The sequence below is a fragment of the Lactuca virosa genome, chromosome 3 (assembly GCF_052849685.1).
Source record: "Lactuca virosa cultivar CGN04683 chromosome 3, Lactuca_virosa_CGN04683_v6, whole genome shotgun sequence".
Taxonomy (NCBI): Eukaryota; Viridiplantae; Streptophyta; class Magnoliopsida; order Asterales; family Asteraceae; genus Lactuca; species Lactuca virosa.
In genome coordinates this window covers 342,772,347-342,844,435 of record NC_136428.1, presented here as the reverse complement: position 1 = coordinate 342,844,435, position 72,089 = coordinate 342,772,347, and the positions used below count along the sequence as shown (strand labels likewise).

General features: G+C 39.0%; 1 protein-coding gene, 1 long non-coding RNA gene and 1 pseudogene across 3 annotated transcripts; 1 reads left to right on the top strand and 2 right to left on the bottom strand.

Annotated features, from left to right (window-relative positions):
* Positions 1–52,162: 52,162 nt before the first annotated feature.
* LOC145167503 (glycosyltransferase BC10-like) lies at positions 52,163–54,348 on the top strand. The gene is made up of 2 exons (XM_079086715.1): positions 52,163–53,469; positions 54,022–54,348. Exon 1 carries the CDS (start codon positions 52,365–52,367, stop codon positions 53,451–53,453), a length of 1,089 nt encoding a protein of 362 aa, XP_078942841.1. The 5' UTR covers positions 52,163–52,364; the 3' UTR covers positions 53,454–53,469; positions 54,022–54,348.
* A 1,647-nt stretch (positions 54,349–55,995) lies between these two features.
* On the bottom strand, positions 55,996–58,291 carry LOC145167501 (transmembrane 9 superfamily member 3-like; annotated as a pseudogene). The gene is made up of 6 exons (XR_013741202.1): positions 58,068–58,291; positions 57,815–57,956; positions 57,626–57,672; positions 57,059–57,543; positions 56,893–56,953; positions 55,996–56,181 (listed from the first exon to the last, which is right to left on the bottom strand). The product of XR_013741202.1 is annotated as a transmembrane 9 superfamily member 3-like (transcript).
* Positions 58,292–59,014: 723 nt separating this feature from the next.
* On the bottom strand, positions 59,015–61,610 carry LOC145167502 (uncharacterized). Its single transcript, XR_013741203.1, has 6 exons — positions 60,842–61,610; positions 60,505–60,713; positions 60,377–60,422; positions 60,264–60,292; positions 59,935–60,051; positions 59,015–59,207 (listed from the first exon to the last, which is right to left on the bottom strand). It is a non-coding gene; the product is annotated as an uncharacterized LOC145167502 (long non-coding RNA).
* Between the last annotated feature and the right edge of the window lie 10,479 nt (positions 61,611–72,089).

Sequence of the window (72,089 nt, the reverse complement as noted above, 5' to 3'; positions counted from 1 at the left end):
AGAGATAAGAAGGATAGCACGAGAATTTTGGTGCAAGAAGATAATTATAGCAATTTATAATGTTATTATTACGGTTTTTGTGTTAAAATACTCCTATAGTATTTTTATGTTTGATTCTCTAAATTTTTGGTAGGTTGAAGACTTGTTGCTCATCATGACCCTTCTTCGGCATACATTGGTCCTACCTTGGCTAAATATAGTTGATCAGGCTATATTCATCCAAGATCTGACTACATACCCCGAAGCTGAATCATGGTGTCCAACTCGTCTTGATACTTTTATGTTATTGCCATTATGATACTGAATTTACGAGTACGATTGTATGAATACTTTTATAAAAATACTAATCTCTATTTTAAAAGTATTTTTGAAAAGCTACGTCAGAGAATTTTTGTCCCGTTGTATTTATAGTTTGTATATCTTACGTGGTTCGAGATACTTAGTTCACTATAAACAAAGCTCTGATACCAATCTGTTACACCCCCAAACCAGAACGGCGGAAACGTTCGGGGGCGGAGGACGTCATGCTCAGTATCATAACCATAGTGAAGAAAGTAAACACAACCATCATAAATATAATTTAAAAGGTTACATTGTTTCAAAAGTACATGTTTCCAAATAAATTACATATGATGTCAAAATATAGCAAAAGAATCTACGCCTTAGCGTCTTGACTTCAGAAATCTTGTGATTACCTGTTTTACTAATTACCTGAGAATACAAGTTGTTTTGAAAGAGTATCATCATAAAGTTGGTGAGTTCATAAGCAATTTATGAATGAAAAATGAATGATGTTCCTTTTTGTTTGTTATGAGTTTGTCTCCAGAAAATCCAATATTTTCTAAAATGTTTGTTGTAGTCTTAACTGAACTGAAACTTAGTATATGTAAGTAAATCGTCATACTTATGTGTGGTTTTATATTTAAATAAAAATCCTTTGTGAAAAATCTTAGAATTCCTGTGAATTGTATGTTTTGTTAATACCCCATGTGAGATGTTATAACCATACTAAAGACTAGAAGGCCTCGTATGTGACGTTCTTCAGGCGTCGGAATGTTATGACACTTGTCACCCCATACCTGCCGGTCTAGCTGTTGCAAGCAGCTTAGGTGCGGGTTTGTCAGACCCAGTATAGATCTATACACAACTATCACGCTCTCCCTCCAGGAGATTCTGATTATAACTACATGACTTCACTGTGGTACTTAAGAGTACCCCGAAGGAGAATGTCTCACAATTTTATTCATTAACAAGTTCACGTAGTGTGTAATGAAATACTTGTTTTGTAAATCGATTGTGTTACTGTTTTTCTTTGTTAAATGAAGTGCTCAAACTATACCTATTATAGTTTTTGTATGTTTGAATGAAACCTTGTTGTGCATGTCTTTGTGTTTTAATAAATTGACATTGAAAATACTAAGTGTAAATCGTACACACCTTGCTCAGCATGTTACAAGGTGTGAATAACTCTTAAAGCATGTTTTGACAGTTTTAACCTTAACTGTCGTTGTTTTAGAGTATTTATAGAAAAATCATCATAAGTCGAAAACTGAATCCGTAAACTCGGATAGTTTGGAATAAAGAGTCTATTGTGTTCGTAAATTTTTCTATAATTTTTGGTGGTCTCAAACCAGTGTGAAAATGTTCATCTTCACAACCTGGTCCGATTTTGTTGCTGCGGTGATAGGCAATTTTGTAAAAATCACCATAAATTGTAGAAAAATCGTATGGAGATGTGCAAGTAGTCATTTTAAAGGTATAAAGCTGAAATATTTGTATATTAAACAGTTTTGAAAAATATTAAGTCTAAGTTGGGTAAAAAAGTTCGTGAACAGGTCACAACTTTTCTGTTGTAAGCTGCCAAGTTAAGTTTTGAATATGTTTTGATGTTTTAACTTGTATTCCCCCCCTGAAAACTGAAGAAAACTAGAAAATGTAGGGGTATGAACTCACCTTGAGTGATTTCTTGGAGAGTGGAAGGTTGAAGTCGAGGAGTATCAAGTCAAGAACACTTGATGAACACGTGAAAGCTTGGATGATCCTAAGAACGATTTTTGGTGTTAAGATATGTGTCGAGGATCCAAGAGTGTTATGAAAATGTGGAATAACACTTGAGTTTAGATGGAATACTTACCAAAAAGTGAAGTATTAGCTCAAGAACACTAGCACAAAGTGGTGGGAAGTAGATAGAAAAGAAGTTTTCTTGAGGGGTTAAGAAGTGTGTAAGTTTGGAATGATCAAGGTAAACCAAGAAATCCTCCAGGGATTTCTTTATATAGAGAAGGTTGCTGGAGCAATTTTCAAGTTGAAATGATGTTTACCTTGGTTTGTGTGATGTGGATAAGATTGGGCTAATGAGAGGATGACACATGGAGGCAAGTGGGCACACTTGACCCACTTGTGGGGTAGAATACTCCTCTTAATATAAAATAATGATTTTTAATTAATAAATCCTTGAGAAATGAATAAAATATGAGTTTTGGGGGTTTAAAAGGGTAAAAATATGAATTTGGTGAAAAATCCCCGTCAAAAACGGGCTTAGGAAGCGAAAGTAGTCAAAAACCGGGAAATAGGAGCGAACCTGCGAGGTTCGGCTCTTAGAAGGTGTTGAGGACCGAAGGTAGGAGAAGGGACCGAAGGTGGGGAGGGACCGGAATGGACCGAGGGCTCGGTCTATTTCGGGTGCTAGGAGGTTTCGGTTCATTTCGGTTGAGGAGGCTCGGTCCGAGATGGCTAGTTCGGTTCTGACAAGCAGCTTCGGTCCTAAGCAGTTCGGTCCCGAGGGACTAACTTCGGTCCTCACAAGGGACCTTCGGTCCTAATAGAAGGTTCGGCCCTAAGAGGTTCCCTCTAAGAGGGTTCGGTTCCTAAGAGGTTCCCTCTAAGAGAGTTCGGTTCCTAAGAGGGGTTTCGGCCCTAATTCACTGTTTTTCGATATAACTTCCCGATTCAAGCGGTTTTTGGCCAATTTAAGGGTCGGGATGACCCGGTTGACTATAAAAAGTTGAGAGAGATTTTAAGAGAGATTTGGGAGAGATTTTGGAGAGATTTAATTTTAGTCATTATTAGTGTATAATCTCGTAATGCAAGGTTCGTGAACCCCGTTATGCTTCGTTTATGATTGTTTTAAGTCCCCAAAAGGGTCCATAGTCGTGTTTTGATGCGTTTAACTCATTTTTTAGGGTTTTTACATTGCTAAACACATAGATTCTTCGAGACACTTGAATTCTTGACATACTAATGCACATTTTTATACATAGAATAACTTTTAACATACAAGTACTAATTAAGTTTGACCGGTTTGACTTGTTGACTTTGGCTTTGACTTGTTGACTTTGACTTGTTGACTTTGACTTTGACTTGAATTTGACGGTTGTCACACAAAATCCCCATATCGTCTGGCGCCGGCAGAAATGCAAGAGTTATCCACCAGCTTGATGAGCTGCTCAACAAAGGATTCATAAGACCAAGTTCCTCACCCCGGGGAGCCCCAATCTTATTCGTGAAAAAGAAAGATGGATCCTTTCGGATGTGCATTGATTATTGAGAACTGAACAAGCTTACCATCAAGAACCGTTATCCCTTACCCAGAATCGACGATCTCTTTGATCAACTTCAGGGAGCCAGTTATTTCTCCAAAATAGACCTAAGATCAGGGTACCATCAGTTGCGAGTTCATGAGGGTGATGTTCCCAAGACAACATTCCGAACTCGTTATGGACACTACAATTTTGTAGTAATGCCCTTTGGTCTAACCAACGCACAGACGGTATTCATGGATCTGATGAATCGAGTGTGCCACCCTTTCCTAGACAAGTTTGTAATCGTGTTCATTGACGATATACTTATCTACTCTCGGAGCGAGGAAGATCATAGACAGCACTTGAGACTAGTGTTAGAAACACTAAGGGCGGAGAAACTCTATGCAAAGTTTTCAAAGCGCGAATTCTGGATCAGAAAAGTAACCTTCCTTGGGCACGTGGTTAGCGAGGAAGGCATACATGTAAACCCTTCCAAGATCAAAGCGATTGAGAATTGGTCAGCACCGAAGACACCCACAGAAATCCTTCAATTCTTGGGTCTCGCTGGCTACTATCGTAGATTTATCTAGAATTTCTCCAAAATTGCTAAGCCTTTAACCACCCTGACACAGAAAGGTGTAACCTTTAGTTGGGGAGAAAAGCAAGACACTGCGTTTCAAACATTGAAGCAGGCCCTATGCAGCGTACCTATCATGTCTCTGCCCGAAGGGGCAGAGGACTTCGTTGTCTACTGTGATGCATCCAATCAGGGCCTAGGCTGTGTGCTCATGCAGCGAGGAAAGGTTATTGCCTATGCCTCGAGACAGTTGAAAACACACGAAGTCAATTACACAACTCACGATCTAGAGTTGGGAGCAGTGGTCTTTGTGTTAAAGATTTGGAGACACTACCTCTACGGAACCAAGTGCACTGTCTTCACCGACCATAAGAGCCTACATCATATCTTCGATCAGAAAGAGTTAAACATGAGACAGCGGCGATGTGTAGAGCTACTCAGTGATTACGAGTGCGAAATACGCTACCATCCCGGCAAGGCCAATGTGGTAGCGGATGCCCTCAGCCGAAAAGAGTATTCATGTTGTAGAGTGAAGGCACTGACAATGACCATCCGTTCCCATTAATCCGCGCAAATCAGAGAGGCTCAGCTAGAAGCCTTAAAACCATAGAACATGTCGGATGAAGCCTTGAGAGGTCAAGGGAGACAGATTTTACTATTTCATGGACCGGATCTGGACCCAAAGTACGGCGGTTTCAGGGAGGTTGTCATGAATGAAGCTCACAAGACTAGATACTACGTTCACCCAGGTTCGGATAAGATGTATATGGATCTCAAGCAACTCTATTGGTGGCCGAACATGAAAGAAGAGATTGCTACCTTCGTGGGCAAGTGCCTGACTTGCGCCAAGGTGAAGGTGTAATATCAAAAGCCCTCAGGTCTACTCCAGCAGCCAGAAATACCTTAGTGGAAGTGGGAAATGATTACGATGGATTTATCACTAAGTTGCCCAAGTCTCCGAGTGGGCACAACGCCATCTGGGTAATTGTCGATCGACTAACTAAATCCATCCACTTCCTGCCAATCAAAGAAAACTTCAAAATGGAGAGACTGACACGAATCTACATTCGAGAAATAGTTCGCCTTCATGGTGTGCCTGTATCAATTATCTCCGATCGAGATAGCAAGTTTACCTCCAGATTTTGGCAGTCACTACAGAAGGCTCTGGGAACTAAGCCGGATATGAGCACAACTTACCATCCATATACAGATGGGCAGAGTGAAAGAACCATTCAAACATAGGAAGATATGTTGAGAGCCTGCATCATCGACTTCGGCATGTCGTGGGACACTCATTTACCCTTGGTCGAATTTTCATACAATAACAGCTACCATACCAGCATCAAGGCTGCGTCGTTCGAAGCCCTCTATGGCCGTAAGTGCAATCCCCTTTGTGATGGGCTGAGGTGGGTGACAGACAGCTCGTCAAAGGTCAAGTCCCTGATAGCATCCTCACAGGCCCAGAAATCATCCGAGAGACTACTGAAAAGATCGTACAAATCCGGGAACGACTAAAGGCTTCAAGAGATAGGCAAAAGAGCTACGCCGATAAGAGACGAAAACCCTCGGAGTTCCAGTTTGGTGACCGTGTTCTTTTCAAGGTCTCACCTTGGAAAGGCATGATACGCTTCGGAAAGCGTGGAAAGCTGAATCCGAGATGCATAGGACCATTCGAGATCCTCGCTAGGATCGGTCCCGTAGCATACAAACTACGTTTACCCCGAGAACTTAGTAACATTCATCTTGTCTTTCACGTGTCGAACCTAAAGAAGTGTCTGTATGATGAGACACTTGTGATTCCCCTTGATGAGATCGAACTTGACGAGAACTTACACTTCGTAGAGGAACCCATAGAAATCATGGATCGGGAAGTCAAGAGAACAAAACAGAGCCGCATCCCGATAGTGAAGGTTCGCTGGAATGCCAAGCGGGGACCTGAATTCACTTGGGAGTGCGAAGATTCAATGAAACAGAAGTACCCTCATCTATTTCCGAGTCCATGATTTGTATTCTGTGTCCGAATTTCGGGAATTCCCTCTAACGGGGGGATGATGTGACAACCCGAACCATTTTCTAGTTTCCGTTAATTAATTTTCGTTAATAAAATTTTATTTTATTGGGTTCCGTCAACTTCCTTCGGTTTGGAAAATCATTTAATTATATATTTTGAGTTCTATATTCGAGTGGGAACCAAAACCACACGAAATTTCGGGAATTCCTTCGAACAAGACCAAGTTCACGGCCTGACTTGATTTCACGGCCGTACACTCGTTTACGGCCAATGTCGGGTGGACCCCACCACCGACCAACGAAAACCCATATAAATACGAGACCCAACCCCCTCATTTACACTTTTCTGACCGGACACTCTCTCCTTTTCTCTGTAGACTATCGACCGTACACCTTCAAGTTCATTGACCGTACACCAGTCTACGGCCGTACACCTTCAAAAGTCGTACACCATTCAAGAGATGGTTCACGGTCGTACACTTGTATACGGCCGTATACCTGTCCACGGCCATACACCCTAGTTCACGGTCGTACACACTTCCTAAGTGGTGCATTAGACTGAAAACCCACTTCCCTCGATTCAATCAAGTCCCGATAACATTCCTTAACCGAAAGCAAGTGTTTTTCTAACACTTTATCTAACGAAATCGCTAATTTAGATACATATATGTATTTAATGGTTATTAGGATTCCGTTAAAGTGCCACACTACAACTTGAGGTCTTCATTCCTGTTCGTTGATTTGACGGTTGCACACAACTAACAGTGAGTTCATACCCCTATGTCTTTACTGTTTTTAAACGTTTTCAGGGGGTACAAGCCAAACATAAATGATTTTGTGAAACTTATACAAAAAGGATTTCAATAAACTTAAAACGGATGCAATTGATACAATGATACAGTTTCTATACTTTATAAAATATGTAAATATTTTATTGTAACAACAGAAAATTTTCAACCAAAATTTTCATTTTTAATTTCATAAAACACGTATCATATTATTAAAACACCAAATATCAGTCAACAAAGTTTTCAAAACATTATATCAAATCTAGGATCCACAACATAACTCCATATGAACTGTGTGTGTGTGTACAATCATGCTGGTGCCTTCCCGCGATCCTCTGAAGTACCTGAAACACATATCACATAACACGGAAAGCACGCATGCTTAGTGAGTTCCCCAAAATACCACGTATATAAAATTAGCTACTCAAGGCTATAGATCTACGAGACCTTCCGGTCAATTGTGTCTCAGTGGGACCTTCCGGTCCCGCAACTCTGGTAAACCTTCCGGTCCAACCCATGATGACCTTCCGGTCCTAACTCTGTTGACCTTCCGGTCCAACCATGTTGACCTTCCGGTCCAAACCATGCAAACATATACATATCACATAGAACATATATCACATAACACTTATAAACACATAAGACCTTCCGGTCACACATATTTACCACTCCACGTAAGGTATAGTGAGAAGACTCACCTCGTGGCTAGTAGGTAACAGACAAGCACTCGGAATCCTGGACTAGCCTCCGCCTAACACATTATACAAGCATCTCAATCATTATCCGCCTTATTACTCATTTACACCTTAAGTCCTCTTTTTCTCTTTTAACCCTCAGAATGGGTAAAAGACCATTTTACCCCTCCTTGACCCCTCCTGCCCCTTATTGACCCACCAATGAAGTCAACAGAAGCCACCTGGGTCAACAGTCAAGGTTGACCTGACTCGCCGAGTGCACTCCTGTGACTCGCCGAGTCCACTCGTATCCTCCAATTCTCCCTAGGGTTCACTCAGCTCTTCGAGTTGACTCCCAACTCGATGAGTTAACACTGGGTCAAGGCTACTAGGTCAAACCCGCTATGACTCGTCGAGTCATCCCATGGACTGGACGAGTTGGCTCCATCGGATTTCTCATTCAGCCACCTGAGGTCAGATCTGTAACTCTAGCTCATAGATCTAACCTCCTAATACTCATAAGTCACGTAAAGGTTCGATTTTGATGTCCATGCATGGTATATTTTGCTCTATATTCCATTAAGACTCCATTAAAGCTTCCTAACTTCAAAGCTCCATGGTTGCTCAACCATGGCCTCCTACTTTATGACTCTCTGGACCTTACAAGGTCCAGATCAATAGAGTGGCTCGAAAAAAGGGGTTTAATGCACCCAAAACCCCATCAAGAAGTGATACAAGCCCTAATTTCACAACCAAGGGTTCTAATAAATCAACAAAGAAGGTAAGAGCTTATACCTAGATCTGAATCTTGAAATCGAGATGAAACAGATCCACAAGCTCTCCTCCTTGATCCTTTAAGCACCTTACTCTTCTTCTTAAGAAAGTGACTTCAATGAGTCTCCCTCCCTCTCTTGCTCACAATAAACGCTAGGGTTTCTCTCAAGGGGCGAATGGACACTGATGGGGGTGATATGGAGGCTATAAGTGCAATTAAATAGGCCCAGGCCCGAGAGAATTAGGGTTTCTGTCAACAGTGCTGACTCGGCGAGTCATCTCGCTGACTCGTCGAGTCCATTCATTAACCACGTCACCAAGTCGTGACCCTACTCGACGAGTTGAGGCACCAACTCGTCGAGTTCTTCCAAAAATTATCAAAATAAATAATAAAAAAATATACCTGGAAATCCGGATGTTACAATTCTCCCCCACTAGAATCATACTTCTCCCTCGAAGTCATGCTCCGCAAATAGCTCAGGATGCTGCTCTCGCATCTCCAACTCCGGCTCCCAAGTCAGATCAGACCCCCTCCGATATTGCCACTGGACCTGCACCAGGGGCACTTCCTTGTTCCTCAAAACCTTCACTTTTCGATCTAAAATCGCGATCGGCCTCTCAACATAATTCAGTCTCGCATCAATCTGAATGTCCTCTAGTGGCACTATTTCCGTCTCATCGGCCAAACACTTCCTCAACTGGGATATGTGGAAGGTGTTATGAATCTGGCTCAACTCTTCAGGCAACTCCAAACGGTAGGCTACCTTTCCTACTCTGGCGGTCACTCTGAAGGGACCGATGTACCGGGGTCCCAACTTTCCCCGTTTCCTGAATCGGATCACCCCTTTCCAAGGGTACACCTTCAGGAGTACAAATTCTCCGACCTGAAACTCGAGCTCGGATCATCGGCTATCTGCATAACTCTTCTGGTGACTCTGGGCTGGCAGTAACCTCTGCCTGACCTGCTGAATCTGCTCGGTCGTCTTAAACACTATCTCAGTGCTACCCATCACTCTCTTTCCCACCTCTCCCCAACAAATAGGAGTCTGACACCTCCTCCCGTATAAAAGCTCAAAGGGAGGCATACCAATACTCGAATGGTGGCTGTTGTTGTAAGAAAACGCAGCCAAAGGCAGGTATGTGTGTTGGGATATGAGCATTCTAACACTCCTAAGTGTACATGCAACCCTAAATACCTTGGATCTATGTTTTGTCTATTATACATACAATTATGAACATCCAAGGTATTATCCTAATCTAGCATACAAAATAATAAATATAACAAGATAGAATACATACCTCTTTGATGTAGAATGTCTTCATGAAGCTTGAGTGCCTAGTGCCCCAAGTGTGACACCTCAAATCGTTCACACAACACCAAATACACTTGGAATAACTTGAGAGAAACTTGAACACTCCTTGAAATCGTCTAGCCCTCACACTCACACATTAGTGCACGATTTCTTGAGCCATGGGATTCTTTTATATGGTGGCTATTAGGGTTACACCATGTAACTCATAACTTTACCCATTCCTTATGCTCCATGGATTTTATCCTCCATGGAGTATCCATGGGTCACCCCATGGACTTAGTCCAACATAAGGAATCTTGGATCACAAGCCCACATATATAAGAATGAATGATTTACATAATCAACCCATATATTTAATTAGTCTCCTTTTGATCACTTAATTAATTCCAAATTAATTCTTGATCAATACTAATTAAATAACCTTATTAATATATTAGAACTTATAATATATTAACCAACCTTAAGTGTTATTTCTCTCATTATAGTCTATCCAAATGCATGATGCCATGCAACCCAAATGGACCATGCCGGGTCGGGTCAAGTCTTACCAATTATAGTTATGGACTTAGACATTAATCCAACAGTCTCCCACTTGGATAAGTCTAAAACTATTATTGCGTATGACTTCAGGAACCGATCATCAATCGTAGCTCTCAAAAGCTTCTGTCGAACTCTGACCTTGTCGATGAACTCTGACCTTTGTCAATGACTTGTCCATTAGATAAGGGATTATATATTCCTCCATTCTAGATATCATATGGACTGAGACATGGATTATCAATCATTCTCTCTGTCCATTTGTTGTTTCCCGATTTCCGATTCATGATGACTGACTGATTGAACAAATCAAATCAGTCCTGGCTTGGCCAAGCACTCACATGTATCATCTTTAAATCATCGAGGGGCCCACAGATATCGCTTTTATCCCGAAGGTAAAAGGAATGGATAAACTTCGACTCATATGGCTTGTTCTACTACTTGTTGAATCATACACAAAGGCACGTTTTATAACATCGAGTTACCAATGCGTTTTCGTGCAATCAATGTATAACCAACTCATAGTAACAACTCATATCTCTAGGTTTGAAGAATATAAGATATTATCGTCTCATGATCACTCGTGATAAAATCCATGAAGTGATTCAAATGAGCGCGGGTTGAATCCAATACTCAGAACTTATGAGCACTCATGAGTGTTGTAGCACCACTTTTGACACCAACTTGGACCTCTACAAACCAACCCATGACAGTCTTGATTCATATCTACTTCCAACATATGACCGACTGTGGATGGTTTGAATAACTTAATCATTCAGGAAGAGCGACTTAGTTATTCTGGAAGTCAAAACATGCAAAGTGAAACACAAGAATAAATTAATCAAATATGGTATCAAACCCTATGAATATAAATAAACACTTTTATTTATCACCATACTGATTACTCATTATTCATTATTTTGGTTTTATCAACTTTATACTTGAATTTAAAACAATAGTTGTCCCATGCTCCAAGCATGCGCACTATGTTTTCTAAACACTAGTCATGCCATACACCAAGTATGCATACTATGTTTGTCTATGATATTTACTTTGTAAAATAGATCAATTGAACATCACTCCAATGATCCTCTTTTCACAGTCCCAAATCCTTACTGCAAATGTAAGAATTCCAAATTCATGCCATTTACTGAAATCTGTTAGATTCTAAACTTATATGCATTGATCCTCTTAATGATTATGCACGAAGTCAGAAAGACTTGACAACAATCATTACAGAGCATTCCAAAGGAGATCAGCTCCTTGGAAACATCCTTCTTTCATTAAGTTTCCTAATCTTACACAGATTGAATAATTTCTAACTTTGAAACATTTCCATATTCCATTTTGACTATCACTTCTGAACAAGAGTTGCCTCCTTACAGATTATGTCAATATGGTCCTTCCAGAATTAACATTATACTTCCAACTGTCCTTGAGCAACCAATCTTTGGTAAACCTTAGATTGTCCTTGACAATTGCTTAATCATTTTAGTCATATCCAATTCTAGACCTTTTCCCTTCATAATGCCCCAGGCATTTGGAAAATTTTAGAAAGGATGAATATAGCACATGTAATTGATCCTATATCCGAAGCATATGGGACACGATTCATGATGTCTCACATAAAGACTAAACCAGTCTTTTGCTATAATATTTCCATTTCAATTTGCCAAGTTCTCAAAATTCAGATTATGAAAAGGGATGTCGTAATCATAATCGAATTTTAGAACGCAAATAATGGACCCATATATAGAATTTCCTTATGTTGAGCCATTCCAACATGAAATTCATATATATATCCTTGATTAAATACGATCAAAATCTCAATCTAAGCTTTTAGAATTGAAATGAAGTATAATTTCCTCTCCCTTAATTATAGCAAAACACCTTTTTCAACCCCTGCAACCTCACGAATTGAAACTTTTGTTTTCTATAATTAACATTGCTAACTTGCAACCTTTGTCATAATTATCATGCTCCCACTAACATGATGATTATTAGCATAACACTTATGCTCCCACTAGCTTTGACATGTACTCAGAAATCAGCTGACTTTCTTACCAAAGTTCAGATTTCTGATACTAGATTGTTTTGATAAAACTTTATCAAAATCATACACCTCTCTTAGATAGCTCACATGTGTGTCTAAAAAATTTTAGAACTATGAAAAGGGATGCCGTAATCATAGTCTCAATTGTTTAGACCTTTTCCACTTCTCACAAGTCCATGTTAGTGTGCCGGTAAACCACACACGCTCCACTAACGACTTTGAGAATGCAAATATCACAATTGCTATCTAGCTAAAATCTACTTAGTGAAAGTGTTTCCTCACCATCATTTTCATGAATCGGAGAGAAACCTTATGACACTTAGATTTACTAGTGTATGTGTTCTTATCCATGTGAATTTGTCAAAACCATAATCACAAGACAAGGTTAGTGACAAATCCAAACTCATATTGATTAAACTTGTGCAATCTTAAATTCTTGCCATTTGGCAGCTTAGGTGCCTGCCATTGCTTCCAAGTAGTTGTGCAACCAATTGAGAACTCTCAGAACTCCTATGCAAAGCCAACTTGAATAGGCACAAAAATTTCAACACGATAGGTTATAAACCTCAAGTCGTGTGCTAGTGAAGGACTTTAGGTTTTATTCTTGATTAAGTCTTGAAACTTTCAAGAGCTTTAAGACTCCCACTGTCCTATTGACATATAAGACTCCCTTGTCAAATATTCAAGAGATAGTGCGGATTCTTTATCAAGACTAACACTTTACACAATTGGCCTAAGTTGGTCTCTGTTTTATCCAAAACATCACAACTTACCAATTTCAAATGTACAAGAGTAGATAACCTTTTACTCTTACATTTGACTAGTGTTAACAAACCCTCTTTAAGATATGTCACTCAAGTTACAATCTTGGAGTATGACTCTAAGAATTGTTTTGGAACGAAGTATGACTCATCTTTTTGATTTAACCATTTCAACAATTCATGACTCCTCTTCTTAGTCATAAGAATGCACTAAGATGACTTTAGAGGACCAATTGTGATATGGTATCTTAATCATTAAGATGATCATAAACATGATACTAAAGTACTCTCCCATCTTTTCAGATTTGAGAAACTTTTATCTTTCTGCCATACTTTGATTCTTCTTATTCGTTCTGTCTCACATTGAAACTTCTCCAATGCTACAGACTTATACTTAAACTTATAAGTATAACCATATTTACTGAACTTAAGTAAATCATGACGAATAGTCTTCTTGATCTTTTGTGGTGGACTTGACCAGTGCACAAGAATGTGTACTCGATCCTTTAGTCCTTTCCTTATTCACATAAGGAATTACTCTTAATTTTCCAAACTGAAAGTTCTCATTCATCATACTGTACAACTTGCATGATTCCAAGTTTCGGTCCAATTGAACCTTGGGTGATGAGAATCTTTCCTTATTTGGTAATATTAGACACTACCACAACCAAAAGAATCAAATCCATTTTTCCAATATTGCTATCAATGGAATCTTATAAGCAACAACTTTTCACAAATGCCATTGTAAGGATACTTAAAATAAATAAAATCAAAACCTTTTCTTTTATTTTAAAACTTTGCGGAAAAACTTATCCTTACAATCCATATGAAAACCTTGTTGTTATCTATTCCTAAGCAATATAAATATCATAACTCTTAAGTAATAGCCCAAAATTCTGATCACCGAACCATGCGATTGAAATCCATCTTCGCGATCAGAATCAGCATGTACTTAATAGAGTTAGACAATGGACTTTACCTGAAGTAGAGCCAAACTTATTGACTTTAACATCCTTAGGTAAATTTGGCAGCTTCGTAACCAATGCCCCTTCCTTTGGCAATAGTTACCTATGGACCCTTGATAATGGGACTATCTCAGACTTTGCCTCTCTCTTTACCATTGGGTCAACCGAGTTGACTATGGCCGATCCCTTTCCATTGGGAAGAGAGAGCTTTACTGGATATCCAATGTCATCATTGTCAATGTCCATAGCGTTTTAGGAAGTTGATCTTAGCAAATAGATAAGATCATTAAGGGTCTTGTCTTAGTCTGTTTCATAGGATTCCCAAAAGAACTCACTATGTGACTTAGAAAGTAGTTGAGCCACCAACTTTCTCAAGACTTTGACACCCAACTCTCCCGGCTTGTCAATATGTGACTACTTCTCCAAGATGTGATCACACCTAGACCTTGCCTTGCCAATAGGGCTTGAGTGACCTTAAACTTTTTAGGAACTTGTGGGTTAGGGAGAATAATTGGAGGAGGTGAAAGAAGTATGATATCCATGGGACATCATCTTCATTTAGGAAAGCTTGTTTCAAGAGATTTGGGAAGATCATAAATGTCTAGACCAGACATCTTTTTGGGAGATATTCAAGATAGTTGATTTAAAGTCCTTAATATGAAACCCAATATGAAATATTAAGGCTAGGACCCAACAAACTATTTTATAACTTAGAAGAGGGATGCCGTAATCCAAGCTATAAAATATTGAAGGTAGGTGAATGACGATTCACCAATTTCCACCATGAAAAACGAAATAATTTATTAGGTTTTAATTGGATTTGAAAGTCCTAGATCTTTGAGATTCATTGAACTGTTCAAAGGCATGTTTCAATCTCGAGTGTGCCCTTCAGGTTTTGTGACTGGGATGCCGAGGAACACAAAACAAGGTGTGAATAACCATGCAAATATACTTGATACCCTTAATATTTACCCCTTAATCAGTGTGTCGGTTAACCACACACGCTCCACCGATACTATGATAAATATTAAGTTACCCTTTGCCTACCTTGTTAAGTCCAGGTTAGTGTGCCGGTTAACCACACACGCTCCACTAACGACTTAAGCAAAGTGCAAAGTGTAATCATGGGTTAGCACCAAATTCACATTTTCCTAAGTAACTAAGATTGGGTATTAATAAGAGTTTAGTTACTTAGTATTTATCATTAATACTTTTAATGAAAGGAGAATTATAGTCCTTGTCCTACCCGTTCGGCTAACGACCCTCCACCAGTCAAGGAAGCGGTGGGTGAGAGTGGACACCCATTAAACTGCCATTTTATAGGCAGTAACCTTATACCCCCCTTATAGACCGGCTTCGTGAATGAGGCCTACTAACGGTAAGACTGACTTTACTCTTATACATATATATAAATATTATTAACTTATAATATTATAAAGTATAAAGGTTGAATTTTAACTTTTAAAATTCTAAGGGCTAACTTGGAATTAAAGTATTCATAAGTGAAAACTTTTCAAATTCCAAAACTTGAGGGCAAGTTTTGAAACTATTCAAAACTAATTAATTCCATAACTTATGAGTTTAAAGTAGTTTTAATTAAAAAAAAACTCTTCAAGTTCCATAACTTGAGGACAAGTTATGGAAGACTTTAAACTAATTAATAAAAAAAATAACTTTTTTTATTGTAACTTATGGAACTAATTAAGGTTACACTTTTTTTTTAATTTAATGAAGAGACTCTTGAACCTCCATAACTTGAGGACAAGTTATGGAGTCATAAAACCATTTAATTAGAACTAGACTCTTCATTTTGTAGCCTTTGCCAACTTTATGAGTTTTATGATTCTTAAATGTGACTTTTCATATAACTTGAGGACAAGTTACAAAAACACACTTTGGAATCAACTCTTAGATTAAAATGGATTGAAAACAACTATTTCACACAACTTTTCTATTAATCTAAGAACCTCATAAGAACAAGATAATTCAAATCATCAATCTTCAAGAAATTAGCATGAACATACAAACTAATACAAATCTTGAAATTATGACAATTATCTTAGAAATTGGATTAGCATGAACATTACCACATCAAAAACAAGTTTATAAGTCCAAAAACATCTTAGGGTAATGTTCCTAGTCCAATTCCAGCCAAAACAATTGAATATATGCATCCAACTCGATTTTTCAGCTACTTTTGCAAGTATAACAAGAAAACAAGCCTAGGCTCTGATACCACTGTTGGGTTATGAGCATTTTAACACTCCTAAGTGTACATGCAACCCTAAATACCTTGGATCTATGTTTTCTCTATTATACATACAATTATGAACATCCAAGGTATTATCCTAATCTAGCATACAAAATAATAAATATAACAAGATAAAATACATACCTCTTTGATGTAGAATGTCTTCATGAAGCTTGAGTGCCTAGTGCCCCAAGTGTGACACCTCAAATGGTTCACACAACACCAAATACACTTGGAATAACTTGAGAGAAACTTGAACACTCCTTGAAATCGTCTAGCCCTCACACTCACACATTAGTGCACGATTTCTTGAGCCATGGGATTCTTTTATATGGTGGCTATTAGGGTTACACCATGTAACTCATAACTTTACCCATTCCTTATGCTCCATGGATTTTAACCTCCATGGAGTATCCATAGGTCACCCCATGGACTTAGTCCAACATAAGGAATCTTGGATCACAAGCCCACATATATAAGGATGAATGATTTACACAATCAACCCATATATTTAATTAGTCTCCTTTTGATCACTTAATTAATTCCAAATTAATTCTTGATCAATACTAATTAAATAACCTTATTAATATATTAGAACTTATAATATATTAACCAACCTTAAGTGTTATTTCTCTCATTATAGTCTATCCAAATGCGTGATGCCATGCAACCCAAATGGACCATGCCGGGTCGGGTCAAGTCTTACCAATTATAGTTATGGACTTAGACATTAATCCAACAATGTGTCCCAACTCCCACCGAAATCCATAACACATGATCGAAGCACGTTCTCGAGCGTATGGATCGTCCGCTCACTCTGACCATCTGTCTGTGGGTGGTAGGCTGTACTGAAGTGCAGTCGCGTACCTAACTCCTCATGAAACTTCTTCCAGAACCTGGAAGTAAAACGCACATCCCGATCTGACACTATCGAGATCAGCACCCCGTGCCGAGATACCAACTCTCTCACATAAATCTCGGCCAATTTCTCTGCAGAGGAGCTCTCATTAATAGCAATAAAATGAGCACTCTTCGTCAATCAGTCCACAATCTCCCAAATCGCGTCAACTCCACGCGCAATCCTCGGTAACTTGGTGATGAAGTCCATAGATATCTGTTCCCACTTCCACTAGGGAATCTCCAAAGGATGTAATGGACCATGTTGACGCTGATGCTCTGCCTTGACCCGACGGCAGGTCAAGCACCTCTCAACTACCCACGCAACATCCCTCTTCATACAAGGCCACCAGTAATCTCTCTTCAGGTCCAAATACATCTTAGTGGCCTCGGGATGGATCGAAAATCTCGATCTGTACGCCTCCTCCATCAGTATGCTACGTGCTCCGCCCGTATAGGGCACCCAAATCCGCCCTCTAAAGGTCATAAGCCCTCGGCTATCCGTCACAAACTCGGATACCTACCCAATCACCCGCTCCCTCTTGCGGTTCTCCGGTCTCACGGCCTCCTCCTGGGCCTCTCGAATGGTATCCAACACCGGAGTCACCACTGTCATCCTCATGCACACATCTCGAATCGGGGCACTCTCCGCCCTGCGGCTCAGGGCATCGGCTACCAAGTTAGCCTTGCCCGGATGATATAGGATCTCACAGTCGTAATCTTTTACCACATCCAACCATCTCCTCTGACGCATATTCAGATTGGGCTGATCCATCAGATACTTCAAGCTCTTGTGGTCCGTGTATATGGTACACCGAACCCCATACAAATAGTGGCGCCAGATCTTGAGGGCGAATACCACTGCCCCCAACTCTAAATCATGGGTGGGGTACCTCGTTTCATGAGGCTTCAGCTGCCTCGATGCATATGCTATCACGTTCCCTCTCTGCATAAGCACCACACCCAACCCAGATATAGACGCATCGCAGTAAACCACAAAGTCCTCCATCCCCTCAGGAAGGGCTAACACCGGGGCTTCGCACCATCTCTGGTGAAGAGTCTCAAACGAGGTCTGCTGCTCGGGACCTCAAGTAAAAGTAACGCCCTTCCGGGTCAATCTGGTGAGAGGAACGACAATCTTGGAGAAATATCTGATAAATCTCCGATAGTAGCCGACCAATCCCAGAAAACTCCTGATCTCGGTGGGGGATCTCGGCACCTCCCAACTCATAACAGCCTCAATCATGGCCGGATCGACCAAAATCCCATTCTGATTAACGAGGTGCCCCAAGAACTGGACCTCTCGTAACCAGAAATCACACTTGGAGAATTTGGCATAAAGCCTCTCCGATCTCAATACTCCAAGGATCTCTCTCAAATGCTCCTCATGCTGCTCTCTGTATCTCGAATACACCAAGATATCGTCGATGAACACGATCACCGATTGATCCAACATAGGCCTACACACCCGGTTCATGAGATCCATGAACGATGCTGGTGTATTGGTGAGCCCAAAAGGCATCACCACGAACTCGTAATGCCCATAACGAGTCCTAAATGTTGTCTTCTGAATATCCTCCTCACGCACCCTCATCTGATGATACCCAGATCTCAAGTCAATCTTGGAAAACCAAGTCGCACCCTGCAACTGATCGAATAGATCATCGATCCTTGGTAGTGGATAACGGTTCTTGACCGTCATCTTATTCAACTCCCAGTAATCAATGCACATCCGGTGTGAACCATCCTTTTTCTTGACAAAAAGGATCGGTGCTCCCCACGGCGAGCTACTCGGTCGGATGAATCCCTTCCCCAACAGCTCCTGAAGCTGCAAGAATAGCTCCTGCATCTCCGGTGGCGCAAGGCGATACGGTGCCTTGGCGATAGGCGCCGCCCCCGGAATCAAATCAATACAGAACTCCACCTGCCTCTCGGGAGGCACACCCAGTAACTCCTCGAGGAAAACATCCGGGAACTCACTCACGATCGGAACCTCAACGATAGAACTCGGTCTCTCCGTAGCAACCCGCGTATCCGCCACATACGCCAGAAAACCCATGCAACCCTGTTGCAAACTCTGTCTCGCTCGGGCAGATGAGCAAAATGTTGGCCCAGATCTGGTACCCTCGCTGTACACCGTAAGCACTCCCCCACCAGGGTCTCGTATGGTCATCAACTAATGCTCACAGTCGATCACTGCTCCAGATCGTCTTAACCAGTCCATGCCCACGATGACACATACATCACCCATAGCAATCGGAACCAAATCTATCGGAAACTCCACACCAAAAATCTCGAGTACACATCCTCAGATCACATCAGTAGCAAACATCGCCCGCTCATCGGCTATGGAAACTCTCAGAGGTCGACTTAACAACTCTCGTCGGATGCTGAGGTGACGACTAAACGCTAGTGATACGAAGGATCGACTCGCACCCGAGTCAAATAACACCAAGGCAGGTACAGAATTCACAAGAAACGTACTTATGCATATGACATAATAAGCACAAATTAACTTGAATAAGATAATAAAGGAACACATACCAGCCACGACATCAGGTGCTGCACGGACCTCCTCTGCCGTCAGCTGAAATGCTCTACCACGGGCTTTCGGTGCCTCGGCCTTCACCGGCCGACCATCAGTAACACGCAAGGCAGCAGGCGCAGATCCCTGTGTCGGTCCCTGGACAAGCTGTGGACATTCGGCCTTCCTATGGCCGGTCTGGTTACAATGAAAGTAGACTGTGAACCCCTTGGGACAATCCTTGGCTATGTGCCCCTCCTTGCCACACTTGTAGCAAGCGCCTGCTCGACAGGTCCCCTCATGACCCTTGCCGCACTTCCCACAGGTGCGGCCCTTCTGGCCTCCGGATCTCGAATCGGCGGGCTTTGCCCGCTTGGCTGCCGGCTGAGACTGTGTCGGCCGCCGTTCCCTCCCTTGAGACTCCGCCTCCTCCCTGGCCTGAGTCTCCAGCTCAATCTCCCTCTTTCGGGCATTTACCTGAAGCTCGGAAAATGTCCGGTAAGACGAGTTCGCCACGAACTTGCGGATGTCCCTCCTCAGGATACTCAGATAGCGGCTCATACGTGCCTACTCGGTCGACACGTGCTCAGGGAAGAACATCGCCCTCTTATGAAACATCCTCATGATGACTGTCACTGACTCTGTCCCCTGCTTGAGGGACAGGAACTCCTGGGCCAACCGTTCCCTTTCCACCAGGGGAACATACTCGTCTCGGAACATAGCAGTAAACATCTCCCAAGTCACTGCAGTGTGATCTGCAGGGGTGAAATGAGTTGTCACAAACTTCCACCGATCCTTCGCTCCCAAGCGAAGCTGGTTCAACGCGAACCGTACTCTCAAGTGCTCTGGACAGGAACAAGTGTAGAAGCATCCCTCAATGTCAGAGATCCATCTCATCGCGGCAATCGGATCTTGAGTCCCATCAAACTCTGGTGGCTTCGTGTTGCTGAACTCCCGGTACAGCAACGAGTCACCCCCCTGTGGCCTAGCAGCGGCGACAGCTGCGGTGGCTACAGCAGCAGTGGCCTCGGTAACAGGCTAACAGCAGCATATCGCTCGTCAAATGTCTCAATCAACGTGGTCTTGATAGATCCAAACATCTCCGGTATCTCAGCTCGAATGGTTGCGGCCACCTCCTCGTGAATCATCCTACGAATCTCCTCGTCACTGGTACCACTGGTACCACCGCCTCCTGGGTTGTGGCGCGTTCCCACCATGATGTCTCTGTAACACAACACAAAATAATCAGATACTCGCTTGAGTATACCCACACTCGATCACCCGACCCTACTGATTCCTTAGCATCCAAAAGATTCTTACTTGGGCTACTCACTAATCCGGTGTTTCCAGTAGTACGGGCCCAATACTACCTTCCACACCGCATTCGTATTCACCCCAAGTCCTCCTCCTAGGACCTCAGATCACAAATACTATATGACTCTCGGAACACAGCCTACTCTCTAGTAGACCCGTCATAAGATCCTCTCTGCTACCTACTTGTACTCACAGAAATTCACAGTAGCAGAAATTCCTAGGCTAAGGCATCACAAATCAGGCCACTCTATTCCTAAAATATGAAATACCCAACCTACCTTCTAGCATGCATAACATATCTCATAATACATAAAGTAAGGGTATTTTAGGAAATCACCGTTCGGGCGCTGGCTGATTGTACACACTGTTATTCTTTTCCACTTTCTTTTAAAATCTCTTACTCGTTTTTAGAAAAATCGCTTCTTTTGAAAACTTTTCTCAAATCCTCAGTTTGATTCCAGACATACCCGAAGTTGTATCCGAATCCCTCAAACCAAGGCTCTGATACCAACTTGTAACAACAGAAAATTTTCAACCAAAATTTTCATTTTTAATTTCATAAAACACGTATCATATTATTAAAACACCAAATATCAGTCAACGAAGTTTTCAAAACATTATATCAAATCCAGGATCCACAACATAACTCCATCTGAACTGTGTGTGTGTGTGTGTACAATCATGTCGGTGCCTTCCTGCGATCCTCTAAAGTACCTGAAACACATATCACATAACACGGTAAGCACGCATGCTTAGTGAGTTCCCCAAAATACCACGTACATAAAATTAGCCACTCAAGGCTATAGATCTACGAGACCTTCCGGTCAATTGTGTTTCAGTGGGACCTTCCGGTCCTACCCATGATGACCTTCCGGTCCTAACTCTGTTGACCTTCCGGTCCAACCATGTTGACCTTCCGGTCCAAACCATGCAAACATATACATATCTCATAGAACATATATCACATAACACTTATAAACACATAAGACCTTCCGGTCACGCATATTTACCACTCCAGGTAAGGTCTAGTGAGAAGACTCACCTCGTGGCTAGTAGGTAACAGACAAGCACTCGGAATCCTGGACTAGCCTCCGCCTAACACATTATACAAGCATCTCAATCATTATTTGCCTTATTACTCATTTACACCTTAAGTCCTCTTTTTCTCTTTAACCCTTGGAATGGGTAAAATACCATTTTACCCCTCCTTGACCCCTCCTGCTCCTTATTGACCCACCTATGAAGTCAACAGAAGCCACCTGGGTCAATAGTCAAGGTTGACCAGACTCGTCGAGTGCACTCCTGTGACTCGCCGAGTCCACTCGTATCCTCCAATTCTCCCTAGGGTTCACTCAGCTCTTCGAGTTGACTCCCAACTCGATGAGTTAACACTGGGTCAAGGCTACTAGGTCAAACCCGCTATGACTCGTCGAGTCATCCCATGGACTGGACGAGTTGGCTCCATCGGATTTCTCATTTAGCCACCTGAGGTCAGATCTGTAACTCTAGCTCATAGATCTAACCTCCTAATACTCATAAGTCACGTAAAGGTTCGATTTTGATGTCCATGCATGGTATATTTTGCTCTATATTCCATTAAGACTCCATTAAAGCTTCCTAACTTCAAAGCTCCATGGTTGCTCAACCATGGCCTCCTACTTTATGACTCTCTGGACCTTACAAGGTCCAGATCAATAGAGTGGCTCGAAAAAGGGGGTTTAATGCACCCAAAACCCCATCAAGAAGTGATACAAGCCCTAATTTCACAACCAAGGGTTCTAATAAATCAACAAAGAAGGTAAGAGCTTATACCTAGATCTGAATCTTGAAATCGAGATGAAACAGATCCACAAGCTCTCCTCCTTGATCCTTGAAGCACCTTACTCTTCTTCTTAAGAAAGTGACTTCAATGAGTCTCCCTCCCTCTCTTGCTCACAATAAACGCTAGGGTTTCTCTCAAGGGGCGAATGGACACTGATGGGGGTGATATGGAGGCTATAAGTGCAATTAAATAGGCCCAGGCCCGAGAGAATTAGGGTTTCTATCAACAGTGCTGACTCGGCGAGTCATCTCGCCGACTCGTCGAGTCCATTCATTAACCACGTCACCAAGTCGTGACCCTACTCGACGAGTTGAGGCACCAACTCGTCGAGTTCTTCCAAAAATTATCAAAATAAATAATAAAAAAATATACCTGGAAATCCGGATGTTACAATTCTCCCCCACTAGAATCATACTTCTCCCTCGAAGTCATGCTCCGCAAATAGCTCAGGATGCTGCTCTCGCATCTCCAACTCCGGCTCCCAAGTCAGATCAGACCCCCTCCGATATTGCCACTGGACCTGCACCAGGGGCAATTCTCCCCCACTAGAATCATACTTCTCCCTCGAGAATTAGGGTTTCTGTCAACCGTGCTGACTCGGTGAGCCATCTCGCTGACTCGTCGAGTCCATTCATTAACCACGTCACCAAGTCGCGACCCTACTCGACGAGTTGAGGCACCAACTCGTCGAGTTCTTCCAAAAATTCTCAAAATAAATAATAAAATAATATACCTGGAAATCCGGATGTTACATTTATCCCTTTTGTATTATGCAGAGCATAAGGGAAGTTTTCATCATAATCATAGAGCTTTCAATGTAAAACATGAATTGAATACATGAATGAACATATAAACTATAATAAGTATAGTTTATGGATCAATTACCATATCAATGTACAAATCATAGATTCAATGCAACCGGACATATAAACTATAATAAGTATAGTTTATGAGATATATAGACAGCACGTTAAATTCAATGGATTCATTTTATTCTACATGTAATCGTTAGTATAGCATTTTATGAGTGAGTATTCTTCGCGTACTTACCTAAGTACTAACAAAAGCCCTAAGATTACAGCCAGAGTCTCCTGGAGGGAGAACGTGAGTTTGTGTATAGATCTATACGGGATTGAAAATCCCGCACCATAACTGCTAGCTACAGTTAGGCCGGCAGGCTTGGGTGACAAAGTCATTTCAATTCCGACGCCTGAAGAACGTCGTTCAGGCAATTCAATGATCAAGTATGGTTATAACAACTCATAAATTTGGTAATAAGAATATACGATTAATGTATGAATGGTAATAACTTCAATTAGTTTTATTATAAAGTAATATAACTACTATACATATTACAGTTTTCAGAACTTTCCGAACTTACTATACATACTAGTGATAATCAGGGTTTTTCATGTAAACAGAGGTTTCTTATTTAATCAAACAATGCACCACACATTCAATGAGATTCAGTAACAAAATTCACATGTTAGAAAATAATGGATTTTCTTGGAAGCATGCAAATACATTCATTAATTCATTAGCCGATTTTCCTCTCAAAACATACTTATGAACTCACCAGCTTTATGCTGATACTCTTTCAAAACTACTTGTATTCTCAGGAAATCGGTAGACAGGTATCTCCTGGAGTTTTGAGAAGACGGAGCGTATAGAGTCTCGTCTTTTACTTTTGTCATACTTTTGATGTCTATATTCATGAATCAAACTGATGTAAACATTTTTACTTAATTAATGTAATGGTTATGTTTACTTTGATTACTGTAATGCAATGGTTATGATACTATACATGACGTCATCCACCCCCGAACGTTTCCGCCGTTACGGTTTGGGGGTGTGACACTAGTTCATATCAAGCATGGTTATATGAAACTCACAATAGTATTAACTAAAACATTTGTTTACGGGATTAACACTACTTCGAAGGTTTTATTTTAATGTAATTGTTGTGATACTGTACATGACGTCCTCCGCCCCCGAATGTTTCCGCCATTCCGGTTTGGGGTGTGACAGATTGGTATCAGTGCATTGTTTATAGTGAACTAAGTATATCAAACCTTACAAGATATACAACTATAAACACAATGGGGCCGAAGTACTCTGACTAATAGTATACTTTTAAAATACAAGTATTTTATAAGAAGTATACAAACATACATACATACTAGAAACAGTATCACAGAAAGAACTATACAAAAGTATTTAGATGTTGGACACTACAGTTAAACCTGGACAGTTATGTAATAATATATGGGATAAATATATCCTGATCAACTTTATTTATTTGAGATACGACCAACATGTGTTTGTGAGTGATAGTGGTGTTGCGGCAAGTCTACAACTTACCAACAATACATACAAGAGAAAAAATCTAGAACCAAACATGAAATTAAAATACTATAGGAGTATTTTATGAGTCTACAACACTAGAACAAGAAAATTAGACCTTGATAGTTATACATAATTCATATACACTAGGTGACAATAGAGGGAACCAGTGTGAGTCACGCTATACAAATTCTTTACAAGTGTTGTTATAAATGAAGTTGGCGATTGTTTACTTATATTAGTAGACTTCCACTGTAAATCGCTTAATAGAACACTGTAACAGTCAGGATAAGATATATCTTGTTCATTATCACCTAACTCATGACCACTATATAGGACTTATTATTACTTTCTCTTAAATTATTTTAGAGAAAGATGCCTCCAAATAACTCCAACATGAAGAAAAACAATCCTCCAACAAATCCACCACCGCCACCACCTCCACAGTATGCCTTGCTGTCTTACAAGCAGCAGTAACCGCCGCCGTGGCAGCCGCCATGTCACAGATCAATGCAAGCGGCACTAGCGGGTCAGGTAGTGGTGCCAACCCTCTTAACCACGGAGATAGTCAGTGACACTTAATGGAGTGTTCCTACAAAGACTTCACGAACTCTAAGCGCAAATCCTTCGATGGCACTGGAGGTGTTATTGCTTTAACCCGTTGGTTCGAGAAGACCGAATCAATATTCGAAATCTGTGCGTGCCCCGAATCTAGCAAGGTGAAATTTGCAGCATGCACTTTCACTGACAGAGCCCTCACTTGGTGGAACAGCCAAGTCAAGTCATTGACTCTCCCAATAGTCGATGCTATGAGTTGGGATGATTTGAAGGAACTAATGCTAGCAAAATACTGCCCAAGGGGCGAGATGCAAAAACTAGAGCAGGAGCTTATGGAGTCTGAAGATGAAGGACTCTGATATCGCTGCTTACACTGCTAGGTTCAGTGACCTGGCTCTTCTGTATCCTGGGATGGTCACCCCGGAGAGTAAGAAAGTAGAGAGGTACATATGGGGATTAACTCCCCCGACTCAAGGAAATGTCCTAGCTGCAAATCCACTTACTTTTGATAGTGCCAAGCGTCTGGAACAGACGCTAATAGATCACAGAGATCGCCAAGACTCCGTAACAGTTATTTCCGAGCAGCCCAAGGAGAGTGGCAGCAAAAAGAATTTCTAGAACAAACGAAAGGGCCAATCTTCGCAAGAGCCCTCAAAGAAACAGCAAACAGTGGCGGTCCACGCTGCTACCGTTCCTGCTGTTGTTCCTACTGCTCCAGCACCTCCCAGCCGCTATGTTGGTAATCTACCAAGGTGCAACAAATGCAACTTCCACCACCACGAGCCTTGTCGCGAGATGCAATGCACCAAATGCAACAAGAAGGGGCATACTGCCCGTTTCTGCAAGACACCGACACAATCTAATGCCCAGACCCCCGAAACTGGAGTAGGCCACACCTGTTATGGGTGTGGTGAAACAGGGCACTACAAGAGGGATTGCCCGAAGGCAAGGAATGTTGGCAACACAAGAAGGGTGCTAGCGATGGGTCAGGAGGAGGGAGTAGCGGATCCTACCGTAGTTACGGGTACGTTCCTCCTCAATAACTCTTATGCATGCATTCTCTTTGATAGTGGTGCGGAGAGGAGTTTCGTTAGCCATAAATTCAAACACTTACTTAAACACAAACCACAATCACTAAACGAAACATTCACTATCGAGATGGCTAACGGGAAGAAAGAGAGAACTAACGACATATTCATAGGATGTATACTCACTCTAGACAACTACTCTTTCCCAATTGACCTTATGCCGGTCTCCATAAAAAGCTTCGATGTCATTATCGGCATGGATTGGTTAAGTCCTCACCGTGCTCATATTCTATGCTACGAAAAATCCATTCGCCTTAATTTGCCAAATGGCGAAGCCCTCATTATCTACGGCGAAAAACCCAGTACGAACCTTCGTATTATCTCTTGCATCAAAGCCCAAAAATACCTGCGAAAAGAGTGTCATGCATTATTAGCCCATGCAGTCAATGAAAAACAGGAAGTAAAAGACCTCAAGACCATTCCCCAAGTCTGTAATTTTCCTGATATCTTCCCCGAAGATCTTCCAGGAGTGCCTCCTAAACATCAAGTCGAGTTCCGAATCGACTTGATTCCTGGAGCTACCCCCGTAGCCAAATCCCCGTATCGCCTAGCACCGGAAGAGATGTAGGAATTATCCATCCAATTAAACGAACTGCTCAGCAAGGGATTTATTCGACCGAGCTTCTCACCCTAGGGAGCACCGGTCCTGTTCGTTAAGAAAAAGGATGGATCTTTCCGAATGTGCATAGATTACCGCGAACTAAACAAGCTTACCATTAAGAACCGATACCCTCTTCCACGAATAGACGACCTCTTCGATCAACTCCAAGGAGCCAGTTACTTTTCGAAGATTGACCTGAGATCAGGGTATCACCAATTACGAGTCCATGAGAATGATGTTCCCAAAACAGCATTCCAAACCCGTTATGGTCACTACGAGTTTGTAGTAATGCCTTTCGGTCTAACCAATGCACCCGCGGTATTCATGGATCTAATGAATCGGGTGTGCCGACCCTTCCTAGACAAGTTCATGATAATATTCATAGACGATATACTCATCTACTCATGAAGTGAGGAATAACATAGCCATCACCTGAGACAAGTCTTAGAAACTTTAAGGGCGGAAAAACTTTATGAGAAGTTCTCAAAGTGCCATTTTTGGATTAGGAAGGTAAACTTCCTTGGTCACGTAGTCAACGAAGAAGGAATACACATGGACCCCTCCAAAATAAAGGCAATTGAGAACTGGTCAGCACCCAGAACGCCAATAGAGATCCGTCAATTTTTAGGACTTGCTGGCTACTACCGCAGATTCATACAAAACTTATCCAGAATCGCTAAACCTCTTACTGCCCTGACTCAGAGGAGTGTAACTTCTAGTTGGGGAGAGAAACAAGACTCTGCATTCCAAACACTGAAGCAAGCCCTGTGCAACACACCTATCTTGTCTCTTCCTGAAGGGACAGAAGACTTCGTAGTATACTGCGATGCATCCAATCAGGGGCTAGACTGTGTGCTTATGCAGCGAGGAAAGGTTATTATCTATGCCTCAAGACAGCTAAAGTCACACGAAGTCAACTACACCACTCATGATCTTGAGTTGGGAGATGTAGTCTTTGCACTAAAAATCTGGAGGCATTACCTTTACGGTACCAAGTGCACTATCTTTATCGACCACAAAAGCCTCCAACACATCTTTGATCAGAAAGAACTTAACATCAGACATCGACGATGGGTAGAGCTACTCAATGATTACGAATGCGAAATTCGCTATCATCCCAACAAAGTCAATGTAGTAGCAGATGCCCTTAGTCGAAAGGAATATACATGTCGTAGAGTGAAGGCACTAACCATGACAATCCATTCACATCTGTCCACACAGATCAAAGAGGCTCAGTTAGAAGCCTTGAAGTCGGATAATGTGGCAGACGAAGCCTTAAGAGGAATGGAGAAAAACTTATAAATCAAGGGTGACGGAGTTCGTTACTTCATGAACCGTATCTAGACACCGAAGTTTGGTGGCTACAGAGATGTTGTCATGAATGAAGCCCACAAAACTCGATACTCCGTTCATCCAGGTTCAGATAAGATGTATCTGGATCTCAAGAAACTTTATTGGTGGCCGAACATGAAAGCTGAGATTGCTACCTACGTGGGAAAGTGCCTAACTTGCGCCAAAGTCAAGGTAGAATATCAAAAGCCCTAAGGTTTACTTCAGCAACCCGATATACCTGAGTGGAAGTAGGAGCAAATTGCAATGGATTTCATAACCAAGTTGCCCAAGACATCGGGTGGTCATGACACCATTTGGGTAATCGTCGATAGATTAACCAAATCCGCTCACTTCCTGTCAATAAAGGAAATAGACAAAATGGAGAAACTGACCAGAACATACATCAGAGAGATAGTATGACTGCATGGTGTGCCCATATCTATCATATCAGATAGAGACAGTAGATTCACCTTGCGATTTTGGCAGTCATTACAAAAATCTCTGGGAACTAGGCTGGACATGAGCACAGCCTACCATCCACAAACTGACGGGCAGAGTGAGAGAACCATTCAAACACTAGAAGACATGCTGAGAGCCTATGTGATCGACTTTGGTAAAGAATGGGATACCCATTTACCACTTTTTGAGTTTTTCATACAACAATAGCTACCACTCTAGCATCAAGGCTGCCCCGTTCGAAGCCCTCTATGGACGTAAGTGCATATCCCCTTTGTGTTGGGCTGAAGTGCGTGACACACAGCTAGCTAAAGGGCAAGTCCCTGATAGCACTCTCACTGGCCCGGAAATCATTCGAGAAACCACAGAAAAGATCGTCCGAATCCGAGAACGACTGAAAGCCTCTAGGGATAGACAAAAGAGCTACGCAGACAAGAGACGAAAACCTTTGGAATTCCAGGTTGGTGACGGCGTTCTGTTGAAGGTCTCAACCTGGAAAGGCATGATACGCTTCCGAAAGCGTGGAAAGCTAAATCCAAGGTACATCGGGCCATTCGAGATTCTCGCTAGAATCGGCCCAGTAGCTTACAAACTTCCTCTACCACAAGAACTTAACAACGTACACTCTGTCTATCACGTGTCAAACCTAAAGAAGTGTCTATCCGACGAGACTCTTGTGATTTCATTCGATGAAATCGAGATAAACGAGAGTCTTAACTTTGTGGAAGAACCAGTAGAAATCATGGATAGGGAAGTCAAACGAACGAAACAAAGTCACATACCAATAGTGAATGTTCGCTGGAATGCCAAGCGAGGACCTGAATTCACTTGGGAGTGAGAAGATCATATGCAACAAAAGTACCCGCATCTTTTCCCTAGTCCATGATGTATTCACTATAGAAAGAATTTCGGGACGAAATTCCCTCTAACGAGGGGATAATGTAACAACCCGTTATTTTTTCAAGTCAATAAAAATCAAACCCTTTAAATCAAAACACAAATTTTATTGATTTTATTTATTTTGTTAAAATCATAAGGGTTTAATATGCTTTAAATTATATAAATGATGTTTTTATATAAGTATTTTAATGTCTGGAATATAAACATTTAGATCAAAACACAATTTTAGGGGTCAAAATAGGAACCAAGAACATGCGAAGGGTCCAACTCCTCGGACCGAAACCCCCATTTCGAATGAGAACCCTCGAAGCGCAAACCCTTCGGACCGAAAACGTCTTTCCGGCCGAAAAATCAACCGTTATATATATATTTTCCCCGAAAAATAAGTCATTTTCTCACTTTTTCACTCGAAAACACTCCCATTTTGCTCTCAAGTATCATACAAGGACCTTCATATCTTCAAGAAAATCCTTCAAATCTTCATAACTTTCACCAAGAACACCAAGAACACCAAGAACAATCTTCAAATCTTCATCTGACCAAAAACACCTTGGACCGAAAACACGTTCCTGACCGAAAACACCATAAGACCGAGAACCTGGTTCTCGAATGAGGTTTTAAAGCCGCAATCAAGGATTTCGGTGAAGGCTAGACCAAAAACCCTTCTCCACACTTCAAACAATTCTCGGTAATTTTTGTAAGTATTCCTTACATAAAATTTAGTGTTGTCTAACACTTTAATTAATTATTTCGCTAATTTAAATACGATTACGTGTTTAAATAATATTAGGATACCGTTATTTCCACGTACGCTAGCCCGAGGATCATCTCTACAGTTCCGCTATCTAGACTCGAACACACTAGATGTGAGTTCATACCCCTACGTTTTCACTATTTTTCAATGTGTTTAGGGTGGGATACAAGTAAAACACAAAGAATCTTGTGTTAGCATACAAAAGATTTCAAATGATTTCAAATCACTTGCAGTTACGTCAAAACCATTTAAACTACTGCATTGTATCTGATGGGTTTTATACAAACAATCCTATGTGTGCATGCAACCCTAATTGGATCTATGTTTTCACTATTAGACATACAACTTTATGAACACAAAAGGAAACCTAGCATGAATCTACTATTTTCGAAATTGACATAGGAGAATAGAATACATACCTTTTGTTGTTATATAGTAATAACAACTAATTCCTTGAGTTTCCTTAGCTCTTGAAAGCAAGTACCACAAGTGTAGTACATCTAATGGCTCACAAACACACTTTGAGTGAGAGGATGAATACGAGAGAGAGGAGGAAGGGTACTAAGCTCCAAAATTCGGCTCTAGTAGGGTTTTCCCAAGGGGTGGCCGAATTCTAGTGCCTTAGGGTGCTATTTATACTTGAGGCTAGCTAGGGTTTCAAGGTGGAAACCCTAATCCCTTAGCTTAGGGCCTAAGTAAGTCCATGGATTCCTTTCCTTAAGCCCTTGGATGAAAACTCCTAGATCCTTCTAGGATTTTCGTTCAAGCCTTAATAAAGGTGATCCAATAGCCCAAAGTCTCAACTATCAAATAATTACAAAACAGCCCCTGTACTTTTAATTAATTCCTTTAATCCCGAAATTAATTCCTAATTAATTTCTGATTAAATACTAATTAATAATATGATTCCAAATTAATATATTATTCATATAATATATTAACAAATCATATTTATACCCCAATTTATTATTCTTAACAATAAACCAGCCTCTCTCCTCAACAGTCATCCTGTCTAGTCACGAGTGTGAAGGCAACCCAAAAGGACCATGCTCACAATCGGGTCAAGTACATACCAAAATCGTTATGGACTTAGAAACTAATCCAACAATCTCCCACTTGGATAAGTCTAATAACTATTCTGCGTATGACTTCAGAACCTGATCAGCAATCGTAGCTTTCAAAAACCGCTGTCAACTCTGATCTTATCAGAAGCGTGTCCTTTAGATAAGAGATCATATATTCCTCCATTCTTGATATCGTATAGACGTGATACATGGATTGAAATCATTCGCTCAGTCTATGTGTTGTTTCTTGATTTCCGATTTACGACGACTGACAACAGACTACAATTGAACACATCAACTTAGTCCCGGCTTGGCCAAGCGCTTAGGTGTCATCACTAAATCATCAAGGGGCCCACAGATATCGCTTTTATCCCACTTTGGGTAAAAGGAACGGATAAACTTTGACTTAATGCTCGCTTGTACTCACTCACCGAATCACACACAACAATACGTTTTATAGCACCAAGTTACTGGTGCGTTTACATATTATCAATGTGTAACCGACTCGCAAGATACAACTCACACATCTCGGTTTCAAGAATATAAGATATTATCGTCTCACCAATCACTCGTGATAAAATCCATGAAGCGATCAAGTGAGCGTGGGTTTAATCCAATGCTCAAATCATATTCGTAAGCACTCATGAACGTTGCAGCAAACCTTTGTTATGTCTAATACACTTTATACAATCTACAAACCAATTCATGACAATCTTCTTTCATACCTACTCCCAAAGTATGAGCGACTGTGGAACGTTCGAATAATCTTATTATTCAGGAAGTCAAAACATGCAAAGTGAAACACAAGAATAATTGAACCCAATATGGCCCCAAACTTTTGAGTATAAATAAAACTCCTTTTATTTAATCACCATATTGATTACACATTATTCATTGTATAATGTTTCGGGTAATCAACTTATTACTTGAATTATAACAACAATTGTCCCATGCTCTTAGCATGCACACTATGTTTACCTACGGTCCTTACTTTGTGAAATAGTATAATTGAATAACATTTTCAATCACACTCATTTCACAATTCCCAGTCCTTACCACAAGTGTGAGAATACCAAATTCTTATCACTTATAGAATATGTTAGATTTTAACATTATGCAACGATCCTTTTGTAATGTCATAGCGCCAAAGTCACAAAGACTTTGCCAATGAAATTACAAAGTCATCTATTGGAGATTGTTTCAAGACAATTCCATAGATATGAAGTCTCACATTCAAAGTACATTCCTTTGAACATCCTTCTTGCATAAAAGTTTCTAATCTAGACATATAGATTCTTAATGTCCAACTCCCAATAAGAAAACATTTCCATATTTGCCATATGACAACTCATCATATCTAATAATAATGTCAGTATGGTCCTTCTATTACTATACTTCCAACTGCTCACAAGCGACTAATCCTCGACGAACCTTAGATTGTCCTCTTGACAGTTGATTAACCACTTTTAGTCATATATGGTTCCAATCATTTTTCCCTCTTAACGCCCTAGGCATTTAAAAAATTTTAGAACACGCGAATATTATAGCATATGCAATCGATCCTATGCCCGAAGCATATGGGATATGATTCATAATGTCTTACATAAAGACGTGATACTTGACCAGTCTTTTGCTACAATATCTCTATTTTCCATGTTCTCATAATTAGAACTATGAAGAGGGATACCGTAATCATAATCGAATTTGAGAACACAATCTTAATTTTATATGACTAAATTATATTTAAAAAAAATCAATCCAAGCTTTTAGAACTGAAATGAAGTATAAAATTCTCTCCCTTAATTATAGCAAAAAAAACTTTTCAACCCTTGCAACTTTGCGAATTGAACCTTTTTTTTCTATAACTAATATTGCTATCTCGCAATACTTACCATAATTATCATGCTCCGACTCACATGATGATTATATCTTTTCCAAGAATAACACTTATGCTCCCACTAGCTTTGACACGTATTCAGAAATTAGCTAGACTTCTAGAAACCAATACTTATTGACTTTCTTTACCAAAGTTCAGATTTCTGAAACCAAGACGCTTCGATAAGCTTTTATCAAAGCTTCTCAAACTCATACACCTTTCCTTAGATAACCCATATGTGTGTTTAAACAATTTTAGAACTTATAACAATAAGTCTAAAATGTCCAGACCCATTTTCCATTTCCTACAATTCGAACTATGAAGAGGGATGTCGTAATCATAATCGAATTTGAGAAATGCAAATTACATAATGCTATCTTCAAAATCTCTCTTAGTGAAAGTGTTTCTTCACAATCATTTTCATGAACAAGAGAAACGTTATGACACTCAGATTTTGTGGTGTATGTGTTCCTATCCATGTGAATTTGTCATAACCATAATCATAAGACAATAATTGTGACAAATCCAAACTCTTATGGATCGAACTTGTCCATTCTTAATTTCTTTCCATCAAGGGTCCCACCATTGCTTCCAAGTTATTGAGCAGCTCACCCTTACCTTTCAGTGTACTTTCCATTGATCAAGGTGCCTTGCCCCTATGCAACCCATTGAGAACTCATAGCATAGTTGACCAAACTGGGATGGCACAGAAACAAGAATATGTCAACACGATAGGTTAGAAACCTCAAGTCGTGTGCTAGTAATTAACAGTAGGTTTACTCTCGATTAGTTCTTGAAACTTTTCAAGATCTTTAGACTCCCACTGATCTCTTGACATATTAGATTCTCTTATCAAGAAACATTTCTTGACAAAACAAATATTCAAGAGTTAGTGTGTGTCTATATCAAGACAAAACCTACACGCAATTTGGTACTAGTTGGTGTTTGTCTTATTCAAGACATCACAATTTACCAAAATGTGTAAGTGTAAGAACATTCCTACTTAATATTATGTCACTCAAGTCACAATCTTGGAGTATGACTCTAAGACTTGATTTTTGGAACGAAGTACGATACATCTTATTGACTTAACCACTACAACAATTCTCGATTCCTCTTCTTAGCCAAACTAGTGCACTAAGGTGTCCTTAGAGGATGAATTGTAATATGATTCTTACGATTACCAAGATGATCATAAAACACGATACAAAAGTACTCTCCCTTCTTCTTGGATTGGAGAAACTTTTTATCTTTCTGCCTTCATTGATTCTACTTATTCGTTCTGCCATTCATTGAAACTTTTCAATGATTCAGAATTACACTTAATCTTGTAAGTATAACCACATTTACTAGACTTTTAGTAAATCATGACGAATAATGTTATTGTTATTTATGGTGGACTTGACCAGTGCACAACATTGTGAACTCGATCTCCTAGTCCTTTACTTGACTCTTTGTCAAGGAATTAGCCTTAAAATTTCTAAGTACCAAGATTTCCATACATCACATGATTCAAATCATATAATTCCAAGCTTTTGTCCAATTGAAACTTGGGCGATGGGAATTTTTCCTTACTTAGAATATTATGACATTACCATAAATAACATAACTAAGAATCATATCCATTTAATATTGCTTATAATAGAAATACACAAACACCAATTTTCACAATTGCCATTGCAAGGAAATATAAATAAGGCAAAATCAAATTTTATTTTATTGCTGAAAAAATATATCCTTACAATGCAAATGAAAACTATGCTATTACATATTCCTAAGCAATTTATCATAACTCTAAATAGCAGCTCAAAAATCCGATCATCGAATCCATGCGATCGTAATTCATTTCTTCGCTATCAGACTCAGCTCGCTCCTTCCTTTAAGCTTCCTTTCTTTTCTTCGATCCTTCAAAACATCAAATGTAATCTTATCACATCATGTATTAAGAATCTCCAAATAGGAACTTAATGGAGTTAGATAATGGATTTTACCTGAAGCAGAGTCATACATCTTGACTCTCCCATCTCTTAGATCTCTCAGGTAGTCAGGGCAGCTTCGTAACCAATGCCCCTTCTTTTGGCAGTAGAAAGATATGGACTCTTCTGGAATGGCACACGAGACTATCTCAGACTCAGTCTTTCTCTTACGTAGAAAAGACTTTTCTAGACTTCCAATGTTGCCATTTCCCGTAGAAGGTTGGGATATTGATTTATCAGACCAATTTTCTCGACCAGTGCGCCAAATCATTTCTGATTCAACAACAATAAGCAAATAAGTAAAATCAATAAGGGTCATGTCGTGGTCCATCATATAGTACTCTCTAACGAACTTACCATATGATTCGGGAAGTGATTGAAGAACCAAGTCAACAACCAACTTCCTTGAGACATCGACACCTAACATCCTTAACCTGTCAATGTGTGACTTCATCTTTAAGACGTGTGCACACACATACTTTCCATCTTTGTGTCTTATTGCCAATAGGGCTTGAGTGACCTTGAACTTTTCAAATCTTTGAACACGTGGGTCAGGGAGAATTATTGGAGGAGGTGGAGGAAGTTAAGCATGAATTCTATTTCCACAATCCAATTGTGGAACATCATCTTCACATGGAAAACTTTTTCCAACGGATTCAGGAAGACCATAGTTGTCAGACTTTGACATCTATAAAACTGGAGAAAATTCAAGTTAGTTGATTGAGTCCTTAATAAAACACCCAAATGAGATATTAAGGCTAGGACCCATCACAATATTCTACAACTTGGAAGAGGGATGCCGTAATCCAATTTGCAGAATATTTGAAGGTAGGTAAATGAAGATTTACCAATTTCCACCATGAAAAGCGAAAAAGAATGTTAAGTTTTAAATGTATTGGAAACTCCTAGATCTTTTGAGACTCATTGAACTTTTCAATGGCATGTTTAAATCTCGATATGCCCCTCAATTTTTGATTGGGATGCCGAGGATCACAAAACGGGATGTGAATAACCATGCAAATATACATGGTGCCCCCAATGTTACAGTCACCTATTCGATGTGCCGGTTAACCACACACGCTCCACCGAACTATGACAAACAACGAGTCACCCTTTGCCACCTTTGCTTAGAACCCAATTAGTGTGTCGGTTAACCACACACGCTCCACTAACGTCTTAGCAAGGGTACAAAGTGTAATTTCATGGAATTGCATCAAATTCACTTTTGCCTAAAGTAACTAAGATTGGGAATTTAATAAAAGCATTTAGTTACTTTATTAATCATTATACTTTTAATGAGGAATTAGTTGCCCTATCCTACCCATTCGGCTAACGATCCTCCACCAATCAAGGAAGCGGTGGGTGAGAGTGGACACCCATTAAACGGCCATTTTATAGGCCATAACCTTATACCCCCCTTATAGATCGGCTTCATGAATGAGGCCTACTAACAGTAAGACTAGCTTAATCTTATACATATATATAATTATTAATCTTATAATATTATAATAATATAAGGGTGTATTTTAAACATTTCAAAATACTAGGGTTTTAATCATATTGAAAAAAATTTCGAAAATTAAAACCTTTCAATTTTAAAATCTTAAATATTAAAACTTTGATTTAATAATTATCTTAATTAAACAATTAATTTAAATTATTAAATCTTGGAGGATAATCTATTAAATTAAACAATTAATTTTAACCTAATCCCTTTATCCCCTAAAATTCGAAAATTTGGGATGGGATAATTCAAAAGATCTTTAATTATCTATTTAAACAATTAAGGGATAATTACAAGATATGACATTATCCAAATCCCTAAAATTTGGGAATCTTATCATGGGGATAAGGCAAATTTCGAAATCCTAGGGTTAGACAACCCTAATTTCGAAATCTTTGTGGCTAAGGAAAGGGTTTGGAAACCCTAATACAATTCGAAAACTAGGGTTTTGTAACCCTAATTTCGAAAATCCAAGTCCTAGGGTTTATTAGCCATAAACCCTAATTTGTCAAATTCATACATTTGTATCAAATCTAATTGAAAACAAAAACCAAAGGCTCTGATACCACTGGTGGGTTTTATACAAACAATCCTATGTGTGCATGCAACCCTAATTGGATCTATGTTTTCACTATTAGACATACAACTTTATGAACACAAAAGGAAACCTAGCATGAATCTACTATTTTTGAAATTGACATAGGAGAATAGAATACATACCTTTTGTTGTTATATAGCAATAACAGCTAATTCCTTGAGTTTCCTTAGCTCTTGAAAGCAAGTACCACAAGTGTAGTACCTCTAATGGCTCACAGACACACTTTGAGTGAGAGGATGAATATGAGAGAGAGGAGGAAGGGTACTAAGCTCAAAAATTCAGCTCTAGTAGGGTTTTCCCAAGGGGTGGCCGAATTCTAGTGCCTTAGGGTGCTATTTATACTTGAGGCTAGCTAGGGTTTCAAGGTGGAAACCCTAATCCCTTAGCTTAGGGCCTAAGCAAGTCCATGGATTCCTTTCCTTAAGCCCTTGGATGAAAACTCCTAGATCCTTCTAGGATTTTCGTTCAAGCCTTAATAAAGGTGATCCAATAGCCCAAAGTCTCAACTATCAAATAATTACAAAACAGCCCCTATACTTTTAATTAATTCCTTTAATCCCAAAGTTAATTCCTAATTAATTTCTGATTAAATACTAATTAATAATATGATTCCAAATTAATATATTATTCATATAATATATTAACAAATCATATTTATACCCCAATTCATTATTCTTAACAATAAACCAGCCTCTCTCCTCAACAGTCATCCTGTCTAGTCACCAGTATGAAGGCAACCCAAAAGGATCATGCTCACAATCGGGTTAAGTACATACCAAAATAGTTATGGACTTAGACACTAATCCAACAGTATCAAATTACATTATTAACTCTTTTGTAACATGTTGAGGAAAAGGGTGATTTCACAAATCTTGTATTCCGATTTATACTCACTATTAAATTGCAAGGGTTTTCAATTCATTACAGAAAATACATACAAACTATAATAGGTATAGTTTGGGGAACGCTACACTATTTTGCTAAGTTCAATGCATGATACAAGAACATACATTTAAACTATAATAGGTCTAGTTTGGGAAACACTATACTGTTTTACAAGCTCAAAAACACTATACATAAACAAGTATATAAACTATAATAGGTATAGTTTATGGAACACTACTCTATTCCACTAATTCAAGGATACACTACTAAATAATTATTTTACATTACAAAGCACACTATTACAAGGTAATACATACATTTTCAAGTACAAGAGAACACTACTACACTACACCAAAACGAGTTAATACAAGGTTGTGAGACACTACTTCATTGTCCCCACCAGGGTACAGGTCTAAATCCTATAAATTATAACCAGAGTCTCCTGGAGGGAGAGCGTGAATTTGTGTATAGATCTATACGGGACTGACAATCCCGCACCTGAGCTGCTTGCAACAGCTAGGCCGGCAGGCCTGGGGTGACAAATGTCATAACATTCCGACGCCTGAAGAACGTCGTAGAGGTCACTAGGTCATATCAAGCATGGTTATATGAAACTTACAATAGTATTAACTAAAACATTTGTTTACGGGATTAACACTACTTTAAAGGTTTATTTTAATTAACAAAACTATAGAACTTTACATTACACTACAGCTGGTGGATTCCAAGCACTCATACAAAAGGTTTTATTTTAAATAATAAAACTACAGTACACTATTTTACATTACAACTGTTGGATTCCAAACACTCGTACAAAAGGTTTTATTTTAAATAATTAAACTACAGTACACTATTTTACATTACAATTGGTGGATTCCAGGCATTCAAACAAGAAGGTTTCATACAAACACTACTACAAATCCTACTACAGACACTACTACAGTACACTACTTTTCTAGTACAGAGTACACTAGCACAACATACAATTTCAAGAACATACATGATATAGTTTTATTTTTTCTTTATAAGACTACGACTACTATTTCAGAGTACAGTAACAAACATACATTTTGGTCTTAAGGCCTAAGACTATGTTTCATTCACTAAAGAAAATATTGGATTTTCTGGAAGTACACTATAACATTTTCAAAGAACACAAGCTTTCCATCTCAAATACATACTTATGAACTCACCAACTTAAATGTTGATACACTTTCAAAACCACTTGTATTCTCAGGGAACCGGTAGACAGGTACACCCACATGTTTTGAGAAGACGGAGCTTATAGAGTCTTGTCTTTTATACTTTTGATATACACTTTTGATGTCATACAAGCTATGTATTGAACAGATGTAAATACTATATTCTATCAATTTAATGGTTGTGATTGCTTTGATTACTATTATGCAATTGTTGTGATACTGTACATGATGTCCTCCGCCCCCGAACATTTCCGTCATTCCAGTTTGGGGTGTGACAGAATGCCAGGAGATCAGTGATTCGTATGGTTATAAGTCTCTTGGATGTTTTGGCAGATGGTTGTGTACATGAGTTGTTGTTTGAGCTTGAATGTCGCATGAGTTCTGATATTGCCCAAAGTTGCGCTCATGAGGGCAGTTGGATAGTTACGACTTGTTGGTAAGTCGGGTGAGCATTCAGAGGCCTAGATCATGATATCTGTTTTTGGGCGGTATGGTCTCATTTCTGCCAGTTGTTGATAGCCGTTGATGTTCTATTGGTTATAACTATGTCCTGACATAGGGTCTGGACCAAGGAAGGTGTGTGGGCTAGTTTAGCTCTCACCTGCTTTTTCTTCGCTCGGATGTCAGCAAGCATTTTCTGCAGCTAATAGCAGTTCCATGTATACTATTGTTAGTGGGGCGGCGTAAGATCAGGGAGGTTTTATATGGGGTTAGGCCCTTGAGTTTTGGTCAGCAGGGTTAATGCCGAGGGATGCCTTGTCTGCTGGGGAGACAGACATGTTCGTGGAATCTAAATTATGAGTGAGGGAGCCAACTCTTCTCGAATTGGTTGGTTGTAATGTGTTGATTCTCTTTTTCGATCAGTGGAGGTGATTTTTGACCTTGGGGGAGCCTTCGCTTAGATTTGGCGTGCACGGCGATTTTGGAAGTCTTGGGGTTTTAGTCATAGTTTTTGGCATCCGATGTGGCAATGGCTCGAGCAAGCAGTGATTAGTCTTGAAAGATCCCTCAAAATGATTCGGAAGAAGCGCTGTCGTAGGATGATTGGTAAGGAATGATTTTGAGGACGAAATCTAATTTAAGTGGGGGAGATTTGTAACACCCGTCTTCCAGGATGGATCGATTTAGGGTTTCAAGGAGTAAAAATGTTGATTTTTGGAGAAAATCGAGTGTCACGACCTGACCATTGGGTGGTCACAACGTAACAAGCAATATATAAGAAACACGTTGGAACCATTCTCACGACGTGAGACCAGCTGCAGCCTAAGCCCATGATCTTTTAGAGATTCCTTCATATTTAAACCCCTCTAAGCCAATTTTAGGGTTCATTAGCAGCCTTCAACCCCCTTTTATCTCAAAAAAACCCTAACCCTAATTCCTTTAAAGATTCATGGTCTTTTGGAGCATTTCTTGGAATGTCCATTATGATGGGTTCCAGGTGCATTAGAAACATGGTGATTGGGCTCAATTGAAGAAAAAAATCCAAACCCGATTCAATCCTTTTGACCAATTAATATATCCACAAGGGTTTGTTTGAACTCCAAAACACAGGATCCATACTGAATATGAGGCAATATCGATGGTTGGATGTGGTGAAGGATTATGATTGCGAGATCCTTTATCACCCGGGGAAAGCTAATGTGGTGGCCGATGCTCTTAGTCGCAAGGCGGTCGCGACACCGATCATAGATATATGTTTGAGGATGACCATGGTTACTCGATTGTTGGGGAGGATTCGTGAGGCACGGGCCGAGGCTAAGAAGGAAGAGCATCGAAAGAGCGAGCGTATTGTGGGTCAGGTGGCTTCCTTCGATTATGATAGCCGTGGATTGTTGACTCTGCATCAGCGAGTTTGGGTTCCGTATTGGGGCGGTGTACGTCAGATTCTGATGGAGGAGGCTCACAGGTCGAGGTTCTCCATTCATCCTGGGGCGACGAAGATGTATAGAGATCTTTGTCCTGATTATTGGTGGCCCTGCATGAAGCGGGGTGTGGCATGGTATGTGGAGTGGTGCTTGACCTGCAAGAAGGTCAAGGCCGAACATCAACGACCTCATGGCAAGATGCAGCCGTTGGAGATTCCCGTATGGAAATGGAGGAGGACATCACCATGGATTTTATCACAAAGCTTCCCAGGACTGTGCGCGGAGTGGATTCGATATGGGTCATCGTGCATCGGTTAACCAAGAGCGTGTATTTCATTCCAATTCAGGAGAGTATTTCTGCTGAGAAGTTGGCCGAGGTTTATATCAGGGAGGTTGTGACACGTCATGGGGTGCTGGTATCAATGGTCATCGACTTCGGGGAAAGGCTAGAAGAATGGGACCCATTATGGGACAGACAATGCATTACAGACGTATGATCATTACGCTTCAACTTCTGACAGAGAAGTTCGATTTACTTCCAGGTTTTGGAAGAAGTTTCATGATGAGTTGGGCACTCGTCTCCATTTCAGCACAACATTCCAACCACATACCGATGGTCAGAGTAAGCGGACAATTCAGACCTTAGAGGATATGTTGCGGGCGTGTGTTCTGGATTTCGGTGGGAGTTGGGATACGTATCTTCCGTTAGCGGAATTTTCGTATAACAACAACTATCACGCCAACATTGATCGACCTCCTTTTGAGATGCTCTACAGGATGAAATGCAGGACCCCGATTTGCTGGGGTGAGGTCTGTCAGCGGGTTATGGGGAGTACCGAGGTGGTACTCAAGACTACTGAGCTGATTCAGTAGGTTCAGAGTAGGTTCCAGACAACTCAGAGTCGGCAGAAGAGTTATGCCGACAGGCGCCGGTCAGACTTAGATTTCGAGGTGGGAGATATGGTTCTCCTGAAGGTGTCACCTTGGAAAGGTGTCATGTGGTTCCGGAAGCGGGGAAAGTTGTGCCCCAGGTATATTGGTCCTGTCAGGGTTTTAGCTCGGGTGGGTCGGGTTGCTTATCGCTTGGATCTTCCAGATGAGCTCAGTCAGATTCATAGCACGTTCCACGTATCTCAGCTGCGGAAGTGCTTAATGGATGATTCCGCAGTGGTGCCATTGGAGGATATTCAGGTGGATGACCGCCTGAATTATATTGAGAAATCGGTGGTGATTCTGGATCGTAAGACGAAAACCTTGAGGAATAAGGTTGTCAAGTTGGTGAAGGTGCAATGGCAGCACCGCAAGGGTTCAGAGTGGACGTGGGAGCCCGATGATGAGATGAGGGAGCACTATCCGGAGTTGTTCGTGGCAGAGGACTTCGAGGACGAAGTCTCATTCAGGTGGGGGAGAATTGTAACACTTGAATCATGGTATGTTTGATTATTGCCCCTTGTGTATTGATAAGTTGCATTTTGGTCCTTGTGTAGTACGCGGTGCGTACTACATGGTACGTTTGGTGTACAAGCTGCGAAGCGAGTACGCGGGGCGTACCACATAGTACGCTTAGCGTACTCATGCTAGGCCTGGACGGGACGCGTACATCCATGTACGCGGGGCGTACGTGTGATTTAATGAAAACCCTAATTTCGGGGTTGGACACTATATAAACACATTTATGGCTCATGAAACACTCATTTCTCAGCTTCCACCATCCTTTTAGCCTCATACACTAAACCCTAAACCTCTCATTTGTGTTTTGAGCTCATTGTGTCCATTTGGTGTGTTTTGGTCCATAATCAAGAAGTAGAAGCTTGGTGCAAGGTGGTGGATCAAGGAAGGGCTTGTGGATCTTGATTATCTGCTTCATTTCCAGCTTGTTTGAGGTAAAAAGCTATGACCTTGCTCATTAGAAGTTTAGATCTAGTTATTATGAGTTTTGGACTCTTTTTGGCCCCATGAATGAGATCTAGTGGTTTGATACCACTCCAGGAGCCATAAGTTGCTACTCTTGGTGTTTTTGAGGTTCAAGGTCCATAAAGTTGGCATATTTAGGGTTTAGAATCACCCATGCATGAGATTGTGTTCATTTAGTGAAAGTAGAGTGCTATATCTTGAATTTGGGTCGTTATGGGGCATGCAAAGTCACCAAGTCAGTGACTTTATGGTTCTAGACGCTTAATAGGACTTAGATCTATGATTTGGACTTCTGGACTTAAGCATTAAGTGCTTAAAATGGATTATGGCTTATTGGGTGAGTATGTTGGGTGTACAAGTCTGTACATGTGGCGTACAAGCCTTTAAGCGTGTACGCTTAGCGTACAGCTGAGTACGCCCCGCGTACTCAGTCATTTGGGTTTTTGCACTTTGGGCTTCGAGTTGGGCCTTTCTATTGGGCTTAGGTGTTTGGGTTCTTAATGGGCCACTGAGAACCGGTGTTTTGGACTAGGAAAAATTATTGGGGTTTAGGATAAGGCCCATGTAATGGTTTAGGCCCAATTTGGAAAATTGGGCCATAAGTGCGCTTTGGATGATAATTTGGTTTTTGGGACTTTTTGATTGTGAGCTTGGACCTTAGTCTTGGACCAATCTAGGTGAGGGGTAAAATGGTCTTTTTACCCCAATTATGGATTGTTGGATATGGATTGGAACCCAAATGTTAAATTGGGTGTTATTTTGTATTGATAGCTCGGGGATTTGTCGGATCAGCTGTCAAGGATTTTTAGTGAGATTCAACAGTCGAGGTGAGTTTCCTCACTGGGTTTAGCGGGTCTAAGGCACCAATGTCAGACCTTGTTATTTATGTTAGGATGCTAGGAATCTGCGTGACCCTTGCATGTGTTATGTGTTGCTAGGTATACTGGGCGGGGCTTGATGCCGGGCGAGGCCCGATGATTGTATCGTATGCTATTGTTTATGATCATTGCATGTGTTAGTATGATTATGTGATATATGTCTATGTGCATAGTAGGCAGGGCACGATGTCAGGCGGGGCCTAAGAATAACAAATCTGTATACCGAGTGGGTCTCAAAGTCGGGCGGGGCCCGAAGCCGAGTGGGACTCGATACTGGGTGGGGCTCGATGGAGGGTGGGGGCCCAGTATGTTGTTTATTATGTATGGTATTGGGTAGTTTAGGTAACTCACTAAGCTTTATGCTTACGGTTTTCAGTTTATGTTTTAGGTACCTCTGGTTCCAAGGGGAAGAGTTCGGGATGACTGCATCGCACACACCACATAGTTCCGCTTTTGTGATTTACTCTAATGGATATGATGTATGATACACTTATTTTCATTTGGATTGTATTGATGATGTTTTTGGAATACCCTTTGATTTAAATTAAAAATGGAATTTTTGGGTCATATTTTGGGACGTTACACAAAGACTCAAAATTTATTGCTTAAAGTGGTTAGTTCTAAGTTGTTGTCCCATTTCTTTCATGTCCAAGCAAGTTTGAATGGAAGGAATACATAAAGTTGGCAACTTTATGCATTCTAAGGGTCCATGGAGTATGATAATGTTCAGATCTAAGATTTGGTTGATTATTGGATCCAATCATTAGAATTTTGGTAGAATCTCTTCATTTTGACCTATAATGGATGGATGACATGCATGAGGCATGCATGTCCATAAAGTAATCATTTTTATGGACCTTTGGAGCCCCCTTTGGCTTCTGGAAAAGTTAGAGTGAAAGACTTAATGGATTATGGACTTAAATCTTTGGATTTTGGCTTTAGATTGTAGTCACGTCGTAAGACATAAGGTCTCACAATGTAAGAAACAAAGATCCCATTTTCTGCTGAGTCTTTAGGGCTCACGACGTGACAGAAGGATGTTCACATTGTGAGGTCAATTCAAATGATTGTTCGTGACTGAGTTGGCTGAGTTAGAGCGAGTCGAGTTGGAATCAGGTCGAGTGGACTCTCACGACATGACCAAGGGTTGGTCACGACGTGAGGCTTGATGGTTAACATTGTGGGCTGTTGACTTTGACTTTGACCATTGACTTTTGGTCAAACTAAGGGTTTTGGAGTCTAGACTGAGAGGGTACTCTTTATTGCTGTTAGGTGACATGTAGGATCATTCTTCGCCGGGCGAGAGTTATGGAGTTTAGCTGTTACTTGAAAGGTGAGTCTTCTCACTATACTTGCCTATGTGACAGTATACGTTTACCAGCTGGGTGATATGTGCATATTTAGCTATATATTTCGATTAGAATTTTATTACTTTTTGGCTAATTTATTGCAATTTATGGACAAAAGGTACTTAATTATGTTTAATTGTATTTTCAGTCTAAAAGATGTGCTCGGAAGCAAAAGGAAGCGGGAAATGCAATAGGGAACTCGGGAATTGAAGAAAGAAGAAAAAAAGAGTCAAAATCCTAAAGGACTCGGCGATTTGGATGTCTACTCGACGAGTCCACACGAATGTTCGCGAATCAAATACAAGTCCTTGCCGTACACAGATTTTTAATAGGGGACTCGCCGAGTCGGTTATCTACTCGACGAGTAGCCCCTGTTTTCTAAAGACTATAAATAGAAGCCAATTGTCGAAACCAAACCCCTCTCTGGAACCCTTGGGGATTAATTTGCGACTAAAGGTGCAGCTGGAGCTCTGGAATTTGTGGAGAAGACCCTAACCTTCGATTTCAAGGAGATTAAAGGCAATCTAAGTTTACTCTTTACTTTATCTCTTGTTTAAACCATGTGTGAACTACTAGATCTTGTTTTTGAGTTACTTTCTGCTGTAATCATGAGCTAAACCTTATATCTTCTGTTTAGGGTAGATGAATTTATGACTATGGTTTGTTTGTGGTTGGATTAATTGAATATTGGTTAGTTTTGTTTTATTAAGCTTGTTAAAGAACCTTATACATTAACCACAACTATTTTCTATTAATTAACAAGTAATTAAGTTGCATGAACATCTCTTAATTGCTTATCTCATATGATTTATGTGAAAACATTGTTATGTGTCTAGGAATAGCGAACGTGAAACTAGGGTTAACTAGAAAATGGGTAAGTTAATGTGTGAGCTTGTGTGACAAACCATCAACAAGAGGTTAATTGAATTAGTAATTTGATTAGCTAACTACAAGTCTTATTTAACCCGAATAAATAAACTAGGAAATTTATTAGTTTAATCACTTGATCACTGCTTAAATTGATATGTTTTCTAAGGATTGGTAATAGCGAATGTGAACTTAATCACCTTAATCGGTAGCCAATAACAATTAATCCATTACACTTTCCATAAAATCAACCATAGGAGTAAATGAATCGAACCTAAACAGAAGTCTTCTTATTATTGAATTTAGTTGGTTTTTACTTGCTTTAGCTGTTAGTTACTTAATTTGCGTGTTAATTAATTGTTTAAGTTTCTAGTCTTGCAAAACTAGAGAAAACCTTTCACTTTTATTACTTGTTTTAGATAATTCTAGTCATTAGTTTAATTACTGTTCCCCGTGTTCGATACCCTGCTAACTAAACTATACCACCAATTGACAGGTCCACTGCCTTTGTGTGTCTAAATTATATCTTAAAAGTAGGACTAAAACCAGTGCATTTATATACACATCACTGGGTCTTAACTGTTGAATGATGTTATATATGTGAAGTGAGTTGCTAATAACTCCTGGACTGCTGTGAGTCTATGTGACTACTGATAGTCCCCGGGGTTGCTGATAACCTGTGAGGTGTGTTGTTAATCCACAGGGCGTGCTGTTAGCCCACTAAGATTGATGATAGTCCTCAGGGTTGTTGATAATCCATACCTGATTATTATGCTGTGATGTATGAGATATTTGGGGAACTCACTAAGTTTTGTGCTTATAGTTGTGGATTAAATATTTTACAAGTACTTATCAGATTTCGAAAGCGTGACTGTACACACACATCATCAACTGTATGATTCGAGATTCCACGATGTCTTCATTATAACTCTGATTTCTGAATAATGGTCTATGAACAAATGATTTATCCTGAATGTAACTTTACTGAGAATAGATATTATATTATTTTAAAATGAAAAATTTAGCCTGGGTTTTTGGGATGTTACAAATCAACCCAAGAAATTACAGTTTTTTGATTTCTATTTTTTAATCAAGTGAAAGAAAACACCTTAATAGAGTCAAGAATCATTTGTTTCCTAAAATTATTTTTTCAAAACACCTTATCATTTCTAATACTCAAAATGATCCAAAAAGTAGTATCAGTTATCGATTCCACAATCTCCTTTCTCTTAGTATTGCAAGACAACACCTCCAACCAATTGAAATACTCCATAACCAAGAGAACTAGAGGCTTTTCCAAATCCACCCACATACAAATTCCATCCCAAGTCCTTACGGTGGTTTCACATTGTAAAAAAAGATATTGGACATTTTTTGGATCACCAACACATATCATAAGTAAGGAATTTGGTACATTGATACCTTTGTCAATAAGATTCACTCTTAACGGGAGACGATACAAAAGCAAAGACCACATAAAAATGTTCACCTTTTTAGGAAAAAATCGATTCCATCTCAAGACTTCATTCGTTATTGGAAATAATTGTCTAATCTTTTCCGACTATCACTCGCCATGAATGTATCAATATCATCCAACCTCCATCCCTCACGAAGCCGAATGAGTGTGCAAGGTGGTATGCAAAATCAATTGTAACAACTTAATATACTTCTTAGTTTCCATACCTCCACATACACTTCTACGTTACTACCAAGAATTACCCGTAACACTTAATATGTCATAAATCAATCAATTTTTATTTAACTCTAACAAATTCATTCGAGGAACATGATTATGTAAATCCATATACCCTACCCAAATATCATTCTAAAACGAGTAGATGATCCATCTCCCTCCAGAAAAAAACAAGCTCTCAAGGTTTCCAAATCCTTCCTAATATATAATAGAAAGATAAACATATAGTAAATGCCCACCGCCCCAAGAACCGACTTAAGCAACATCGAATGAGCTCCATTCACATCAACCAGACTTTCCAATTAGACAATTTATTCTCGAATCGTTGAATAATATTATTCCAACCCTTAGCTCTAGCCATATTATCAACAATGCGAATACCAAGGTACAAGAAATGTAATTCACCTGATTTACAACCAGCTAATTGCTCCACTTCCTCGACTCCGATTCCCAACCCAAAAAGATTAGACTTATTCAGATTAATCTAAAGGCCAAAAAACAAAGAAAAACATCGAAGTAAACAAACAACTATTACAATAATTTTTGTTGACCATTCACCCAAAAAATAACGTCACCCGTGTAAAAAAGATGTGAAATACTTAAGTCAGGATCACCAGTCTTTGCACCAACAACAAAATTATCTTGAACTGCATCTAAAATAGAAACATGTAAACCCTCCACGACTAGGATAAATAAAATTAGAGACAACATATCTCTTTGTCTCAACCCCCTTTCTAAAGCAAACTATTCAGTCGGACTGCCATCTATCATCAAACCCCCAAAAATCCAGAATTTGATTAAAATATGGCCAACATACATAGTCATAAGCATTTTAAATTCAAGTTTAAACATCATTAAAGTTTTTTTTTTATACCAATCTATCACTTCATTTAACACCAATGCCCAATATAGAATTTGTCTCACTTTAATGAAGGCAGACTGCTCAACATTAATAGTAGTACAATATCCACTCCCTTTTCTAGACGGTTAGCCAAAAGTTTAGCTATGATCTTATACGGAACTCCTATTAAGCTAATAGGACGAAATTAAGAAACAAGAGTAAGGCTAGAAACTTTTGGGATTAAGGTCACAAAACAAGAATTGGACCTCGATGGAATATTAGTCATAGGCATAAATTCCTACACCAATCCATCACATTCGATTCAAACATAAACAAATATAGCTTGATAAACTCGAAATTAAACACTTTATCACTACCATATGACCAAGTTGTTTCTTTGACCTCCTGGATCGAAACGTTTTGTACCAAAGTCGAGACTTGGTCCACCAACAAACGCTTAAAATGATTACTCCATCTGAGAATTCTAGAACCTTGGAAGTGACTAAATTTATTCTTGAAAAAATCGAAAAATACTTGTTTCGCCCTTTGAGGTTCGGTTACCTATTCACAGTCATGTTTCACTCCGGGAATGTCAAGCTTTCTCTTTCTTCTATTAATCATCAAGTGATATAATTTTGTGTTCTCATTTGCATCACTTCCCTGTCGTAATCTAGCCTTTTACATCAAATTTGAAACCTCATTTTGAACGTAATCCTTTGATACTCTTAGCTAACAACAAACGATCATTTATCACATTAATACTGACCGTCCCTATATCAACTAATTTATCCATTTCTTTTATTTATTTATTGAGTTTTTAAAATTTTTCGAGTTTGACCCCCTTCATCGTAAGTCTCAATAACCCCATGCCAACTTTGATTAGATTTTTTTAACCTCTTACTTTATTTTCAAAACTGACATGATTAAGAAGAGTCAAATATATTTCATAGTAACATCCTTTGCCCTTTATAATATCTTCATATATGTTTTTTTTAAAACATATTGATTACATACCTACGTAATAATTAGACGTTCATTCAAAATTTAGTCATATGATAACATTCGATATGATAACATTCGAGAGTCCCTCCACAAGATATAAGAAATTCATAATAATATTACGAACTAGGTGTAAAACCCGTATATTACACGGGTTGATTAAAGAAAATAAAATATTAAAATATAAATAATAAGTATTTTTTAAAATAAAATTTTGAAATAACAAATGAAAAAACATATTAATTGCAATTTAGTATAATATTTATTACATTTGATACTTTACATATATAAGTATAAGTATTATATGACTTTTTAATTTTAAAAATTGAAAAAAAAAACCATAAACTGACATATAGATATTATTTATTTAAAAAATATCTCAAAATGACAAGTGCCAAAACTCATTAGAGATGTCATCGTTAGAGATTGACATATGTCAAAATTATCTTCATTTATTATAGTAGAAAAGATATGAGAGAAGATATGACAGGAGATATACACTTTAATAGAATATATATTTCACATTTGTTTAATAATATTAAATAATCTTTATACATATATTTTATGTTATTTTATATTTATTGTACAGCTTTTCAAAAAGGGATATTAGGAGCTGATAAATCTACTGCTTACTTTTATCCATCCACATACGTTGGTTAGTAATTGACCATTATGCCCTTATTTAATTATACAAAATGTATTTTAATTATTCCAACGCAGTTGCTTTGATTCCGTTTCCAAAGGACGATGCACAACCAAAAGACGCTTAATCTTCCTCCTTCAATTCTTCAAACTTACAATACAATCTAATAAACTCATCAGAATGGAATGCAGTGACCGGCAATTACTCGTCACATTTTCCCCTCGGACCCCATGTTGTTCCACCGATGATCAATCTGTATTCCCGACAAACACTAGTAGAACCGGCGGCAACAAATCCAGTTCGTAGATCCTTCTTTTCCTCTGGATTTCCATCCCGTTTTTGTTTTTCCAGTGGTCGTTTTCTTTCTCAATGTTCTTAGATCCATTACCATTACGCAGGTGTTGAAGTAACACGATTTTTTAGACCCGAATGTGCGTGATATTACCGGGTCGGACCAGAAGTTATTTGTGATTTGTGTAGTAATTTTACATTTGCGTGACAGTATTCCAGAGCTCCGATGACGGAGTTCTCGAGGGCAGTCTTCCTGGAAAAAAAATCCGCGTTTAGTTCAACGGGTTCTCGAGGGCAGTCTTTCCAGAAAATGTAAACCTTAATCTTGCGCGACGGGAACATGTTCTAACCAGTAGTGTTAAGACACGTGGATTCTCCGATGACTGCATTCTATTCCTTCAGACACATATAAAGGGATGAAGATTGCAAAACGTATATGCTGGCTGAAAGTCGACCGAAGATTGCAGAGCAAAAGAAAGAAGAAGCATGGTGAGGAAGAAAGGGGTTTGGGTGAAGAGTTCAAAAAAAGAGCGTGTAATACTTCAAATTTAAAATTTAAAATACAATATATATTTAAGTAAAGGGTATATTCGTCCACTTACTTACAAATTATGTGGATGAATAAAATAATGCAGTGGAAGAATCAGTTTCCTTTCAAAAAAATCAATCATTTCTTTTGCACAATTCTAGCGTTTCCAATCATCAATGATCTTATTTCTTATTTTGTTGAGAAACAAACAACATATTTTCCTTTTTAAGGTTACTCCACATTAACAATTTACCGGGTTGTCAACCTAATTACCTAAAACATGGTGATTGGGCTCAATTGAAAAAAAAAAAAAATAATAAAAATCAAACCCTATTCAATCCTTTTGACCAGTTAATATATCCGCAAGGGTTTGTTTGAACTCCAAAGCATTTCGCTTTCCGCATCATTCTCCAGTCACCATCACCGGTTTCAACCCATAGTGCCATACATCCACACTTGATCACTTCTTTCAAAACCCCTCAAAATTTCAATGAAACCCCACACCCGACATCATCGGCAAACCCTAAATCAATCCCCCAAACATGTCTAGTTTCATCTTCGATTCAATCAAATAATCATGATTTCATCGCCATTACCATCTCCATGGATTCCCACATTGCTCCTTCTGTTACTCTCTCTTCCAATCTTTTTCTTCTTCGCGTCGCACATCCTCCCTTCGCCACCGCCACCCATTTCCCTCCCCGACGAACTCGACGATCTCACCCTATTCCGTCGAGCCGCCGCCCTCGAATCCCACCCTAACCATAAACCCAAATCCCGACTCGGTTCTACCAACTCCAAACCCAAAATCGCTTTCCTCTTTCTCACCAACTCCGACATCCAGTTTGCCCCTTTATGGGAAAAGTTCTTTCATGGCAGTAAATCAAATCGGAATCTTTACACCATATATATTCATGCTGACCCGACTGTTAAAACCAAATTCAAATCCCCAGGTGGTGTTTTCTCTCAAGATCGACTCATTCCTGCTAAACAAACCCATCGTGCTACAGCAACGCTCATCTCCGCCGAGCGCCGCCTGCTCGCCAACGCACTTCTTGACGACCCTTCTAACGCATTCTTCACATTAATCTCTCAACATTGCATACCCCTTCATTCATTTCAGTTCTTTTACAACACCCTTTTCGAAGCTAGTTCACATCAAGTAGCCGAATTCAGACACCTCAAATACAAAAGCTTTATCGAAATAATTTCCAAAGATCCTAATCTTTGGGACAGGTATAATGCCAGAGGCAAAAAGGTAATGCTTCCTGAAGTACCATTTGATGAATTCCGAGTTGGTTCCCAGTTTTTCACACTTACACGGCGGCACGCTCTGATGGTGATTCAAGAACGACGTTTATGGAAGAAATTCATGCGGCCATGTTTAAGATCTGTAGCTTGTTACCCTGAAGAACATTACTTTCCCACATTTTTATCAATGGAGGATCCAGAAGGGTGTAGTGGCTATACATTGACTAATGTCAATTGGACTGATAGTGTTAATGGACACCCGTATACTTATCATCCATCTGAATTGTCGCCTGAGCTTATTTACAAACTCCGGAGGTCAAATTTTATGCAGCCTTACATGTTTGCCCGGAAGTTTACGCCAGATTGCTTGAATCCATTGATGGATATGGCTGACGATGTCATTTTCCGGGACTGAAATCTTTTGATATCTGGTAAATTCTCTCTCGCTTAGATTGCATTTCTGGTTTTGTTAAGTTAATTATGCTTTCTTAGTTGATTTGTATGTGAATTAATGTGGGTTTTGTTTGGTAAAGTAGCTTTCATTATGACCTAAATGATGGGCATCAATGGAAGTTCATCATGCTGCACATGATGTCTTTGATTACTTTTCTGTTTAGTGTCTGTACTACAATTTTGTAAATGTAGCAACTATAGGTCCTAATAGTAATAAGTATTTTAAATTATATTTCTTTTTAAGCTAATGGGCTTAATCTAGTAAGCCGTATAGTGGATTAGTGGTGCTCCTTTCCTAACAGAGAAAGACAAGAAAACATGCTTTCCCAATAAGTCCAGAGTTTTTAAAAATTTGCTCTCATTTCTTTTTCTTCATTTTTCTCCAAGTGTGTTGTCATTTTCTTTAGTATTTTTCAAACTTCATTTATTGAAAACAAACACTTATATAGAAAAAAGAACAATCAGTTAGAGATGTTGGGATTTCTTCAATCTTTTAATGGTGCTTTGGTTTTTCTTGTTTACATGTGCAGCTGGAATTAGTTTCAACGTGAGTGTACATAACTACATACAGGTGGTAAAGAGTAATGTGAAGACAGGAATTTGACAGGGGTTAATGTGCCTAAATGCAGAAGTTATCTTAAATTAAGGAAATATGATTAGAATACACAAAAACAGAAGCCAAAATAGTCTGTTTTAGGCTATGTTAACGTCAACTTTTATTAAGATTGTTGCTCCTTTTTTTGAGATTGTAAGTTTTTTTTTTTCTTCCGGGTTCCTTCTTTGTACATAGTAATTCCCGGGGGCTAAATGCAAATACTTGTTAACTTTTTAGAGGAATAATAATCGTGTTATCATAATGATGTCCACTTTTGAATGACTGGAAATTTGTAGAGTTTAAATTAGGGGGGGGGGGGGGGGGACCACATATTTTGAGAATAAATTGACGTGAAGTTTGTATTTTTATATGCTGATTTACAAGAAGATTTTGTAAAGTAGTTATCTTATCGAAAATGGATAAGAAGGAGAAAGTATTGATAGTACTTTGTTCTATAAGAAATATAATTCAGATCTTATCCTAATACAAATATATATAGATGCAATAATCTTTTGGATCTACCAATGGTGACTGTTCAAAATTTGGAGAAATTATGGTAGATAAGTTTCAAATGAGTATGGCTGGTATGATGAACTTCTTTCTAGGTTCACGAGTTAAACACACGTCCAAATGTATTTTCATCGATCAAAGTAAATACATAATTTCACTATTAAAAAGGTATTCTTTCATTGATTGTAAGCCTATTAATAATCTAGGGTATGCGTCCATAAAGATTCTAAACCATGTTTGTGCAGTGTGGACAGTTTTAATGCAGTTTGTGGTTTGAGAATATAACTTCCACGATAAAGAGAAAAATAGATTTTTTAATGGTTATCTGTTGCTTATGATCACAAGAAAGACATAAATAAAAAAAAACTCATTATTTGGTCCTGGTTATACTTCATCTTGGTCCTTGTTATATTTCATAGGCAAAGAGACATAAGGTATAAATTTTGTTCTCTGTTTTTTACCAATCGAGAACTGAAATTCATAGTAGACATTATTAATATTAAATATAATGTTTTTAATTCAAGAAAAAATCTAGAATGAAAAGTAATATGTGCGAACTAACGTACGCACAATTATGTCATTTTTAAGTATGAAATTTAAGATTAATCCCAAAATGTTTCGAAATTGTTTTTACTTTATCACGTATCTTGATATTTTTAATGGATTATATATATATATATATATATATATATATATATATATATATATATATATATATATATATATATATATATATATATATATATATATATATATATATAGGGTTGAGATCGGTTGAAAACTCAAAGTTTCCCGAGAACTAAAAGTGGAGCGTTGGATCAAAAGTAATTCGTTAACGAGATGATCGTCATCTTACCAATCTCATTTAATGTTTAATTTTTTTGTGTTATTTAATATATTAATATAAATGTCTAAAAATTAACAAAATAACTCTAAATTTCGGATTTATTTAAAAAAAAAATAATTTTCGATTTTTTTAAAAAATTGAAATCTTTTATTTTTTTTCAAAAAACATGAATTTTTAATAAAAAAATGAAAAAAAATATTTTTTAAAAAACTGCATCTTTTTTTCAAAAAAAAACTACATTTTTTTTCAAAAAAAACTGCATTTTTAAAACTGTATTTTTTTTTTCAAAAAAACTGCATTTTATTCAAAAAAAACTATATTTTTTTTTTCAAAAAACTGCAATTTTCTTTTAGAAAAACTGCATTTTTTTTTTCAGAAAAACAACATTTTTTTCAAAAAAAAAAAAACTGTGATTTTTATAAAAAAAAATGCAATTTTTTTCAAAACTGCATTTTTTTATCAAAAAAATCAACGTTTTAGGTGCATATATGCATATTTTTTTTCAAATGCATATATATGCATATTTCTTATACTATAATATTCGTAAGTAAATTATAAAAAATCTCATTTTTATTAATCAATCTATAAACATAATACAAGTATTTTATTCGATACAAAATAAAATATAAAAAAATACAAAGATTCACAGTGTTATCATTTCTTCATATCAAGATTTCCATATTTTCTTCAATTTATCACTTTTCACCTCTTCAATATTTTCCAAAAATTCTTCAAAATCTACAGGAAAATAAAAAAAAATTGATTAATGCAAGAACACGCACATGTATATATCATGTAAGATTCACATGTGATTGTATGTTTTAAGATTTAAATGTGAAATTCATAAGAAAAATTTTAAAAATAATTAACGAAGAACACTTACACAAAATACATATGTGCATATAGACGTAATTCATATGTGATTCACTTGTGATTTACATGTGAATCACATGTAATTCACTTGTGATTTACATGTGAATCACATGTAATTGATATGTGATTCACTTGTGATTTACATGTGAATGACATGTGATTAATATGTGAATTACATGTGATTTACATGTGAATCACATATAATACATATGTGATTTACATGTGAATTACATGTAATTTATATGTGATTAACATGTGAATCACATGTAATTCATATGTGAATTACATGTGAATTAAATCTAATTCATATATGAATTACATGTGATTCATATGTGAATAACATATGATTTACATGTGAATAACATGTGATTTATATGTGGATAACATGTGAATCACATCTAATTCATATATGATTTACATGTGATTCATATGTGAATAACATGTGAATCACATGTAATTCATATGTGAATTACATATGTATCACATGTGATTCATATGTGATTTACATATGAATCACATGTAATTTACTTAATAAGGTTCGAAAAAAAAAATCAAGAAGAGAAGAAAAAAAGTTACACAAGGGATTTTCTAGATGGTTGTCATTGTTGGTTCCAACATCAATCATGATAGGAAGAACCTATTACAAAATACAAGTCTTTGTTCCAACATCAATCATGATAAAAAAATTCAAAAATAAATTATATTGAAAAAAGTACGGATTCAAGGTAAAAACCAGACGTACCTCCACCACCATTCATGATCCTCAGCAGCAAGTTGGAAGTAAGTCAAAGCAACGGTGATGAAGGCAGTGATAATCAAGAGAATGATGAAAACAATAAATAAGATGTTGTAAATGGTGTAAATTTTGTGGCCCCACACACTGGCAAAGATGTAGTAAAGCTCAATGTAGATTGCACTGAAAGGGAGAAAGCCATCCATGACCTTTTGAGGGATGGTTTTTATGTACCATGGAAGAGGTGGAATCTCTCTGGGGTACTTTGTGGTGCGAACAGGAGCTTAGAATTCAATTTTGTTGTTTTTTCCAGCAATACCCCCGAGAACCAGTAAAGGTGATGTCACCAAACTCCATATTAAAACAATCACTACAATTGTCCCAAAAGGTAGTGCAGCTGTGGCTGTGTATGCGATTGCAACCGTGTTTAGGAAGCAGAAGGTAAGAAATAGGGGCCCACAAAAGAGGCATCCGGTTAATAGCAGGTTTCTCACCTGTTGATGAATGAGATTGAGATATGTTAAATTTGAAACTGTGTGGTGAAGAAAAGGGTATATTGGTAAATTTGTATCATACCCAGTTGCTTCCTTCTAGCTGGTGGTAGAAAGAGGATGCAGTGTAGCCTGCAATCCCAGAAGTAAGAGCATATATAACAAATTGTTCACCAAATTTGAGATTGTAATTGAAAATTGTTACAAGACAGTTTCATAAAAGTTTAACAGATTATAAAGAGATGGGTAGAGTTTGGATTATAAAATTACTCACCAGCCTTGGTCATTCCAACTCCGCTATCAATGATCGTCAATGTGTTTGAAGCTTTGTCAGGGATAATATAGATGAAAAGCTCAGGCTGGCCATCTAGCTTACTCTTATCAGTCAAGCTCTCAAAGCGAATCTTGTCCAGAGCCTATAAAGAATGTTCGATGTTAGGTTACATTTTTAAGAAATGGTCATAACAAGAATAACATCCAAATTAGAATGCAGATGACAAAATTGCAGGAGGAAAGACTAGACATACACGTATATATACACGGAGACCATACACTTCAACTACAACAAAGAACAAACTTGTTTATGGCTGGACATTACGGAGTGTTCATGGCTGGAGGTGGGATGAAGGTAGGAGAGAGGCGAGATGATGAGATAGAGAGAGAACGGGGGAAGGGGAAGGGCTTGACATTAGGTTATCTCTAAAATGCCCCCAATTCATGTGAAATAAGATGCCCCCGCCTCTTTTTTCCCCTAGTTATTTACAAAAATGCCATAAATCATCCTAACCTTCTATTATTTTGATCTAACGGCCTTCGTTTGGTTCTCGGGAAACTTTGAGTTCTCAAATGATCCTCTCTCTCTCTCTCTCTCTCTCTCTCTCTCTCTCTCTCTCTCTCTCTCTATATATATATATATATATATATATATATATATATATATATATATATATATATATATATATATATATATATATATATATATATAGGGGTGAGATCGGTTGAGAACTCATAGTTTCCCGAGAACCCGAGAACTAAAAGTGAATCGTTAGATCAAAACCAATTCATTAAGGGCATGATCGTAATCTTATCAATCTCATTTAATGTTTAATTTTTTGTGTTATTGTAAATATTAATAGAAATGTCTAAAAACTACATAATAAATCAAATTTTCGGATTTTTTTAAATACAGTATTTTTCAGTTTTTTTTAAAAAAGTGCATATTTTTTAATTTTTTATAGAAAACATGAATTTTTGAAAAAAAATTTGAAATTAAAAAAAAACTGTAATTTTTATTAAAAGCATTTACAAATCAATAAAATTAAAAAAAAAAAAAAAAAAAAAAAAAAAACTGGAATATTTAAAAAATACTATAAATTTTTAACCAAAAAAATCAACATTTTTGGTACATTTATGCATATTTTTACAGATATTTATATGCATATTTCATATATTATAATATTTGTAAAGGAAATCATAAGAAAACTCATTTTATTTACTGATCTATAAACACAATAAAATAAATATTTTATTCGATACAAAAAAATATTAAAAACAAAAAAATGTAAAAAATTTCAAAGCGTTTTTATGTCTTCGTGTCAATATTTCCATATTTTTCTTCAATTTATCATTTTTCACCTCTTCAATATTCACCACAATTTCTTCCAATTCTACAAGAAAATTAAAAAAAAAAATAATTGATGCAAAAACACTCACAAAAATACATATGTGATTAACATATAAATCACATGCGATTCACATATGAATTACAAGTGATGCATATGTGAATTACATGTGAATCTCATGTAATTCACATGTAAATTACATGTGATTTACATGTGATTCACATGTAATTCATATGTGAATTACATGTGAATCACATGTAATTCATATGTGATTCATATGTGAATTACATGTGAATCACATGTAATTCATATGTGAATTACATGTGAATTATATGTGAATCACATTTAATTTATATGTGATTTACATGTGAATTACATGTGATTTACATGTGAATCTCATTTAATTCATATGTGATTTACATGTGAATCACATGTAATTCATATGTGAATTACATGTTATTTATATGTGAATCACATGTAATTCATATGTGATTTACATGTAATTCATATGTGAATTACATGTGATTTACTTGTGAATCAGATGTAATTCATATGTGAATTACATGTTATTTATATGTGAATCACATGTAATTCATATGTGATTTACATGTAATTCATATGTGAATTACATGTGATTTACTTGTGAATCAGATGTAATTCATATGTGAATTACATGTGAATTACATATAATTCATATGTGATTTATATGTGAATCATATGATTGAAACTAGTTAATTTTGTGAATTTATATTGAAACTAGGGAAAAGCTTACATTACAGGCCTGATTTGGTGTATCCAGTTTTTAGGTTCATGATTTGCAATCTTCATCATCAAATTCATTACATCTTGTGGTAATACACTCATTCCAGGTGAATCTTCCGACATTGACCTTGAAAACACATCAGATAAAAAAAACTTGTTATTTTGAGTTATTCAGATTCAATCTGAAAAGAGTTAGTACTTTAAGAAATCTAAGTTCTTCACAATATCTCATAGAATTCACAAGCACATCAGTCAATCATAGAAGCTAATTGAATAGATCATACCAAATGGAATGGATAGAGTGTAACCATAGCCACTTAAAATTCACATATTACATACCACAACACAGTCAAGTCAAGCTCCTCCATCTGTCCATAAAGCCAATGAAGAAACAATAAGATGTTTTTTTTACTAATTATAAATCTCAATGGAAAACAAAAAGAGATGCATACCCTGAAGACTCATCAAATACATAATCGTTTTCTGTAGATCCAATGCCTGCAAGTGAAAACAGAATTGAGGGGCAATATTGTAACAAACCATCTGAAGGAAAAAATGAAAAAACTACATGTCTGCTTACCAGTCGATGGATCAACATTAGATTTATTATCATATTCAGCAAACATGTCAAAAGAATCATCGTCATTGTTTGCAGTATTATCTGCAGAAGGTATTCCATTGAGACCAGAATCACTCATTCCAGAGGAATTAGGTTGCTGAACTAGAAGAGGTGCCTTCCCCTCTAGCACGTGCTTTCGTTCATACGTAAAGTTATTTAATAACAAATGACTGCAATGAATCAATCAATCGATTTCAATACTTCTTTCAGTAAATATAATTTCAACAAAGGAAATCGTATACTGGACTAGCAATTGGACTGATAATTAATCAAATGAAAGTAAAAAAGGAAATATCACCTTGATTACTATATCCCTGCCTTGAACGACTGAGGGAGGACGAGGAGACCAGGTACGCCCATGGCTTCGGAATCATCACGGAGGAGGAACCGATTACGGTAGGTGAGATCGGCAGGTGAGGATTCGAAGGAGGCAGAACTAACGTGGATGAGGCACATATCGGCAAAGGAACTGTCAAACAGATCCACGATTACTATATCTGTGATGCCTCTTTTTCCGATTTGGAAGTAAACACCATTAATCGTCGATTCTGCTTAAGCATATCTGTTATCGCCGGCCAATCTCCGTTGATTTTAGGCATCCGACTCATCGGAAACATGTATTTGGTCAAAAATTGAAAAAAATTGAAATTGTAGCTTACGTGAGCAGAATCGACGATTCAATCCACACAATTTATTATATAATCGCAATTAAAATCGACAAAATTGAAAAATTACCGACGTAAAAGTAATGTTGTTGACCGTGAGAAGAGAGATCTCATCCACTTTGGGGTGAAAGACAGCGAGTTGTGAGTTTGAAAGAGAAAGCCTCATATCGAAAGGTGACAACTGAACCGAGCTGTTGAAGAAAAACGCAGTCCTTGCCGCAAAAACGATTCCGAAAGTGAGACCGTCCGATCTCTGTATGGTGGCATCGGTGCACGGCGAGAAGACGTTGGAGATTTGAATCGGTCGTCGGAGATGAGCCGGAGATCAATCGTAGGTGATGGTAAGAGAAGAGGAGACGACGTCGATTTTTTTGAGGCTGTGAGAACTGTGTGAGAAAAAGAGAGATACGATTAATTAAGCTAATTTGTAGAAATTGTTTTTTTATACCTAAAATACCCTTATCATTTGTTTTAAAAAACCAAATATGCCATTAAAATTCTTCACAATTACATAACTGCCACCTTTAATCTTAGCCTTCAGTTTTTTTGATCTAACGCTCCACTTTTAGTTCTCGAATTCTCGGGAAACTATGAGTTCTCAATGATCATTCCTCTATATATATAAGGGTGAGATCGGTTGAGAACTCATAGTTTCCCGAGAACTCTAGAATTAAAAGTGGAGCGTTATATAAAAACTAATTCATTAAGGACATGATCGTAATCTTATCAATCTCATTTTATGTTTAATTTTTTGTGTTATTGTAAATATTAATAGAAATGTCTAAAAACTACATAATAAATCAAAATTTTGGATTTTTTAAATATAATGTCACACCCCCAAACCAGACGGCGGAAACATCCGGGGGTGGAGGACTTCATTTGTAGTATCACAACATATGCATCATAGTAATCAAAGTACAAAAAACCATTGTATTTAAAAAGTATAAATATTTACATATATTCAATCTCTGTATATTGACACCAAAATAGTTACAACAAAATACAAAAGTTATGACTCAAAGGGGCTCCATCTTCTCAAAAGCTCGGGGAGTACCTGTTTATTGTGTAACATCCTAAAAATACAGTCTAAAAATTTCGTTTTAATTTAATAATAAAACCATAGTCATCGAACATCATATAAAAATCATAAAAAGTGTATCTCAAAATATCATAACAATTGTCAAAATATCAGAGTATAAACATCCCAGGCTGAACAGATGGTGTGTGCACTGCAATCTTCCCGAGCTCCTCTTTTGGAAACTGAGTACCTGAAACCAAAACTGAAACTGTAAGCACGAAGCTTAGTGAGCTCCCACAAACTACCACATACCATACAATAACATATAAAGCACATACTGGGCCTTGCCCACTGCATCGGACCAAAGTCCGGAACTGACTTGGGCCTTGCCCACTGCATCGGACCGAAGTCCGGAACTGACTAGGGCCTTGCCCACTACATCGGACCGAAGTCTGGAACTAACTAGGGCCTTGCCCACTGCATCAGACCGGAGTCCGGAACTAACTAGGGCCCCGCCCGCTGCATCGGGTCCCGCTCGGCATCAGACCGAAGTCCGTAATAAATTGAACATAACATAACAATGTAACGCCCGTAGATCCGGGCTAGTCAATTTAGAGACGATAAACATCAAAAACGACTTTTTGATGGAAGATTATTTATAAGGATTAATCTTATCCAAGTTGTAGTATATGTCTCAAGGTTTCCGGATATATAAAGAATGCCGAAATCCGAGTTATAACGAAGAAGTTATGACCTGTCGAAGTTTCGCGACAAACCGGCACGGTGCCGAATGTCGTAAAAAGTGAGTTTTTGATAAACTACTTTTTAGCCTTAGTAATCTAAACGAAACTCGTAGTATTCGTTAAACCGAGAAGTTCGATAAAAAGAACGCCCAAATCTGACTTCGTATGAGGAAGTTATGATTTTTCGAAGTTTCAGCTTAGTAGTAGACATCTAAAAACTCAAATTTTAGATCAAGTGATTTTTAGCCGATACGACCTAAACGAGAATCGAAGGTCTCGTCATTAGCCGATACGACCTAAACGAGAATCGAAGGACACGCGTCAGATGAAGAAGTTATGAATTTTTAACGGATTTCCTGTCCCGGTCTGTTAAAAATAATAATATAAAAATTAAAGTCAAAATTAGCCGAAGAAGTCTAAAAGAAAGTTGTAGAGCGTAATTTTACCTACGCGTGCATATAAAGAACGTCAAAAACGGAGCTCGTATGTGAAAGTTATGGATTTTAGAAGTTTTGGCGCGAAAATCGAGGAATAATGTCAAAACCGGGAATTTTCGCACACGTGGACTTCGGCCACGTGTCCTCGCTTCGCAATCTGACGCGTGTCCAAGAAAGTTGCTGAGTCATCCGAACCGGGGAGCTGATCCGAAGTGGTCCAGTAGAGATGCGACACGTACCCTCTTAGCACATGGTCGAACCCTCGCAAGGCTGCCACGGATGCCCTACTTCGGACCTAGGCTTCGGTCCAATCACAAGAAGCCAGCAGCCCCTTCGCACATGCAGCCCTCGTGCGAGCCATCCCCTGCGAGCTTCGGATCTGCGACACCTGGAGGCTTCTCAGCCGTTGGATTAGGAGGCTCGCCCCTATAAATAGGAGGGTGCGAGACCTCCCGGGTATACTTTGAAAATCTGTCATTTTTAGCCATTTTTTCAATATTTCTTTCATTTCAACTTCCCTCGAAGCCCCGGTATCAATTATGACCCCCAGAATACGCCACGAAGTGCCCGAGAAGCCAGGAAAATTTATCTTTTCGGTTTCGAAGCCCGACCCTTCGCAGAACCCGGTTTCTCAATAAAACTCCCGGTTTTATTAGAAACGATCGTTTTAGGAAACGAATTGCTGCCCGATTTTCATTAAATCAGGTGAGTGTGTAGTCACTTTCATCTTACACATAGATATGAAGTATTTTATATAAAATACGTGATATGTGTATATATGTTGTTTGTTTATTTGAGATGGATGTTGAATGAATGTTTTATACATGTTTAAAATGATTTAAAATGTATAAATATTTTATCTTCAAATATGTTGGGTAAAACATGGGTAGATAAAGTAGGAGGGATAAAAGTACAGTATAGATGTACGTTGGTAGCTATGAATTTAGTACAATATAGATGTACGTTGGTAGCTATGAATTTAGTACAGTATAGATGTACGTTGGTAGCTATGTATTTAGTACGTTGGCGACTATGTGACGTAGTGCCTGTTATGTAAACCTTGGCGACGATGTGACTTCGTGCCTATTAGATAAACCCTGGCGACTATGAGACGTAGTGCCTGTTGTATAAACCTTGGCGACGATGTGACTTCGTGCCTATTTGACATAAATTGCTGAGGGAAAAGCAATGTTGTCACCCTTTTGACATAAATTGTTGAGGGAAAAGCAATGTTGTCACCCTTTTGACATAAATTGCTGAGGGAAAGCAATGTTGACACCCAGGTGTTTGTTTTATTTGACATAAATTGCTGAAGGAAAGCAATGTTGTCACCCCGATGTTTGTTTTATTTGACATAAATTGCTGAGGGAAAGTAATGTTGTCACCCCAATGTTTGTCTTATTTGACATAAATTGCTGAAGAAAGCAATGTTGTCACCCTATTGGTTGTCTTATTTGACATAAATTGCTGAGGAAAGCAATGTTGTCACCTTATTGGTTGTTTTATATTAGGATGTCTGGTTTGACATAAATTGCTGAGGAAAGCAATGTTGTCACCCCGTTGGTTGCCTTATTTGACATAAATTGTTGAGGAACCCCCGAAGCATTGTTGTCACCCCTAGTGAAAATCCTTAAGTTAGGTCCCTTGTGATAGTTGTTTTAGGGACGTAAGGTGAGGATAACGGGAATGGGTAATTAGGGTTAATTTGGTTGATTGATTGATGTTTAAGCATAATAAATTTATGTATTGTGGTTTGAAAACCCTATATGCTCACCAGGCTTCCAAGCCTGACCCACTCAGCTTTTTATATTACAGGTAGTGGACCCCGAGCATAGTCGGATGATGACAATGAGTGATTTTTGGATTATAGGCCAGTAGTTGTAAATAACTGATGTAAGGCTTATAATGTCTTGTTTATGCTTTTGATCTGTATCGAAACATGACATCCCGAAGTTTTGATATAAAAGGAAATTATATATTTCTTAAAGAAAGGTTTTGACAAACTTTTATCATGTTTTGTTTTGGGGACCAATTCCGCAACACTTTTAATCAAATGATTACTCTGAAATTATTTTAAAAGCATAAATTAAATCGGTCTTTTCTGGCCGTGAAATTGGGGATGTCACAAACAAGGACATATATAGCATAATCACATACTGCATCGGACCGAAGTCCGGATCATATAACACATATCACAAACATGCATGAATCACGAAGACATCAAGCATACATACTACTGCATCGGGCCCCGCCCGGCATCGGACCGAAGTCCGGACTACTATCATCTAAATGGGCCGGCATTGTGGTCGTAGACCCGTTCCTATTGGAAGGAAAATCACCTCACACTGCTGAAGTCCTGCTAACAAAACCATAGCTGCTGGATGACAGATTCCCGATCTGTCAATATCAAAATAACACCCAATTAATAATTGGGTTCCACTACATAACTATAAATACATACTTTGGATAATTACTACATTACCCCTAGCTTGGCTTACCCAAGCCCAAGGCCCAATCCATATGGCCCAACTTTCCAAATTGGGCCCAAACCTCTACATGGACTTCCCTTAAGGCCCAATTGTTCAGTCCAATCCAACATGTCTCATTCTAAGGGCCCAATATCATACAACCATCTAGGCCCAAACTATGGCCCATCAATGGCCCAGTTTTCCAAATTGGGCCCAATCCTTCATATGTGCCTTACCCTAAAGCCCAACTAATTACTCTAGTCCATTTGATTATTCTTGGATGGCCCATTAATAAACCAATTACCAAAACCCAATCGAAAGGCCCAACTTAAGGCCCAAGTGAAACTAGGGTTTCACATAAAATGACGATAAGGGTTAAGTGTTTCTTACTTAACCCATTAAGGACTTAATCCATTAAGTCCTTTACTCTACTAGATCAATGATATGGAGAAATTGGGCTTAATACACAATCCAATCTCAATAGCCCAAAAGTGGGACCAATAAGTATAAGGCCCAATTACTCACAATTAGGGTTTTCTAAACCCTAATTAGGGCTTCCACTCAAACATGGCCCAATAGGCCCAAAATTAATCTTTAAGCCCATTAGGGTTTTGGCTAGGTCCATTAGGGTTTTGCTTGTGGGGCACCACCCACTACCACCTCAGGTAGTGGTGGTCAATGGCGGCTCACGGCGGCGGCCACCACCTTACGGTGGTGGTTATCATTATTTTTATTATTAACCAAAGCTAATTACAATTACAATGTTTAATCCAAGCATAAACACACACACACACTAACTAACACACACACACACAGCCACACCATGGTGGCCGGCGGTGGCGCTTGGCGGCAGCCACCACCTCACGGTGGTGGTGGTGGCTGTTCTCATTTTCCGGCTAAACAAACCACCACAACCTTATGAAAATCAAATACAACTGGTCTACTAGGTTACACACCCATACATAAACTCGTAGAGGTGGCTGGTGGTGGCAAGAGGAGGAAGGTTACACGGCGGCGGCAGGTGGTGGTTTGCATCAACAGCCACCACCTCACGGTGGTGGCGAGTTTCCTTGAGTCTCGGCTTATCAACACACGACGCAAACGCACCTGATCCGCCTTGGGGAGGAGGACTTTGACCGGAGCACTGATAAAGGAAGGTGGCGCGGTGGCTATCTGCTGTGGGACGGAGCGGCGACCGGAGATCGAAAAACAGGATGGCGGCAGCGCACTTGATGAAGCAGTCGACTGGTGGAGGTTACAACGCCGAGGCCCGACATCAGCCTCTCGACCGGTCCTTCCCGAACACATTATCGGTCTAAGCGGCTATTCTCGGCAACCCGACTTCTGGCTACAACGGAGATGGTGGCGGCTGGACGTCCTCCGGTGATGGCGGCTATCGGAGGTGAAGGAGGAGGGTGGGGAAATGGCGACCAATGCTTAGGGGGTTGGCGGCTGCAACACATGCCCTAGGGTTAGGATTTCACGAGTTATATACCCTAACCAAATAGAAACTTTCCCATAATTACAATTCCAGCCCCTCCTTCTTACATTCCTTTCAATCTAAGTTCCTATTTTACCTTTTTAACCCCATCTTCTGAAATTCTATACAAATAAACTCCGGAATTTACCAATTAGCCCCTTAACCTCAAAAATCTTTTCAAAAGAAGTCCCATAAATTACCAATTAGTCCCTGCCTTCTTAAATACTTACAAAACTAATCTGAAACTCACACTTTTAACCCCCAACTTCTAATATTGTAACAATTAACTCCTCGAGACCAACTCTTATTATAAAATTATTGATTTTAGGGCTACTATCCATTCATCAACTTTATCTATTTATTCATTTAATAAACGGGGTATTACAACTCTCCCCCACTTAAATTGGATTTCGTCCTCGAAATCATTTCTTACCATTCCTTACACGCCAAACCACTCAAATAACATGGCCACAATCCTGGGCACCCCTTGTCTTCCCCAAGGTAGCCATGACCATCCTTCGCAAGGCCCTAAATTCTGCAGATGAATGAATTCCTTGCAACAAGATCACATCTACTCCGTCTGAAATCTATTGTCTCGAGATGGTCTGAATCCCTGACAGACCACTCATACTAAATCATTATAGATGAACCCTGCGGTGGTTGACTAAGCATTACTCAGCAATCTGTTACGCTTATCATACATGAGATCCTTAAATACCATCACTGTTGGAGACCCAAAACTGTCTGAAACACTGATCTGCCTGAAAACACTGAACTGCCTGAAACACTGACTGCCTGAAACACTAAACTGCCTGAAACTGTATGTTGCCACATGGCTGCTTTCTAACATCTACCGAGACCTACCTGGTCTCAATTTTTCGCCAATCATCTGAAATACCGGGTTCCGGCCCTGTTGCGGAGTCAAAGGACTCCCACTTAGTCGCCTCACATAACTTCTGAACAAATTCCTTCTCTAGAACTAGTTGCCACTAGTTACCATGCCACTGAGGCTCTAATAACTTTATGATCTAACTGATCGAGTCCATACGTCGAATCCTGACGTCACCAAACCCAAGGCTAAAAGTGATTGCTACATGACCATTGGTAACCTCATGTTATAAATGACCTTAAGCAGCCCCCTGCTTCCTTGCTCTCATAACTGTAATGGCACTTCTACAATCTTATCACTGGCTTAACCAGGTCTAATCCGCCTAGGTAATTCCGAAATCCAATCCGTGGATTTCCATCTCCTTACTGCTACACCCGAAATGGTGGGTACTACTGTTCTTTTCGCGTCCTAACAACGCACTCACGCTATCTACCAACCTAGTGAATGTCACGGCTACACTCGTAGACTTACAACACTCTTTCACCATCTGGCTGCTAGTGAATGCTACGGCTACTCCCGCATACTTACAACACTCTAATACTATCCGACTGCTAGTGAATGCTACAGCTACACCCGCAGACTTACAACTCTCTTTCACCATCTGGCTGCTAGTGAATGCTACGACTACACCCGCAGACTTACAACACTCTAACACTATCTGGCTGCTAGTGAATGCTACGGCTACACCCGCAGACTTACAACACTCTAACACTATCTGGCTGCTAGTGAATGCTACGGCTACACTCGCAGACGTACAACACTTTCCATACTGGATCGAACACGTGCTTGACCCGCCCTCAACTGAACTCATGTCCTGACTGGAATCCCCAACCTGATTCCCTAAGGCTTGCTAGCAAACATTACGGGAACGCGATCTCCTTATTGGCAAGTTTTTCCGAACTTCCATCTTACACTATCCTCGAACCATACAGCTGTTTGGGCTGTCTTCCTTACAAACAAAGATGCGAAACTTATCCCAGTTTCAAAACTGCTCCTACTTCTAAATCCTTGGATGATTCTTCCCCACTTTGATTCTACTAACGTCTTACAGCACACAATACTAGAAGGATTCTCAATCCTTCTTACATTCTATGACCAATCTGCTGAAACCACGCTTACCATTGCTAGTGTTTCAATACTAGTCAGTCCAAAAGATCACACCACCTCCAAGAACCCGAATAAATCTCCGGTAATAACCCGCTAGACCCAGGAAGCTCTGAATCTCAATTGGAGACCTCGGAATCCCCTACTGCATCACGGCCCCTATCTTGGCCGGATCGACTAGTACACCCTTCTGGTTGACAGGGCGCCCAAGGAATTGCACCCCGCGCAACCAGAACTCATAATTTGGGGACCTTGCAAAAATTCTCTCCCTCCTCAAAGTCTCTAGCACCTCCCTCAGGTGCTTCTCGTGCTGCTCCTCAGTCTTGGAATAAACCAAGATGACGCTGTACTTTCCCAATTCCGTAATCTGGGGAATTGCTTTATCACTATTCGATAATGCTTCTCGGTATGCAACTGGCATATGACATCTCTTGAAAATATAATTCAGACACAAACCGAGGATAACTCAGGGTTACACTTACTCAACCCTTGGAACAAAAGGCTCCCTTGTGCAGTTTCCTGCAAGTACTGCACCGAATCTAACCCTGCTGGCCTCTCAGAAGCTGATCTGAAATCTACGGTCTCCTCCCGAGACCCCTCATTATAAGCAACTGATCTGGTTCCCTCTTCCTAGTGTGCTCTAAGTCAATATACCGCTCTCGAGCTCTAGAAGTCATATCATTCAGGGTCTTGCACCCCGAGATACTCACAATCTCCCTGCTATCATTCTACAGTATGTTCTGATAACTTACCTTCTTCATTTCCTCATCTGCTGCATACTGTGGTACCATATAAGCTCTTTCCCGAGACTTGGCGGTGATCTCTACCACAGTCTCAGTCGTCTTGTGGAGATCTAACACTATTGCGCCAACTGCTGCGCCTCAATCGCCTGGGCACACTCTGCCTAGAATCTGGTCTAAAAGTCATCCCATGACATAGCATTAACCGCATTATCACTCAACTTACTACCAACCTCTTCCTATCAATCTTGTGCTCTATCCCTCAGGAGACAGGAAGTAAGTCAGATCTTGTCTCTTTTCGAGACAACGTCTGGTACGAAAAGTGTTGGTGACATCTGCCAACCATCTGCTGCTAACAATAAGGTCCCTAACCCCCATGACAATCTGAAGCCTCACAAACTCTGAATTCCCGAAACATCAACGTACGGGTCTCTATCATGACTGCTATCTCAGTGCAGAATGCACTCGGCCTCTCATCACAAATATCTATAATGCCCTCCTTGATCACACTGAGGATCACAGGAGTCTGTTCAATGATACCACGTGAAATTCTCAGATGGAATGAACTCCCTCATCTGATCATCAATCCGCCCGACTCCAGAGTCCGAGCCTGATCCCTCGTCGACACCAGAACTACCATCTGGTCTACCACGTAGCGTCACTATACTCGACAACATACCATCACTAACATCACAATACTCATCCAAACTCGAGGGATCTCACACACTACAAGTTCCCTGGGTTCATCTCAGCCTTCCTTGATTCGAGTATGGATCCTCTGCTTTCAGTAGTACGGGCCCATACTACCTTCCACATCTATCCGTACTTTCCTCAAGTACTGCCTCGACTCCACCAAGTCCCTTCTACTACTACTGCTGATCTTATGCTAATCTCATCCTAGGCTTGCCCTAGGGTAATCACCAACCCACTCTCCGTCATCAGCTGCATAAGAAGTCCCTGCTTTATTCCCCTAACTAGCTCGCGGATACTATTACATATTACTCAGACTAGATAATTCTTCGAATGAGAGATCCTACCCTACAACGGGTGGACTCAAACAAGAGCTGCGAAATAAAGCTAGACCTAACCTTCTGAAATTATTTAGTCATTGCAATATGTAACTTAACATATTCATTTACTAGTTAGTGAAAGACAACTAGAACTCCTAACAGCACAAAGCAAGCAGCATTCGGGCGTTGAGTACACATAATCAAGCATATACTACTCTGGCTATCATACTGACTAATCTGTACTAGCATGCAGTTCTCAATAAGCTGGTACACATATAACAGGCACATAAGGCATCCTTCCTAGATCCTTAGCCCTAAACTAGCATGCTGTTCTCATAAAGCTGATACACTTACAATAGGCACATAAGGCATCTTTCATAGATCCTTAGTCATAATCTAGCATGCAGTTCTCATAAAACTGATACTCATATCATAACATGAACTTGTATGGGTAATTTGGGAGTACTTACTTGAGCTCAGCTGATTGCATGCACCACACCCTTTTCTCTTTTCAAAATTCTTTTCGCTTTTTCTAAAACTCTTTTCTTTATATTTTTTCTAAAATTGTTTTCTTTTCTCAAAATCCTTTTGTAAACATGGTTTTTCTCTTGAAAACTTTATACCACTTCCTTAGTTTGAGTTCAGACACACCCGAAAGTGTGCCTGAATCCCTCAAACCAAGACTCTGATACCAACTTGTAACATCCCAAAAATACAGTCTAAAAATTTCGTTTTAATTTAATAATAAAACCATAGTCATCGAACATCATATAAAAATCATAAACAGTGTATCTCAAAATATCATAACAATTGTCAAAATATCAGAGTATAAACATCCCAGGCTGAACAGATGGTGTGCGCACTGCAATCTTCCCGAGCTCCTCTTTTGGAAACTGAGTACCTGAAACCAAAACTGAAACTGTAAGCACGAAGCTTAGTGAGCTCCCCCAAACTACCACATACCATACAATAAGATATAAAGCACATACTGG

Excerpts from the sequence above, each read along its gene's own strand:
- LOC145167503 (XM_079086715.1), top strand. The coding sequence starts at position 52,365 with ATGATTTCATCGCCATTACCATCTCCATGGATTCCCACATTGCTCCTT.